The sequence below is a fragment of the Python bivittatus genome, unplaced genomic scaffold (assembly GCF_059951505.1).
Source record: "Python bivittatus isolate LINGU-HERP-01145 unplaced genomic scaffold, Pbiv_v1 ctg000610_np1212, whole genome shotgun sequence".
NCBI lineage: Eukaryota > Metazoa > Chordata > Lepidosauria > Squamata > Pythonidae > Python > Python bivittatus.
In genome coordinates, this window is record NW_028277088.1 from 32,035,686 (window position 1) to 32,107,774 (window position 72,089).

Consider the following 72,089-nt stretch of genomic DNA (forward strand, 5'->3'; position numbering starts at 1 on the left):
AAAGATTTTCCTGCAGTCAAACGTGCCCTATGCATTTAATTTTAGCCACTTGCTTTTTTCATAAATCTGCAGTGCAGAGGCTAAATCACAGAGTTTGTTTTGGTGGTATGGATAAAATCAATAACTTGTATTTTCCAAGACAGAATAAAACTCACCACACAGTAATCTGTACTGTAACTTTATAGTTGACCATCATCCTTTATAGCCAAATGGTAGTTAAATATTCTCACCCTGCATTTATGGCCAGAGATACTTCAGCTTATTCTACATAAAGGTTTTATTTTTCAGAGAATATCTGCTGGCATTTAAAAAACGTAGGCATATAAATACAGCACTTTTGAATTGTTTTTGCATCTTGGTAGAATAGATTTGAGAAGTCCTAGTTGGAAAATCCAGAACCAGAAATGAGGTAAAATACTGGGAATAAGGATGCAAATCATGCTTAAATCTCTGAGTTAAATGCTCAATGTTAACCATTTACTGTCAAAATTGGTTTTAATATTATGTAATTTAGGAACTTGATCCTAATCAGGTTAATTAATTCATTTTTAACCTGAGCAACTATTACTGAATTGCAATAGTTTCAACTGTCTTTTCCAACTCAGTGTTTTGTGTATGTATTTTACATCCCCCAGCTCCCCCCCCCACCGATATATGTGATCTTTACTTCAGTGATCAACATCAACAACTATTACTATTTCCTCTTATTCTCCTTCTTTCATGTAGATGTTGAACTAGTCTCTCTCCAATCTGCCATTTTGTATCACATCCACTGCTGGATTAGTTAGTCCTTTGGTATGATCCAGCAGAGCCAATCTCACAAGCATACAGGTAGTCTTTGTTTAGCCACTACGGTTAGCCGCTGGCAACTTGGTCATTAAGTGAAGCAGTCGCTAAGTGAAATTGTGATTGTGGTCATGACTGTGCTTCAGCTTTCCCTTGCTTTACAGACTTGCAAAGGAAAGAGGTTGTAAAGGATTGGTCGTAAAGTTACTTTTTCATCACCATCGTAACTGCAAATGGTTGCTAAACAAGATAGTCACTAAATGAGGACTATCTGTATTACTTTAGAGGAGCCTTCTCCAGGCTGGTGAATTTCAGATGAGTTGGACCATAACTTCCAAAATTCATGACAACTCATCTGAGAAAGCTGGTTAAGGAATCTGGGGGTCCTTTTGGACTCATGATTCCTGCTCAAGATGGCAATCGCGGCTAGGAGGGCCCTTATACTACTTCATGTTGTAGGCCAGTTGTGCCCATTCCTGGATTGGGAGACTATACTCTCAGTCACTCATGCCCTGGTCATCTCCTGAATGCATTATTGTAATGCACTCTACATGGGGCTGCCCTTGAAGAGCATCCAGAAGCTTCAGCTGGTGCAAAATGCAGCTGTGTGGTAGTTATGTGTGCTTCTAGAATTATACATGTCACACCTCTGCTCTACAAGCTGCCTTGATTGCCAGTTCGCTTCTGGGTCCAATTCAAGGTTCTGGTTATGTCCTCTAAAGCCCTACCTGGCATGGGGCCGGGTTATTTGAGGGGCTGCCTCTCCACAGTTATATCTTCCTGTCCCATCAGGTCCAGCAGGAGGGGCATGTTGTGGATCCCATCAGCCAAGGAGCTTTGTTTGGTGGGACCCAGGAGGAGAGCCTTTTCTGCCATGGCACCCACCCTCTGGAACATCATCCCCTTGAGGTGAAATTGGCCCCAACCCTACTGGCCTTCCAGAAGGCCCTTAAAATTTGCTTCTGCCATCAGCCCTAGGGATCCCATGGAAGCGTGGAGCCTGTTAAATGGTTGCATTATATGTAAGTTTAGAATGTATTCTCCCCTGTCTTTTAGTTATTATAGTTGTTTAAACTGTTTTAACTGTATTTTACTACTTTTGTTTTAATTAAGTTGATTGTTTGGCTTTGTGTTTTTAATGGTATGTGCTCCCCAGAGTCACAAGTGTGAGATGGGTAGCTATATAAATTTAATAAAGAAATTAAATTAATAAAAAAAACTATTGTAGACAATGTGTAAAGGAATTATGCTAGGACTCTGCTTGATTCTTGTGCTTTTCAGAAGCCTAACTCCAACACTGTCTAAAAAGGGGGAAAAAAACCCACTCAAAATACAAATTTGAATAATTTGGCAAGTACATTCAGACTGGAAGAATGAGCTTGAGAAAGCTTCCCCATTCCCCAAAATTTCTTTCAACTCTCACGTCAACTCTCCTTTATGAATAGGAAATTTATGGGATGAAGACCACAGACAGTAAATCACATGAGTGAGGCTCTGAGGAAAAACTGTCATTATAGTCTTGCAAAAGCAGTGTGTGTAAACCTAATTACTTGTGCTGTGCCTTCCATTCATTTACTTCATTAGGTCTACTTCACTGGAAGGTTTTAGATTAGAGTAGGCTAGTTCTGTTATTGTTAATGTATCTCAGTGTAAAGTCTCCAAGAAAGAATAAGCTTCACGTGTATCAGCACTTAGTGCCTGAATTTACATACTGTGCTAAACCATGCTTTGCTTAACCATGATTTGTTGAATGTTCCACAAATGGCTAGGTCCTCATAATATGCTGGGCAATAAGCCATTATAAACTACAATGGCTGGATTCATGCCAAATCCTAAGGTACAAACAACATTATAGCATGGCATGTTATATGAATCCAGGAGTCAGTAACATTGTGCATACTGTATAAATGTCCAGACAGTCTCTGACTTGACTCCTAGATGTGGCTGAGCATCTGCGAATGAAAGTGCCTTTTACAAGCTTTGGCTAGAGAAGTGCCATTTGCATCCTTTCCTGGAGAAACATGGAGCAGTCATGGTAATTTATGCACAATAACCTTGAAACTGGGTTACTGAAGGGATAGGCCACCCTTGAAAGTATTCAGAAATTTCAGCAAACCTATATAATTTTAGTGCCACTTTGATTTCCACTGATTTTGCACTTGATACTGAACTAAATTTAAGCTTTTTTCCCCCTGCAATGCATAAATAGCCAATCTACTTTCATGATACCAAGCAGCTTTTTCTATTAATGTATTTGTTTAAAATAAAAGTTTAGAAACTTGTGCCACCCCTCTGACATCACTTTTTCAGAGGCCGAAAATTAAGTGTGGAATCCATGTCCTTCCAGAACCAACCAGCATTTCTGATTTTGAATATTTTTTCAGCATTAGAATGTAGAATTGCATCAATTCCTTAGGAAACATTATTCCAAGAGGCCACCCACATATTTTCACAGATCATTGACACAGAGTACAACATACAGAACTGCAGCTCTTGGCAACAAATACTGACAATCTTACCAGACAGGATACTTTAAAGGAAGGAGCCAACAGTGAGCCCAACATCTGCCATGTCTAGATAGATTTCTCAGAATCTCTGGATTGGAGCAGCCTAAAAATTTGAGTAAATAAAAACAGGTTTTAAGTGGAAAAAAACACAAATAAAAATAATGGGGGTGGGGCAAATAATATGCAGTGCCTTTGAGACAGATCAGTTCCTACAAAACAGCCCAATAAAATTACATTTCTGTCATACTGGATTAGAAGGTGAACATTTAAATGTTCCTTTTTTACAAATGAAATATTAGGAACATCTCATCCTTAATGGATGAATCCATGTAGCAGCATCAATAAAATGATCAGAAAAAATATTTTATCTGTTTCACACACTCCAGTGACGTACGGTATCTGTCCAGAATTAAAAACTGGAATGACATTGTAATGTAGTGACTAAGCCTTTAAATGTTAGTTTAGTTTTAGATTAATTCAATAAGTTAGTTCAACCATTGTGGATTGGAAATATGGTTTATCATTTAGCTTAATCTATAGCTTATTCAACAGATTGAATAACTAGAATAAGAACTTTTCACCATTGTTTTTATCCTCTCTGTAAAAAACACTTCTTTGATAGATGTTCAATTTAAGGTGTGAACAAGCACACTATTCTTAGTGTGGCCCTTTTCTGAGAACCCATTCAATATCAAGGCAATGCTTTGGGGTCATTTCATAGCTAAATCTGATTGATTACACTGCATTCTGATGTCAATATGAATATTAAGGATAAGGTATAGTCCTTAACTGGCTGCCACCACAGTCTCAGGTACAAAATGAGATACTGTAGTTAAAGGACAACAATTACTATAAAGCTACAGATAAAATGGGTTATGCATACAGGTGAAAATAAATATTGCTGTGTGTATGGAAATATTCTTTCAGAAAATATTGTCACTTGAGAATATTAGGTACAAATCTTATAGCACCACTCAGTATTCAATCTTTTGAAAAGTAAGGAAATAACTTTCTATTTTCAGACATTTACAAAATCTGTCTTGGATTGTCTCCATTTACACTGTGAATGTCAACATTTGCCAAATTTTGAATATTCGCTATAAACATCTCTTTCATTGTGTAGCTAGCAGGTGGCTTGAGTCCATAATTAAAGTGCAACATGTGATAAATTTAGTATGTGCACATCCAGGCTCTCTGTTTAAAGCCCGTATTTGTTTGATTCAGCATAACATGCTTGAATAAAGTAATTCAATTCTTCCTCATTTTTAATGTTATTTGAGCCCTTTAATATAATTTGGTGAGCTATTACAGTTGTTACAGCTGCTAGTTTTGCCCTCAATACTGATTTCACTTGTGACCTCAGTCACAACAAGATTTAAAGTTGAGATGATGTAAGTGAATAAGGTTTATTAGATTTATTCATGGGGCAATTTAAATAAGAATCTGCCTGGCTCAGAATAAGATCCAAATGAAAAATGCATGTGATTTATGGACCTGTCCATTTTAAAGATTTGTATATAGCTTAGGATGATTAAGTAAGAGACAGACCTGATTATATGAAATATGTAATTTTTGTAATGCAATATTGGAAGCAACAGCATAACAATGACTGGTCAAACATTTTTATTACAAGAGCACTGAATAGCTGGAATGCAGAGTCATGTAAGCATTGAGTATGAGAGCCTCTGATCATTTGAATCTCATTTTCTAACAAAGGTAGAGTAACATGCTCAAAAGAGGGGAAAAAACTTCTTCATAACAATGAAACCTGTATTCATTGTGTTTGTCTGCTTGCTCGCTCTCTGAGCCACAATAATTTATTTCTGATGTTTGCTTCATTACAGATATATACATGACAAGTGTTCATTGCAAGGTCATGTGCCCTAGATCAGAATTTCTAAAGTTGATTCAATGAATCTCCCGAAATATTGTGAGAAAGAAACCTAAGAGCCAATCACTGCCGATCTTTACTATTGTTTCCTAAATTGGTTTGTTGATATTTCATTTTTTGAACGTTTAGTATTTTGGGTCTTCTTTTTCAAAAAATCGATCCATTTTATTGTTATCCATCCTGCCTTGGTTTGAAGATTTTGCCATTTGGAGGGAGATTTTTGAAATACAATGTTTTATGCATATGCACACATATGGTATAAGGAGGAGAGAGAAAGAGATGGATGATCATCCACAAGAACCACCAAAATTTTGCAAGCACTCTAAGGCAGGAATCAGGGGTGCCTGCAGAGTACATTAAAAAAAAAGTCAAGATGGCAGCCATGAAAAAATGGACAGAACTTCAATCACACCATTGTGGCAGCCATCTTAATGGCTTTATCACTAAATATTTTGTGATGCCAGCCCTTGTTATTCAGTAAACCATATTAAACAAACTATGATTTAGCATGCTGCTTGAACCTAGCTGCTTTTAGGTTTCCATTAGTACAAAGAGAATAATAATGAATTAATATGCTTATTTTGTAGAAAATTGCAGTTAAACATTACAGTTTTATATATACACATATTTTTTGCTACTTCTGGATGGAAGTACAGTCAAAAATGTCCTAAGCAATGTGAGTAAAAGTGCTTCTACTCTGTTAGTGAAGAGAAATCCTTGCTGCAGCAATTAAGTTTAAAAGCTTTTGACATATAAGTGAAATAAATATACTTCTGATAAAGAAATTCCAAATCAAGGGATCTTACCAGTAACACAATTTGCATAAAACAGAGTTGCTCCAGAAATTTCTAATCTAAATCTCAATCTGATTTGTATAGGGTAATTTTATTTATTTCCTACTAAAGTACATGGATTTTATCAATTATTCCAGTTAAATTGTCCAACAGATTTACTGGCCAGTCATTTCCAAGACAGATTCTTTGATACACTGTTCCAATGTCATCAACTGATTCAGCCTGTTTAGTTTCATATTTCAGTAATCCTGGTATATATTGGAAAGCAAATAAGAAATCTTTTTAAAAAGAGGTTTGTTTTAGTGCATTTTTATGAAAAAGGTCTGAAAATTATCATTGATTTGGGATACCTGCAGTTCTAGGATATGAATTAATGCTATTAATTTTCAATCATGTGATTATTGTTAGTGTATTACTGTCTCATGCTTGTAATGGAAAATTAGTTCACTGCATGGTTTTTAATAGCCCTATCAAATGTGGAGGTCTTCTATCACCTGAAGATAGGATTTATCTTTTAGGAATTATGCACATTTAATTCAATTTTGTTGTGCAATCAGATCCACTGTCAAACAGAGATAAAATGGTTTGACAAATAATTAAACCAGGACATTTAAAAGAGCAAAGCAAGAATATTACAAAGTAAATAATGATACAGTCCAAAGTAAAACCCTGCAAGTCAAATGAGCTTGAAAAACAGCTGATGGCAGGAGAGAAGGACGGGGCGGGGGGGGGAGAAAAAGAAATATCAGTAAGTACTAGAAACATCAAGGACTCAAAGCAAGTAATAATGGCTACATAGAATAACACACCCAAGAAATGTAGACAGATCAAAACTAAATAAAATGAAGAAATGAGTAAAATACACAGTTGTTCAAGTTAAATACACAATGGTTCAAGTTAAATACACAATAGTTCAAGTTAATTACTCAATACTACCTATACAGTATTATACAATAATACTGTTCTGACTTACATACAAATTCGACTTAAGGACAGACTTGGGAACAGAAGTCATTCTTAAACTGGGGACTACCCGTATACATTTACAATCTATATGGCTGACCTAAAAAAGTGAACAACACTATCACACTTCAATTAACATGAAATGTGCTATCAAATCTGGGCTGCAAAAATCCAGAGGACCTCTAGAGGGGAGTAAAGAGATACAGAAAATTCTGCCATTTTATGGTCATCCAGATTTTTGCAGTCCAGATCTAGTAGTCCTTGCTAATTTTTTTTTAAATGAATTTGGAGACCTTCAATTGTTCTAAATTATAGTCTTTGTTATTTTCCCCATTATGCCTCTGAAATGAGATATTCCCCCTGATATGCACGTGGCTTCCATGCTGCTGGCAATCCAGAAAGACTTAAAGAAATGGCCTTTGGGTAGCCCCTGCTGGACTGTGTTTGAGTATGGTTGCTGACTATGCCACTGTTTTTTGTTGATTACTCTTTTATTCTTTTATAGTGGTTGTATTCTGTTTTTATGTTTCTGGTTTTATTGAGCATTGCCCAAAGTTGGCTGGAGTCAGGCGGTGTCTAAATCAAATAAATTAAATTAAATTAGGAAGTTATTTTTTCAATTTTACAGTGGTAAGATCCTTGAAGGTGGTTAGAGAAAGGAAAAGTTCTGCCATGTGAACTTTTTTTTTGAATGGAACCTGAATTTTAAGAGAACATCAACATAATATAAAAGATAAGAAACATTTGTTTGAAAGGTTCTTGGGAAGAACTTCTCTGACCTCTTAAATATATTCGGTGGCATCATGTCATTTTCCTAAATAGTTCTCTTGAAACTATTTTCAATTCCAGTTGGCCTTATAAAGGTATTGCCTCTGTGGATTTCACTATTTTTCTCATTGTCAATACAGCTACTATGGTTTTTTCTGTAACTTGGTGCTCTCCAGAACCTTTGCACTTCAATGCCTAACATCTACAATAAACTACAGATGGTGGGAGTTGTAGTCCGCTCCATGTGGAAGGTACCATGATGAGGAAATTAGTCTGTGTGCATATTTACTTGAAAGCATTAATCACACACAGTAAGTATGCATCTGTCCGCAACCTATCGTAGATGTGATGACTAATTTCAACCAGTAGGGTCTCTCTGTTTCATTCATTCATTCATTCATTCATTCATTCATTCATTCATTCATTCATTCATTCATTCATCACATTTATGTTGAATGTAAGTCATTTAAGTAACTTTGAACCTGACAAAACAATGTTATCCCCAAATGGTAAACACGGTACAAAAGTAATAAATGTTTATGTATTTATTATATCTATATCTGAATTATAAAATGGAATGTGTGTATGTATCTCTCTCAGACCCACTTATATCACTGAACTTTGTAAGGCAGTTTACTAAGACTGAGATGATGGTGATGAATCAACTACAAAGAATCCTAAAAGAAGTGGATTAACTAGATCGCTTTCAGTTAGGAATTGGGCCCAGACATGAGATGAAAACATCATCCATTCCTCTGGTGGATGGGGAAGTGCACTCCTTCCTGTTCCTTACTGGCCTAGAGTCTCCTAACCATGATATCCTTCTGGACCATTTGCAAGGTCTAGGAGTCAGGGGCACTATTTTACAGTAGTTCTGGTCCTACCAGAATGGATGCTTCCAATCAGTAGTCAAGGGGGAAGAGCAAACAAGACCATGACTATACCAATGTGGACTATACCATGTGGCTTGGTCCTCTTCCCTAATATCTATATGAAATACTAGAAGAGCTCATCTGTTGGTTTGGGGTGAGGTATCATCAGTACACCAATGATACTCAATTATACATCAGCACCCTGGGTTGGGCCAGCCCAATGATACTGTGGAAGTCTTCAAGATGCAAGTTCACACTAACTTCTAGTAAGATGAAGAAGCTGATATGAAACTTCAGTCCTAGTGGTTGCTCTAGACGTTGCACTTCCCCCAGTCCATGATTTGAGGGTCCACCTAAACACACAACTCCTGGCAGAAAAGCAGGTAGAGAACATGGCCAGGGCTGGCTTTGCCCAGTTTAAGCTGATGCAGCAGTTACAGCTCCATCAAGAACAGATAGCCCTGGTAATAGTAAATCATGATTATTGTATATACTTGCAGACAAGCTGACAATTTTAGGTGCCAAAATACACCCAAAAATGGAGTTTGGCTTATCCACAGATGGACTAGGAGGCAGGCCTTCTCAGTAGCAGCCCCTGCATCATGAAACACTCTGCCCCTACAGGTACACCTGGCCCCATTCTTGATGTTCCATTACCAGTAAAAACTATTTTATCTTAATGGGTCTTTGACCCTTAGGTATACTGTGGTCAGCCATTTAATGTAATTATATTGTATGATGATTATCTGAGTTTTTAACAGCTTTTATGTTGTGCTGAGTCTCTTAGATTGGGTGGTATATAAATGAAATAGATAACAGATAAATAAAAATAACTAGATCTCTGGTATTTATTTCTAAAATCTATGAAGTTCACACCATTAAGACATAAACATTCATCTCCTTTCTCAGGAGTATACAACCTGATGTCATCCAGATGTCCTGGACTCAGTCCCAGCCAATATGGCAAAGACCATGTGGGAGTTATAATTGAAAACATCTGGAGAGAATTAGATTGCTTGCCCCAACTCTACAAGATATAAACAAACCAACATTTATGTTGCAATCCTTGTCTTTGTTGCATTGCTTAAATTGTATTTTCCTGTCCGGTTCACAAAAACCTTGATAAAGGGGCATACTGTTTGCATACAGTGCTTTATAGACTGAAGCACTCATCCTGGCATATTATTTAACAGAGATGAATCAACCTCTTAAGAGAAAGCATGCCATATCTGGGCTGCAGAAATCTGGAGGACACAGCAAAGAGATACTAAAAACCCGATCTCTTCATTGCCATCCAGTATTTCTATAGGTTTTTGCAGCCCCAATCTGCTAGACCTGCTAGTTATCTAATTTGATCCCAACTCTGATATATTATAATGGAAAAGCCTTACTTGAAGATGTCAGAGAGTAAATTCTGAACTAGTTCCAAACTTTTTCTTTTTCTTTTTTGCATCCCAAATATGGTATGCCAGCTAAAGGGCTTTGAGTAAATCCTGTAAAAAGAGACCAACAAAGATGCAGTTCAGGAGCCCTGAGAATTCTAACAATAAAGAGAACTTTCAGGAGTCAAACCAGATTACATTAAGATGGAATAAGGTCATTAGCTTTTACACAAAACTTGCCATATTATCCACTTTCTGTTTTTCAGAAAACTTGTTCCCTGAGAAGCCTTTCTGTTGAAAAACCATTTTAGCTAGCTAAGATGAATAGACAAACGTTAGTTCAATTATACTGTTTCCTAGAGCATTTACTAATATAAACTACTATTAATATATAAATATACCAATGTGATATTCCTATCCTTCTGTAATATTTAATTATTTTCTTTAAGAAATACAGAATGTTTTAGTGTTTCTCTCCTTTTTGCACAATCATAAATTAGATTAGTTAAGAAATTGCAAACCATGCTAAGTTTTAATATGGTTTGTTTGGCTTTGACATACTGTGTGAACATAGCTAATTATGGCTTGATAAACAAATCATGGTTCAGTGCACTTTGTGAATCCAGAATGAATGTACGCTGCTTCTGTGTTTGTGGAATCTAATTATTATGCTATCCTAAACTCTCTCCTCCCACATATGATGCATATTGTATTTCTCTTTTTCTCTCACATATAGACCATATCCCCAATAATTGCAATAATACAGGGGTGCACTTGGGTAATTTTAGATCCTGAACATAATGATCTGTATAAAGGGTTCCATTGGAAGGGCCATAGATTTATTGTACAGATAATATATATTTAAAATAAAATATGAACATTAGCATCTCTGTCTACATGTCCAGCTGGCTAAAGAGAAAAAAAAAATAACAGAAGAAATTATGTCACTTCTGACCAATTTCACCACACTCCGCTTTCTATTTGCCAAGTTCCACTGAGCCAAAGAATGCCATGATGAGACAGGTCTGCAGTTAAACTGGGAGCTTACTAATAATAGCATTATTATTTTTTTCCCTTATCACCACCTGGTTTGGATTGTCCTTGTGTCTTAAAGTGAAATGGCTTAACAAAAGCCCTTGGCAGCCTCCAGTTAGGAAACAATTACCAGGAATTCAGTAAGCAATCATTTTTTTAAGACTTTTCTCTTCACCTAACCTGCTTTTCCTCTTGCTCAAGACAATATATAAAGCAACAGGTGAAATGTCTGCCATTATGGTTCCTTAATTATGTAAAAAAAAAAAAAAGCTTCATTAAATTAACTTGCACAGCCGACAATTTTCCCATAGTCTGCTGATTCATAATGTGGTTTGCTTCATTTTGATTTACCATATTGTGTGAACTCAGCCACTGTGGTTTGTGAATCATTATGTATAACTAATCTGCTTCATACATGTGTTATACTGTAATCATGGTTTGCTGAATAAACCAAGATTGCTCATCCAATTTGCTAACTCACCAAAATGATTTACAAATCACTATGATTTAGTTCATATAAGCTAAGATAAAGCTAAAAAAAAATCTTACAATTTAGTGAAATATATGAATCTATAGTCATTCTTGTGCAAAATCATGATTAAACGAACAGTGGCTTCATGCAATATGTGAACTCAGTCATGAAATTTCACTATCTAATAGTAAGCTTTTCTGTCAGTAGCAGTGAGCCCCAAGATGGTTATTTTTTTAATACTAATTTTATTAAGCATTAGTTATACAGATAAAAAATAATACAAACTACAAAAAATAAAGGAATAGAAAGAAAAGATAGTGCAGAAAAAAAGAAAAATAGAAAAAAAAATAGAAAAGAAGGAAAAAATAAGAATATAGCAAAGAAAAAGAAAATAAATACATTAAGAAATAACTTCCCCCTTCTTCACAACAAGTATAGACAATGTTAACAACTTATCACCTTCTCTTAAAATACAACAAACTATCTCTTCATCCCATATCCTATCTATAAACAAATCCTTAAAACCTTGTCATTCAGTCCTGGTCTGCAAAAGTCCATTAAGGGTTATCAGAAATAATGACATCTATTTTAAGCTTGATCAGATAAACTAACCTTATATTTCTTCCCTTTACTTTTAACAATCTTGATCTTTAACCCCTTCAAATAATGTCCTAGATTTCTTTTCCTTTTTTCTTTGCCCCTTCTCACCAAGTTTTTTCAAAAGTTTAACAGATCTTTGTAAATCCTGTATAGGAAAATTATCCAAGTCACTCTTCTGGTTTGTTATTTGTATGTCCCTTTTAATTATTAAGACATCAGCCGGTTTCATTTGTATATCCAGTATATTGTATTTTTCCAGATCATTCTTGTAGCCTGTCATTTTTAAATCAACATTCAAATCTATTTCATTTATGTCCAGTAGAACTTGTTCCTCTTCCATAACATCATTTACACACAATCTAACTATGATGGCAGACATTCTTAAAAATAACTTCTGAGTCCATTGTTCACAAATATCCTTCAGTACATGCAATATTAAAGTATTTTGCTCCATTCTGTGTTAGTAAGTCAAATTTAAGTGATCTTCTCCTTTAATTGTAAACTTTAATTCCTTTTGGCTCCCTCTAGTGTCCAACCTTCAAAGTCCCATCCTATCATTTTTTTTCTTTTTTTTTGGAATTCAAAAGAACAGCCATTTCCCATGGGAAGGATTCTTATATATATATTTTTAGATTTTTTAAAATCCAGCCTTTATTATTTTTATAAATAAGTCAAGGTGGCAAACATACTTAAATACTCCTTCCTCCTATTTTCCCCACAACAACCCTGTGAGGTAAGTTGGGCTGAGAGAAAGCGACTAGCCTAAAATTTCAAAATCTTATTCCAAATCCAACTGGACCCTTAGTCCATTTATAACTTTCCAAGAACAACACTCTGATCACCCTTTTGCCATTATTCTCCCAAAAAAGAATTTTTCTAAGTCCTTAGATTCATACAGTACTTAAAACTTCTTTCATTAAAAATTGAAGGAAACTCACCCAGTGAATGCCATAAAACTTGCCATTCTGAAGGTTCTTAATATTTGAAAAGCAGTAAAAAAATAAATAAATCCAAAAGTGACTAAGAAATGAGGCTCGGCTGAACTTTATGTCCATATTGGCTACATTATGACTGTGGACTTAGTTGGAATCCCTCAACTCCTAGCTGCCTGGCTCACCAGCCGATCGCAAAAACCTCGGTTCCTGCAGTCTACTCTCACGATCTCTCCTTTCCCTGTAGAGATTTTGCCAGCCATGATCCCCCCTCTGGCCACCAATCTCCACCATAATGCTGTCCCTGCTCCATCAGGGACATCTAGCTTGCCATGTCCTCACTGAAAGTCCCAGTCCCAATATGGTTATTAACGAAACTGTTTAGTATAAGATGCTGTTATTACCCTCTTCCTGACCTATTGATGGAAAGGTATGGACTATGCTCAAGGCAGAGACACTAGAAAATTCTTAGAGCTAGCAATTTCTTGAATGTGGCTACCAAATGAATACCATATGACCTCTTACTGATCTAAAGATTTTACAGAAAACACATGTAAATAAATTGCATTGCATTACAGGCCAGCTTAGAATTAATCTTATTTGTTGCCTACCAAAATCAGAATAGGTTATTAAATGTTTGATTACAGAAGATTTCAGGCAAACGCTACTGTTGCCTATGCAATATTTATTTTGGGACAAATTGAAGTGGGAAGTCAAGTGAAGCTCTAAGTATAGGACCCAGAACAGGTTTTGACAGTATTATATCTCTGTAAGTATCCACTTGTTACACTAAACTGAGTATTTAATTAACTTAAGTAAAACACCTCTTCACCACAAATCATTTTATGCCAATATATGCCTTTGGTGCACTCTCTGTCATGGTGGTCTGTCTCTGGCAAAACATCTTGCTAGCTTGCCTATCTGCCAATCTTTTGCTTGCTGACATTAAACATACATGTCTTCACCAATTCCTTCTACCCAAATTCAAAAGTTTTACTCCCTTTGTTTATAGTTGGGAGCCTCAACATAGTACTTAGGAACACTTCCCTTAGAACCACCAGACTTCCTGCCCTACCTAATATTTTAAATGTTTCCTTTTTTTTTTTTTTACTAAATCTAACTGGAATGCCCCTAAATAGTGCCAGTCTTCTGCACCATCTCTGCATTTAAGAGTGCTACTGAGTCCTACAAGAGCCCCACAGGTAGGCTCAGAAATTAGCAGGGATGGGTATTTGCACCCCAATGATTTGTTTAAGATGAGATGATCTGCTATTCAATTCAGAACAATTACTTTTAATTAAATGCTACACCAGCATTTTGTCTCTTCCGATATCCTCCACTAGTTTCTCATCCTTGCCTTCCAAACCATCCATAGATGTCTTCTATCCTTCTGTTCCCATATTGTAATGCATAGAATCAAAAAGCTGGGAGGGGGCATTTAGGCCACGTCCAACTCCCTGGTTCTCTGTAGGCAATCCATTTTTCTCTGCTGTCCCACCTGTTTAGAATTGTCTCCACCAGTATGAAGCAATCATAATTTCTACAAATCCCTCTTCTGAAATAATCATTCTTGGAAGGGTTTTAACATTATTGTGCAACTACAATTTCATATTAGAACTAGGGCCAAATAGTTATTATTGAGGTAACTACATAGTCCCCCTCCATCTACCTCTCCTTCTATATCCCCAATCCTGGTCCTCTCCTGTTTCCTGCTGTCAATTTTTAGACTGTAAGCCATTTGCATTAGGAGCCTGTGAAAACTGCTCTTTGTAAAGTTTTATCTCCATAGTTGATCTTTTTTTTCTGCAGAATACTTGTATATGATACTAATTACCTGCCCTTTGGAACATCCTTCCCCCAGAAGTGAGATTGGCCCCCTGCCTTTTAGACTTCAGAAAAAAACTGAAGACCTGGTTTTGTCATTATGCATGGGGTGGGAAAGGGAACAGTCAGTTTTGGGGATGGCTGGTTCCCTAGTCTTACCTTTGACCAATATTATCTGGTCACAGGCTGAAATAATACCACCATCACTTGGATTTTATTATATTTAATAATTGTATTTATGTTTTTATTGGTTTTAAACTGTTTGGTTGTGAACCGCCCAGAGCCCCTCCTTGTGGGGGAGTTGGGCAGTGATATAAATTTGATTTATAAATAAATAAATAAATAAATAAAATAATTATCGAGAGAGAAAACAGCATTACAATTCAGACTTTCCAGATTCTCCCAATGTTTCCTAATCTGGCACATATCCACAGATTTCCTTCTCCCTCATAGTACCAAGGTGAACATGTACTCAGAGCAATGACAGTAGCCATCACATATTGGTGCAAACATTGTTTCAGTTGCCTTTTACTGGATCAAAATATTACAAGATGCATAATGCTGAGGCTACAGCTTGGCTTCACCTAAATGTTGGCGTTCTGTAACAGAGGTGTGTATCTATGTTCTGCCTGGCAACCTCACTTCTGCAGCGTGTGTGTATGTGTGTCTGGGTGGGTGGGTGCCAGCGCGCACCCGCGTGGTTGGACACTGTCGTCGTTATGATATCACTGGACTGGGTGGGCCTGAAATGTTTAGACCTTTCCTCCATTTGGGTTTTAAGGAGTCTTTTCAGTGGGAAGGGCACCTATTTTGGCCTTCATCTCCCTACTAAGATCTGAAAAAGGCTCCGGGGGCTGCAAGTGCGGTGCTGGCGAGCGCAGGAATAGCCCAGCCCTGTTCTAGAGATGGGAGATCCTTTGAGTTGGTGGGAATTGTGGCGTTCTGAACCAAGGAACTCCAACACACGTCTGAAGGGGAACGGCTTGGCAAAGCTGATGAGTCTTTCCGGTTACCTCTACTCCCCCATCGTCTGCTGCCTCTCCCCTTGACTCCTCTTTACACGGGTTCCGGTCTCCGACCTTCATTCTCTAGCTTCCCCTTCCCGCCTAATTCTAATGGTGAAAGAATCCAGGTTGAGGATGGCCATGGCGGAGCCGCGGCGAAGAACTAGTTGGGAACTCCCGCCTCCCGGCCGCTCCTCCGCCCCACGAAAGACTGGCGCGGCGGCCACGGGTGTTTGCACAGAAGCAGAGGCAGCCAAGGAACAGCAGAAAAGAAAGACGCGGCGGCGGCGGCGGCAGACGGGCGGGTGGGCGAGCCGCGACTCGCTTTCTCCTTCGGCAGCGTCCGGACGCACGCCCCGCTCCCGTCCCAAAGCGGGTGCGGGAAAGCGGGATGAAAACGTCGAGGGGGGACCGGAGCCGCAGGTCAGAGGAATACTGGCGGCAAGCCAACCTCCTGCTCAGCCTCGCCCTCGTGGGATTCCGGGGCAAGTTTCTTTCGCGGCTGCCGCTGCTCTCTCCCAAGGAGGACTCGAAGGTGCTGGAGCGACTCCTGCGGCTCCGCGAGGCGCGAGCGCTGGGGACGCCAAGCTTTCCCGCCTCGCGAGTGGCTGCCTGGCTTGCGCAGGAGGAGGACGAGGCACTGGCGCCCCCCGCCTCAGGCGCGGCCGACAGCGGGAGCAGGTGCCGTCGGGAGGCACGCGAGCCCCTCTTGGACGCCCAGAGGCAAAGCAGGCGGCCGCGGCCACCCCAAGAGACCCTGGAAGCGGGAGACGCCTCGCCCGACCCTGGGGAGAAAAAGCGAGGCCTCGGTCCGGAGGTAAGTCCGGGCGAATGAGCGCTTCTAACCAATCCTCCGCGCTCGCTTGAGTGGAGAGAAGTTGGAGAAACTTGGGGAGCGGAACGGAGGCATTAAAGCTGGAAATGTGCGTAATCAGATAGCTTCTGGATTACGCGGTTTTAGTAAGCCCCCTCTTTTTAAATGAAGACAATAATCATATTTTCACATGATCGAAACGGAATAAAAACCAGACCTGTTACGCAGGTCATAGTGAAGGTTTCCTGCTCCTCTTGGTCAAGATGGCCCTAGACTTTTACCCCGAATCCAACTCTCAGAGCATCCTGAAGACCAGCAAGCTAGAAGGTTGCCCATTCTCTCTCAGTCATATTCTGGTTTGGAGAAATTCTCTCTCTGTTTTCCAAGAAGCATTTTTCTGCCAGGAGTCCCAATTGGAGGATTATTTAGAAATTTGGACTGCAAATACTTGCATGGTTACTTTCCCATTTGTTTTCTATTGTTAAGAAAACTGAATTCGGTGGGAATAATTTGAGTGTAGAACAGGGTAAGTAGATAGATAGTATATGATTACGCAAGATGGGTGCTTTTCCTTTCTTTTTTCTTCTTTTTCCACATGGAGTAAAAAAAAAAAAGTTCAAACTGGCAGCCACATGACTAAGTGGGCAGTGATTTCCAGTGTTTGGAGATAGAAAGACCAGGGTCAGATACAAACAATCCAGGTTGAGGATTGTTATTTATATATTAATTTTATGAAACGCTGGCCTGCTCTTTGGACTGATACTTGAACATCCATTAAGTGAGATTGTGTCTTGCTCAGGGTTTTTCAGTGGGAAAAAAAGACATACACAAAACAAGAAAATGAGTGGAAGGAAGAGCAGAAATCCGTTCAGGGGCACCCAAAGAGAGAAGTAGGGAGTTGTCAGCAAACATTTAGCTATCCCTTGGGGCCAGGCTGAAGTCCCCTTGCTTAGGTTGGATGCAGTTCATCCTGCAGGTCGTATTTCTTGAAGCGATGCCATAGAGTAGCTAGAAAAGGCCTCCAGACCTACTTTGTCAGGCTGGATCTATATTAACTGGAGAGGAGCTAGAGTAATAATTCAGTAGCTTCTTATAGTCTGGAACAAAAGATGGTGTAGGGAATTTGTGGTATAGGACAGGGTTCCTCAACCTTGGCAACTTTAAGACGGGCGGACTTCAACTTGCATAATTCCCCAGCCAGCAAGGCTGGCTGGGGAATTCTGGGAGTTGAAGTCCACCCGTCTTAAAGTTGCCAAGGTTGAGGAACCCTGGGTATAGGAATTCCCGGGTAGCCCACTGTAGTATGCTGTACTTAAGAAGTGTGGGAGGCAGTTGTACGTGTTCTTCTTAGTCCAGCCTTCCCCAACCTCCAGATTTGTTGCAGTACAATTCTTGTTATCTCCAGGCAACTTGACAATGACAAGGATCCTGTTGATTATGAGATTTGAAAACCCAGTCTGTCCTGAAGGCTCCAAGATGAAGAAAGCTACCCTACTCCTTTATTTGTTAAGGCTAGTCTGCTCATGTTCAGAAGCTGTTCTTCCTTCGTTGCTATGTATTTGGGCTGTATTCAGGGTTAGGCCTTGAAGAAACTCTTTAATTTAGAATGTGCTTATGATAAAGTAGTGTTTGTGATGTGGCAATTCCCCAACTTCTCATTACTTGCTTGAAATATATCAGAGTGGTGCTAAAATGGTTGGTGTGGCTTTGATTGTTACACTGAACTGTCCGTGGGCTGAAACCTGTTGCAAAAGAGGAGAGGAGTTTATAGTTCTATGAAATAGTTCTACCTTTTATGGACTGACTCTTTTCTTCCTTTTCTTCCTTTTCCCTGTATTCCTTTTGTTTTAGAGAAAATGTGGATCTAAATGTACCTGTCTTACAATCAAATCCTGTATGAGTTTGCAGGAACAAATTCTACCACATTTAAGAGATTTATTTCTAATGAAAAGATACCTTACAGAATAAATAATAATGAAATACATGTTTGGAAATGAGAGAGACTGATATTTACAAATCAGAGATACCTTCTGATGTAGAATAAGGATTACCCTCTAAATTGGGGCAGGTTTTGCTGTTTTATACTTTAAATCAGTAGATGCCAGAACAGCACACATTCTTTGGAAAGATGGATTGCCTTTTCAGGTTAGTGGCACATTCTTGCACATTCTTCCTTTTCCAAGAGAACAAGTAAGATGGGAAACAGTCTTTTTTTGCTGTTCCATCTGATTTTTTTTCCAGAAGAAAATGATCCCCTTGTCCTTGTTATTTTGAAATTGTATTTATCTGTGGTCAATGACCAGTAAAGTAGCTACAACAATAAAAGCAGGCTCAAATACAATGAGCAGTAAAATCTCTATATTGACCTGCCAGTTAAAATTTACAAATGTAAGCAGTAAACAAAAGAGAAGAAAACAAAATAGATAAAATAAAAATAAAATGAAGACAAAGGAATGTGACATCTTTCCAAGATTAGGACACCTTAAGCCTTCTTACAGCAATAGGTGTTGATAAGAACTTGGCGCCTCTGTTCATAATAGCATGGTTCTGGTCTGAGAGTAGGAAATAAACCTCACTGAAAACTTGATCTCTACTTGAAGCTGGTACTGGTATACCATAGCGTAAGTTCTCATGGAAGGGGCAGTGCATTAAGGTTTGAGGTTCATTCTGACCACAGAGACAATTTCTCTTGTTAAATTGGATTTTATGAAACCTACCATTCAAGACTGCTGCAAGTAGAACATTAAAGTGGGCAAAAAAAAAAAAAAGGCTCTACAATTTGCTGAGACTGAACAGGTAGTTTGCAGGTCTGAAAGGTTTCCAGGAAGAAACCCACTCTTGTAGATTGTCTATAGCACTCAAGTCTGTCTGACATGCAATATTGAAGATTCTTTAGTGAATCTCAGCTTTGGCTTCCTCTAGACTTGGGGTAGGAAAGAGTGGATAGAAAAGCTGCAATGACACAGGTCAGCTGCGATTTTTACTTTCCATCTTGATGCGAATTTATCAAGAAGAGTTAGTGGGGCCAGTGGGCCATTAGAAAATAACAGAGCCAGTAAACACAAACTCTGGCCACTGTAATTTTCATTATTACTTGGTTCTTCAAACATCAGTATAAGTTAATATTCTCAATTCTTTTTTTATACTGCTGTAATTTAAACTCAGGGAACAGCTTGCTGATATAATGTATTTGGTTTGGGCTTTTATATAATCTTTTGATTAAAGAATGCAGAATGTTTGGAGATCAGGACTACTGTATATTTAAATGAAGCTGCAAGACAGTCATATCAGGTTTGCGTGTTAACCCTAATCCTACAAAGAATTTAGTAGATTTTTATTATATTAAAATGTAACAAATATGAATCTGTCCTGCACAAAGAGGCACTTTTTAGTTGACTGAGATTTCCAAAAGTCATGTTTACCATATCCAGGCTTTGAGTTTAGTAGATTCAAAGTAAAGGTATTTTCAGCATAATTTCAGCAATCCAGTGGTGCCAAAACTGCTGTTTTTATATCTATGTGTTGGTACCTGTTGTAACACTTTTTATACTTAAATGTATAGTAATGCCAATTCTGTACAAAACATTTGAACATTTTACATGAGATTTAAATTTTTATTATTTTCTTTCTGTTGAGTTGCCCTGCAAACCTAAAACCACTTTCACCAATAATGTAGATTTGATTTATCATTTATGTTCTGTTCTGAATTTATACCGAATCTATACCTTAAGCATAGCTATTGGAATTCTTACCCAGAAAACATCCCTGCAGAAGGACCACTAAAATATATTGCTTTGACATTATACTGTCCCATCCCATTTAATTAATCATCTTCTTGACACACATTCTGCTTGATTATAATCTTTAAAGGACATCCAGTTTCTAAGCTTTTCTAATACTGTATTCTGTATGAACTTTCCAAGAAATACACACAGATATCTTTGCAAAATAGATTTCCAGATATAAATAAGATTTTGATCCCAATATGAATTGTATACTGTTTCTGGTTTTACCTGCTGTAATGGCATTTTGAACAAGTATTTACTTGGCTCTGTTACCAGATCTGATGCTTCTATAGTAAGTTGTATAACAAGTTTCTCCACCTTAAATCTAGAACAATCTTTCAAGTGGTGCAAGAGATGAGTAATTTTTCAGTCTAATTAATACCAAGTTTTCATGAGAACGTGAAGTGCTGAAAAAGATATATAGCAGAAGATCCACTATGCTTATTTGAGAAGATACATAGCTTCTAGCATTCTCTGTTCTGTCATATAGGTTCTTATCAAACACCATAAATAAAAGCAATTTAATTACAGTTGCTGATTAGTTAATTTTAAATATTCCTGCCCTTCCCCTTTCAACTCCAAGTTTTTATTATGGCTAAACATATAATAAAAAAACCCAAGCATACATTAATAAAAATACACAAAATAGGCCATAGAAAATCCCAACAATATAAAGAATAAAACTCAGTTTTGTCTCTCCTGCAAAAGGGGGCCAGATTTTGTTGCATGGCACCTCATTTGAGAGATTAAGTGAAAGTGTCCATATGAAGTGCATTCCATGATTAGGGGTTGCAGCTAAGCTAACTCTGTTACATATCCCTAGTAGGCATGGCACAGGCAAATTGGAGCCTCTATGTACCTAGAAGAAAGCTTTCTCTTATTGTAGCCCAACTGATGATTCTTTAGGGCTTTAAAAGTCCACACTAGCTGTAGTAATTGGAACACAGCTAGGGTATCACACCCTGGATACCTATTATAGGAGGAGAGCCATATTAGTCTATTGAATCACTATAGACAAGGAGGCCATTCCAGCATCTTCTTAAGGAATGTTGGGATCATGCCTTTCCTTAACAATTTTTTGAATTAGGGAGTCAACAATTCTAATTAGCATAAAGAGCATGAGGCAAATGTTGAGTTCTGGTCCAGAGGTGTGAAAATCTCTCTGGCATCTATGCACACATTTCTGGAAAAATTAGTGTGAGAGTTTTGTATCATTTAAATGCAGTCTTTTGCTTCACTTCTGAATCCTTGACTTAAGTGGCTATTGATATATTATGAATTCAGACAGTCTTTTGTAAAGAAAATATTTAAAGATATCCCTACTGCTCTTTCTCCTACAATCACACTTTGAGGGCCTGGCACTACAAAGGGATTCCTAAAGAGCAGTGAAATGCAATTTCACCCATTATTTTCCACAATATAGTCTTGTGAATTGGATCTTTCATATTAAATATAAAGATGAATATTACTTTTGCATTAGAGCATATTCAATAGAAAAGTGAGTTAAGGGTTTTTTTTATTCAGATTATTCATCATAAAGTGAAATGTCTGTTTGAGATGTATGGCTCATGTACAAAGAACTTCACTAAATAAAGCATGTCTTTTTTAATTTTCTGATCAAAACATTGGGGGGATGCGCAGTAGAACTGATGAACTATTACTAAAATAGACCACACACATAATACTTTTAATGTTCAAGTATTAGTGATCATCAGATTTCTAGTACTCAAAATATTATCTTTAATAATTTTGTTTTCTTCCATTTATAGATTGTAGACTTAAAAGGAAGGCAGGAATATTTGGAATACTGCTATTTATTACCAAGGGGAAATGAGCACTCAGAATCTCAAGAAGAAGAAGGACAAAGAGAGTGTGATAAGAGTGAACAAGTTGATTGGAAAGAGAGGGAGAATCCCACATCTATCTCTTTGGTGAGTGTCAGGAACAAACCTATTCTTCCTCCTTGGCAGTCCACCATAGCAAATATTACTGCATTGACATTCGCTAATCTCCAGCATGCTGTTGGGAGAGGGAGAATATAATGGAAAAGGGAAGGTAGAAAAGTGCTAATCTCCAAATTGTGCTCTCCATTCTTGCAGTCCTTCGGAAACCTTCTGGTCTTCCCCAGATCTCGCGAACTTAAAGAATTTGAAAACGTAATGCATTCCCAATTGTATCTATTTGTCTGAATCACATTTATACTAACTAATCAGTTTTTTCTCTCTTCAGAACTTCTGAATGTTTAACTAGTTGACTTGAAAACTTAAAAATATTTTCTCTTGATTTTTTTTTTTAATCGGGTTGAGATACAGGTAGTGCTTGCCTAATGACCATTCGTTTAGCGACCATTCAAAATTACCAAGATGCTGGAAAAATGCACTTACGACCAATGCCCAAAGTTACGGCTGTTGCAGTTCCCCTGTGGTCATGTGATCAAAATTTGGGCACTTGGCAGTCTACCTGCACTTATGACCGCAGGGGTGCTGCAACTCCCCCCACCCACCTATCTCTCCCCCAGTCTGTACCCTTTTGGCTACCTTGCACAGCGGCACTCGGCAGCAGCACTGGGGCTGGGGCTGAAGTGGTCCGGGGCCTTCAGCAGTGACAGCCAGCTGCCACTGCTGCCACCACCATCCCAGGCCTCTACTTCAGCCCCAACATTGCCGCTGCCACTGAGAATGCCACCTCAAGCCCCACACTGCAGCCAGCCACCCCAGCACCATTGTGCAAATCCCCAGTTGCCCCTGCCACCCTCCCTCCACAGGCTCTGCTGCACCTAGCTATCTTCACCATTTTCTTCCTGCTGCTGATGAGGCACGCCTGGCCTGGCCCTACTGTATGCAACGCAGCTGCCAGGCCTTCTTCCTAAGGCCACTAATGCCGTTCTTCAAGCCGCTCACGCCATTCCTTCTCCAAATCACATGCCTGTTCTCATGAGACCAAGGGAAGAACAGGTTTCTGAAGGATTGTGAGAATGGGGCACACGATTTGGTGAATGAGGTCTTCTGAAGCACCATGAGTATGGAGCTCCTGCCATTCTCCAAACCGCGTGCCTATTCTCACAAGGCCTGAGGAAGACCAGAAGGTTTCCAAAGGATCGCAAGAATGGACCACACAATTTGGAGAAGGAATGGGGCGTGCGGCTTGGAGAACAGCATGAGTGGCCTCCAGAAGAAGGCCTGGTGTGGCCAGAAACTGCCTTGCATTCAGTAGGGTCAGGCCAGGTGCACCTCACCGGCAGCAGGAGGAAAACAGGGGCAACTGGGGCTTTGCGCAATGGTGCTGGGGTGGCTTGCTGCAGCGTGGGGCTTGAGGTGGCATTTTTTGGTGGCAGTAGTGGCAGCTAGCTGAGACTGCTGAAGGCCCCGGGCCTCTACTTCAGCCCCAGCACTGCTGCTGAGTGCCACTGTGCAAGGCGGCCAAAAGGGCAGAGATGGGAGAGAGATGGGGGGAGTTGCAGCACCCCTGCAGTCGTAAGTGCTGCTGGGCTGGGCTGGGGTGACTGGGGCTTCCTGGGGTGGCTATGGCTTTGCACTGAACTGCAGCAGCCCAACTTGTGCATGGCATGTACCAGGCCTCCCAGGGCCTCCCCCCCCATTGCACCCCTGGGCTCCTTACCTGGGACTCCCTCCACTTAATGACCCCCAATTCTTAGTTAACAATGGTAACCAGGAGTGCCGGGATTGTGGTCACTAAGTGATGCAGTCACATGATGATCTGCTTAATGATTGCATCATCTAGCGATGGAAATTCTGATCCCAATTGTGATCGTTAAGCAAGGACTACATGTAGTTATAAATTGATTTAAAAAGGCAAGCACATTTTTCTCTATCCTTTACTTGCTTTAGGAACACATTCTGCTCTTCCTGAAAGCCAAGTGATCTGTGTATTTAATAATCTACAGCCAGTTTATCCAGTGGCTCTGAATAGGTTAATATATTTGTGTAATAGCTAACAGCTGTGATAGTATTATATTTTCTGCATGGCTTGTGTAAATTTCTTCCATAAGCCTAAATGCAAAACAGTACTGTAGTAGGCTGCTGAGTATATGGATGCTCATCAAAAGTGGTGGGGAAATTCAGATGATCAGAGCTGCTTACTAAAAATGCTTATCATGTAGCACTTTTAAATATGAGGGAATGAGTGCGATTGTGACCAAATCTTTAAGCCCTGATGTGTGGAAAGGCGGTGGGAGACCTTAATGGCTTGAATTTAAGACAGCCCATTTATGTATCACCCTATATATTTTTTTCATTGGCTCCTGTGCCATAGCTTCTTTGAATTTGATCTGAGTGTATAGGCTATCTTGTAATTTCATCATAATGTAATACCAGCAATAGTTGATAATGAGATTAGTAGATTCATTTATATACAGCCCTTTAAGGTAATTGTCCTTAAGGTAATCCATAACAGAATAAAACAAAAATAAGAACAGTATAAGGTCAGGATAACAGGTAATGCAAAAATAATAAAAGCAATAAAAACATTATCAACCATTATGTGACATGCTCATTCCTAGTGAAATTAAGAGCAGGATTGCACATATTAAAGTAATAGTTTGCTTAATCATTTTCATTAAATAAACCACAATTGTCAGGGTTCATTTAATATTCCAATAAACCCATATTTACAAGCCACAGCAGCTAGGCTTTTACTTCATGCTAAGCCAAAAATTAGAAACCTATGGCTTCGTGCAGTGTGTGAACGAGGTTTAAGTATGTTTCTTTGCTATTATCATTTCAGTTATAAGTAGCCCCTTATTCTTTGGAGATGTACCAATTTTGGACTGTATTTGGTGTTTGTTTTGCAGAATCACAGAAGTACTATTGATTCTTCTTTCTCCTTGGAAGGTTACTTTCCACAGTTAACATCCCTCTCTGAAATTGCCTTGGAAGTAAGTTTGAGAATTGGGACCTAATTTTATGAACTGTCTCAAACACATAGACAATTCTGTAACCCATTTAAAAGAATATATAAGCTAGCTGAAAGCAGCCTGTTTTCTAATTCTTTTCAAAAACTCTACAATTCACCTATTTTAAAAAGTTTGACTTACACAACTAAAATAACCTTCCAAAAACATTGTATCTTTAACCAAGACAACTTTGAGCTGTAGCCATAGCAGCTTCTGTTTAGAGTACATGCTAAGGCAGTGATCTGTTTGTTGTGTTTTACTATGGTATAGAGTGTGCATTAAATATGAACAAATTAAATATAACTCTGAGGTTGTTTGGAGCATTCAGCACCTTGAATAGTACAGCTTCCTCAACCAGTCTATGCTGACTAGGGATTATGAGAGATGAAGCCCAACAAATCAGGAAGATTACGATATTGGGGAAGGCTGGACAGAATATGTAGAATTGTGTTTTCAACTTTGAATGCCATAATTAAATGAAATTAGACTCAGGCATTATCTCACATGTCCAAGTCATCACTATAACTAGCATGAGTTGTGCATGGAAGATTATCCACTATCAGAGCTGGATTCATACATTGTGGTAATAATATGCTGTTTTTGGATTAGCATGTTGCCTGAACTCAGCCATTGTGGCTTATTCAACAGACTATAGAAAAAAGGAACAATAGTTTTGTGTAGTATGGTAACCCAGCCCTAGAGTCACGTGTCTGGCAATTCTTGGTGTACTAAGTTAAACTATTTTGTCATCTATGTTTAGCTGCTCCTCAGTTAGGTCAGGAGTAGAATTTCATATTAAAATAGCTGCCACTATTATCAGTATATCCTATTCATATGGGATACCACTCTAAAGGCAGAACATAAGGTTCACATAGTTTGTGTCCATCTCCCATATATGGTGATTTTTATTTATTTAATAAGATTTATATGGCCATCTAATTGACTTGTGAGTTTGGGAGGCTAATATTCAATAACAACCATTAAAAAACAACTTGAAAGCAAAACCCAAATAAACAGCCACTATGCTAAACAGGCGTACCCATTTCCTAGACCCAAAGCTCAGTGAACAGTCTGCTCTTTAATGCTCTATAAAAGGCCAGTTAAGGTTGGGGCCATCTGAATTAAGGGGGCAGTTCGTTCCATAGGGCAGATGCTTTAACAGAAAAGGCACACCTCCTGGGTCTGATTAGAAGACATTGCTTGATGGAGGGGATCTGGAGCACGCCCATCCCCTGAAATAAGCAGACATAATTGGAGACAGGCAATCCCACAAATGCCACAATCCTGCTTGATGAGGGGGTTTCATAGGTGAAAACTAGCACTCTGAATTGCACCTGGAAGTCCATTGGTTAACCCACATATTTGCCAATGTTTTTACCAGAGGATAGAAGGTGCAGTGGTGCATATTGTTTAAACCCTTTTAAGTCAAATGTTATTGCAGTCTACTTTTTTACTTCATTCTAATCAAAGATTTTTTGAATTATAAATCAGTCTTCATTAATTTATAAAAGCCAGAGCTGAAAAGTTGTCTATGCTGAATACTGGCCTTAATGCAGTCCCTAATATTGACCAATTTCAGCATGACAAGTATAGGGCAGACATCTGAGTTTGTCATCAAGATGACAGCAGAAAAAAATGCTGTTAAGATACGTTGAATTGTACAAAACAATATTTTAAGATATTGTTTTGTACAGTTTTTTGTGATTTTGACTGCTGGTACTGCATTCGTTATTTGAAGTTGTGTAGCAAAGACGGGATGAGACACTTTGGGGAGCCTTCTGGAAATAACTATAGCTGGATCTTCTAAAAGAACACCTTTGAGATTCTGCATTTAGCCTGGTAGTATGTTCAAATGAGTTGCAGGATTTACCTTTAACACACACAGAAACTTTTTTTTTTGCTTTGCACCCTTTCAGGAACATGTGAGCAACAGTGGAGGTGTGAATTTGACAAACTTTCAGAACCCTATAGATTTGGCCCAAGCGATTAACCACGATGTGAGCCTTCATGATGCCACAGTGATGGGATCAGACCACCCTAATGTAACAAATGCAGAGAGGAAGAATTTGGAGAGACTGGAGATTTTGCCTGACTTAAACACATTTCCAACTAATGGGACCAACATGTTGGAGTTATTTGCATATGATAATTGCTGCAGAAACCTTACAAATCAAGATTTTTTTTTCAGCCTGAATGAAAGTGGATTTGAAGAAATAAATTTCACATCATTAACCATGGAAGAAAATTTTGACTCTGCAGAAACTTGTGTTTTTGAAGAACAAGATTCAGATTCTGGACCTTCTTTAAATCTAAACTATAGTAATTCATCCTTTGTTTTTACCTATAACAAGGATGCCAAATTTGGTGCCTCTGATAACTCAGGAGTTACAGGAGATAATTGCCTAGAACATAGCAAATACTGCCATACAGAATATCAAAGCAGTTATGACTATGGCACAGAATCACTAGTAGGTGTATTCCATGATCACACATACAATCAGAATACGCAACAGTTGACATTGTCAGTGTCACAGGATTATTTCAGATGGCCAGAAGAATCCAAAAGAACTGAAATTGAAAGAGATACAAATCTAGATGATGAATACCGGGCAAAAGCTCTGAGAATTCCATTCTCTGTTAATGATATAGTGACTTTACCTGTAGATTCTTTTAATAGCATGTTGTCAAACTACTACCTAACAGATAATCAATTGTCACTCATTCGTGACATAAGACGGAGAGGAAAAAATAAAGTTGCTGCGCAAAACTGCCGCAAACGCAAACTAGATGCAATTATGAACCTGAAGGATGAAGTGTGTCATCTTCAAATGCAGATGGAAAGGCTTAAGAAACAGAAGGCGCGATACAAAAGGTCAATTAGCAATATAAAACAAAAACTAAATGATCTTTGCTGGTACTTTTTCAGTAAATTGAGAGATGACCAAGGAACAACAGTTAATCCAAGCCAATATGTCCTTCAATGTTGTGGAGATGGTACTATATTCATTTTACCTGAAAAAGAAGTCAATCTGGAGCCCAAACACTGAAACAACTAAAATGACAAACATTTTAGATTATTTTATTAAGGGAAAGGGTTTTTAAGGACTGCATTTGCAGGCACGCCAGAAGAAATGTGAACTGCGCTCCTTGGCTACCTTGTACACCATTTCAAAGAATTCCAACCCAAGCAACTTTAAAGTGGACTAAACTTCATTTTACATTTGTTATGCATAATTTATTCAGCTTAAGCATGGGTGCATATGCTAAACTACTAGACCACAGAAAATCCTGTCAGTTGCAATTTCAGTAAAGTTAGGTGAGTTTTGAAAGTAGCACAGCAGAAACATCATTGCTTCTGAAGTACATTGGAGTAGGCAGTGATTCATATAGTCATGTTCCTAAGTGATCCATGCAGTGCCACTTCACTTGCCATTGGTGGATGGGGCTGAAATAAGTGGCTAGGTCCCCATTCTTTCTGACATTTGCTTTATTTTCCCCCTCCCCTTAAAGAGTTACCAGCAAATATCCCTTTTGCCAGAGATGCATATTTAAGCTTGCAAATGGATTTTGAAATTGAGGGTACCCATTTCCATTGTACAGTACTCATACATTTTCATCCCATTATTACTTCCACTTAAATAGGTTTTGACAAACTTTTTATAGGGATGTTCATACTTCTACAATGACTCATCCTTTGTACTTCGTAGGAGCCAAAGTAGCTTTCTGCTATCTATTAAAGCAGCCAGCTTGCAGGCTAAAACTTTTCCTCCCATGTTTGGTGTGTGGAGCTCTACTTTTAACCTACAGCTAGTCCTCAGGTTACAAATCATTCAGTGACCAATGTTATGAAGGCATTAAACAAGGGGGATTTACAACTGGTCCTCAAAGTGGTGGCCGTTGCAGCATCTATTTCACAATTACTGTGGTTGCAGTGTTGTACAGTCACGATTGCCATTTGCGACCTTCCCTGCCAGCTTCCCACTAGTCAACGGGGAAGCTGGCAAGTCACAAGTTGCTCCCACCACTTCTTCGCCTGCTGATACTCGGTAGCACTTGCCTGTTTTCACCTCCGGCCTGCTTGCCTGGACCTCTTCCTACATGAGTCACACAAGGCCCTCACTAAACCACCTGCAGAGCCCTCAGATTACAATGGCAACTAGGACTGCTGTTGCTAAGCAAAATGGTCACGTTGCACTTAATGACTGCATCGTGTAGTGATGGAAATTCCAGTCCCAATTGCTGTGGTAACCCAAGGACTAATATTGGATACTGATGAATATTGAAGCAATATTATAATGAAGTGTACACACTACAGATACTGTCTTACTTTCCCAGACTTTGTATATTTAGTAGCATTATATTTTAAATGAAGTTCTTGATGTCAACACAATCCTACCCCAGTTAGTTATCTGAGCACTGACCTACATGCACTGAAATGCAGATTTATATATTGAATAAGCTGCACGACATGGCACAGAACTCCCTTTCGTTTACAGAACTTATTAAAATCAAGCTTTTATACATATTTATACAATAACCACTTATACCAACTTACCGTTGTTACTGTTACTATTGTTTTGGTTCTTACAGTTCCAGTGAGATAGTCCTGTGTAAATATACTTTAAAATGTATTGCCCATTGAACCACTGTTCTTTTAATGGCAACCTTAAATCCCTATTTCATTACTATTAAAAATTAAAATGCATGAGTCTGCAAGGTAATATGCACCTAACATAAAATGTGCTAATTGTATCAAGGTAGTTTCACTACAGTATGTGTCTTCTTTCAAATAAGAAAGCCAAACACTTGGTAAGCTATTGTAGCAGTATACTTGAGTAGCACGTCCCTGTCAAGAACCAATATGCAGTTTTATGTTTAGGTATCCTGCAGGAATAGCTATCAAGTAAGAAAACTTCTGTGGTCAAAACAGATAAATACCAAACAAGTATATACAAAATGGAAATGCGCTTTGTTTCAAGATCAGAAAGAAAGCTCTTACTGAAATGTTTTAAGGTGACTGCATGCTGCAGAAGAGAACTAAAAATGGCTTCAAGATTGTATCTACATAAAACAGTAAGAATTTCAAACATGCCAGTTTTACTCAAGAGCTACAAAGATATGCAGTATTTGGTTTATTTTCTGGGCAAATTCTCCAGGAGGTTAGGAGGCAAATAGGTGTCAGTACAAATCACCAAACCATCCACCTAAGTTTAAGCAATTTTTTTTAGCCCATCTCACAGCAAAAGCCCAAGAAAACCAACTGGTATGTATCTTTGCTGGACTTGTGCACCTGTTTTACAGGTACAAATAAAGATACTTGCTTTTTTCTTTCATTACCATTAAAACAGCAATTTCCCTAAGCTCTATAAACCTACATTTAAACACCTTATGTTAATCCAAAGGAACAAAGGCTAGAATTTACCTCACTGGCATTAATACATGCCAGTGTATTAATGTAATGCATGAATCAGGATACCTACCCCCCTTTCTTTTAACTTAAAATATGCAAAATTTTCTGAGTTCAAACTTCTGTAGGTTCCCTATACTACTGCCTGGCAGTAATTAAGATAGTCATGTAGCAGCAAGCAATTCTCCTGACTTCAAAAGCAACAGAGATTATAATTTGTAATAGTTTTTCAACACTAAACTAAGCATTTAATATGTCACTTTACCTAGGCTATACCGGCTTAACTAGAAAATCTGAAAAAGTTGCATGCAAACAGATTTCCGTCCAAGTTTGTGGGGGGGAGGGATCACTATTTTAAAAAGAACAATTTACACATCTCTACTTTAAAAAAAAAAAAAAGCCCAATGATAACCATGTAAAAACTACATGGCTATAGCATTTCTAATACCTACTTTAGATAAACTTTGCTGTTTGAAAGAGAAAACAATGGCTGGGAAAGATAACTTTTATATAAATCTCTCTCCAGTACAAAACACTGATTTTGCATGCATTCTGTACAATGTACTGAAGATTCCTGGAATATTGCTGTGCTTGGGAAAATATTTACAGTATCTATATAGGAATAACATACAGAGTTCTATACAACTCATTTCTGTATCTACATGAACTGGGCATAGCACTTCAATAAGCTAAATGTCAGTTTTCTCATATTTGGTTTAAGTTTCCCCCCAGTAACTATAGATGTACTTTGATTCTCACTCTATCTTTTCATTGCAGAAATCCTTATCAAACCATATTATCAGCCTTCTACTTTGAACATTAATATATCCATTTCGATGCCCTTCATAAAGTATGCCACAGAGAAATTAGGGTACACGATGGGCATATTCCAGATTACCAACAAAGACCAAGTTAACTATATTCCACCAATTTTTCCTATTGATAAGAATCCATACCCAAAATGTATTGAAGAAATTAGCAGCAATATTAGCTTCTACAACGCTAAGTAAAGACTCTTTATTCTGCTTTAAATGCACTTTAACTTTTGTTCTTGAAGAGATGGGGAACATAACGGAGTATTATGTAAGATAAATATTCCCTTAATAATCATTCCATGCATTTATACCTATGTTGGTAAGCTTTGCAGTTGCTATTGTTTAAAGTTATTCAAACATAAGGGCACATGTATACAAATAAAATCAGCAACCAGTTTGCACAGCTAATTGTCATAACTAGATTCTTGCCTAGTTTATTAACAATTTTCACTGAACCAAGCAATTTTTCAGAATATTGTTGCCTTTCTCTAGGATTATAGGCAATGCTTTTTAGATGTAAGACAGGAGTGGTATCTGCAGTAAGATGCTGAGGGACATATGTTCAACTTTTGTAGAATTATTTCCCCAGCTGATTCTTCATTAATCTACACCTAGGTTATAGTATGTATTTTGGGTTATTTTTCATGTCTTACAGCCATTAATCATTTGCACATTCAAGGACACCAACAAGTATGTAGTGCTGTACAACTCACACTCCATTGAAGAACTGTGTTTTATCATTTGGGATGTGCATAAAGTGTTAAGATGGTATCAGACTAGGAATATTTTTTAAACAAAAGTTTATTATAACACTTATAAAAATCAGTTAATATTCACATTAGTCTTGACTTCCTGTCCAGTCTGAATTCTAGAACAAGTATACCTTTAATTTTATATAGCTTTTAAAATCATTACAATAGGCTGCAACAGAAATCATCATCTATAAAGGTTTTAATAAAATCAGCAAAACCAACTATTTTGTGATGAGACAAGAAATATCTTATTTCTTGAAGTTTCAGTGGTTGAGCACTTCTTCATTAGTTACCTGCAGCCTGGCACCTTCCTGCCAAAGAAAAAGAAAGTATCTGAAGAGGTTTATCACAGATGCCTCTTTGTATCACAGGAAAATTTCAGCAAATGGCTAGAAAACAGATGAGGCAAGGCCAGGCTTTTAGTGTGAAAGTTGTATAAAGCAACATAGAACTTTTAAAGCGTAATATAAAAATGTTTAAAAACTGACAGATTCTGGAATTATAATCTTATTTATATTAAACAGAATATTCCTCTAAGTAAAAAGATTCCATGTCCACCATACTGAAGGTAACTACTGCAAACATTCAATAACAGAATAATTTCACATTAAGTGCACTGTTAGCATATATGCAATAAAACACGTTTGCAACCTAGCTGAATTAGAAAATCACATTCTACTTCAGTTCAATAAATTCATATTGCTACACAGTGCCGACAAGACTAGTGAGGGAAAAAATTCTGTATGTAAAGTTCTGCATAAACTTCACTTTCACACATATGGCCCAAACACAAGTTCTATAATACTATAATAGTTGCATTGAACAATAGATACCCAATTGCCCTATTTTGAAGAGCCACCATTTTAGGCTTTAGGTTTTAGCAAATAAAAATGGGTAAAAACAAGTTATTGTACCATTTAAAAAAGCTGCAACATACCATTTTAACTACCCATAGCAGGGATGGAACCCTTGCAAATCATTAATGGACCCTTGGCTGGTTCATTTGCTCAGCAGGTCTATTGCTTGTCCATGGTGCATAAAGCTAGATTCCAGTAGGGGAAAAGATAGGTTAAGCAGCTGCAGTTAAAAATAAATCAAAACATAATAGCAAAAACAAAACAAAACAAAGGAAAACAACAGAATAAATACCCAAACCCCCAAATCAAAACAGAATTCTTAATTTTCCAATAACAATTGTTAACTTGGTTCATTGCTATGTTAAACTAGATAATATAACCACTATACTGAAACAGTACACTGTCATATAGTATTAGTTTCTTGTTTTTGGAATATTAAAAAAGGAAAAGTAAATAAGATCTTACCTAAAGAAGTTTAACTGAAGCTTAGAACTATTTTGCTCTACACCCTCAGCTCTCGTTGGCATCCTTAAAACTACTGTAGTTAAAGCTTTGCAGAAGTACAGCACAGCTTTTTAAGACTGGCTGAACTTAAGTGCCGTTCTCAAGAGTTCTTTTGCACTAGACCTGTGTCCCTGGAAGAGTACCTCGCTGGGGATATTTCCTTTACTTGCCATTGAAGAAGCAGCATCTAAAAGATCTAAAAAGGTGTTTCTCTTTGCAGAGATATCCCTTAAGTTATCTAGGTATTAATCTGGTAATTTACAGAAAACATTATCTAACCAGCATTTTACATGTACAACAATAACTTTATAGTATTTGTGGGACCTTCTACTACCCACTCCTTGCCTTAATTTACAATATAGTTTAAATAAATCTATAATTACACAACATTTCCTTTAGAATTATTTTATTAAATCATAAATGTACAACAGCTTCTTAACTCTACACACGCACTTAAATTTTTAAAAGGAAAACGTTATGTCTTATTACACCATGATCCTGGCTAATAGCTTTTCAAAACTTTGAGAAATTTTTTTTAAAAAAGGTTTCACATGTCACCTGAAACTTACAAATTTAACATTATCAAAGGAATGCTTCTACACTCTTACAAAGACCACTAAAAAGAAACAACAATTAAAAAGCTAAGAAACTGTCTCAAAGGCATTTTTACAATCCTTCCTCCACAGTAAGGTATGATATTAAATAATCCAATCCATTCACAAAATGGCTCTCTGCATCTGCTCTGGTGTCTTCTGCCATATCACTGCATATTTATGCATGACTGAGATAAGTGTTTCCTTAACAAAGTTATTTCGAAAACCTGAAGCTGTTCTGTTACCTCTGGGCTCATCCTCTCCTATTTATACAGTGAAGCCTGTTTCAACAGAAGTAAAGAGTAAAAAAATAGGTTATGAAGTTGTCCCAATTTTCTTTTTAAAGGAAAGATAATATGACCCTAAAAAGCTTTTACCCCTGCAGCTAAAACTAAGAAAAACTGCAATTTTAGTTTTAAAAGGTACACTCACCCATGAAAAGTTTACAGAAGTTCAATAACGACTCCTCCCTCCATATCCCCCACTTCCTCCACTTCCTCCAGGACCATAGTTTCCTGTGTTAGTAAAAACAGAAAACAAAATTAGTAATTGAGAGCCTTTACCAAAAATGTTTAGTAAATGTTTACCAAACATTTAGTTCTAAGCATTCTCTTACAATTTCAATTGACCAACGAAAACTTCAAAAAGAACTAAGTAAGTGATGGACTGCCCAATTCAAGTTACTTATTTTCTACTAAAGTTGCAGCTTATCATAGGGGTATGAAAATGTATTTTGTTATGGAAATTTTACTAAGTGAGCGAGCTGAGCTACAGAACCAAAATCCAGAATATTTTGGTTGTTCCAGGTTTCAGTTGAAACAAAGTCTAGAAGGATCTTATGGGGCAAGCAGAACAGGTTAGTGCTACCTTACCCCTCTCTTCCTTCCTCCTCTGCATGGCTTGCCTGGTGGGTGATTCACTGATCTTCCCAGCACTTCCCTTTACCTAGATCCCCCTAGCACCCCACAAAACATTTCTACTTCGAACGTGCATATTTCAGTCTGTCCAGACACAGAGCACCAACAACTGGTTCTTCTGTTCACAGAAACTTTTGCACATGCCTGTGAATCACTGTCTTGGGATACAAAATTGCTATAAGTCTTTTCCCATCATCCATCTGACAACCAAAACTAGCTAGAATACCATTACATTGGGAGGGTAAGTTCTCCTATTTAATAGTATTCAAGAAGAAAAGCTGATTTGTAGACAGGTTGAAAACATAAGCCAACTGAACACAAAAGGATATAGACAGAATCTCAAATGAAAGGTGCAATGAGGGGGAAACACATGATGATGATGATGATGATATGCCACCTGACTCCCAGTGATTCTTGGGCAGTTTACAAATTGTTAAAAACATGTAAAAACAAGGAACAATATAAAAATACAAAATCAGCACAAACTGGATGGGAACAAGGAAGAGAAAAAAAGGGGCATTAATTGTTCCACCAAAGGCCTGGGCGAAGAGCTATGTCTTCAGGGTTCTTCAAAGTACCAACAGGGCAGGGGGGCAGTTTGAATCCTGGGAGGAACCTTATTGCAGAGGGCAGGGCACTGCTACCTATTGGCTTATGTTAAGAGGAGAGGGAAGCTTGAAAAAGCAGACCTACCTCACTTGCTCTATTAATATTAGTGAAATTAATAAAGAGGTGGAGAGCAGAAGATACATTTTGTTCAACAAGTTACCTCCACCATATGGTCCTCCCATGTTCCTGCTTCCACCAAAATTTCCACTCTTCATTGGACCATAGTTTGAAGGCTGTTGGTTGTAGTTTCCAAAGTCATTGTAATTTCCACCTCCATAATTGCCTGCAGAAAAAGTATTTTGTTCATTATAACAAGAATTTTACGGTGAATATAGGATGTCTAAACACACATGCAAGCCTGGTTCATAGCAAAAAAGTGAAGATAACTGACAGTGCAAGAAAGCTTTTTTTTTTTTTTGCATTTCTAAATCATCTAGCATCCTCTGCAGTTTTATTTTTCAAGGGATGAGGGAATTGTGTACAGGAGGTTCAAGCGTTACTTTTCCTACAACCTGCGCTGGTTGCTCAGCTGATTATCTTCAGAAAACTGAATTGAGAAGTGTTTTGGTTTTTGGAGAAGTCCAGTAGGACAGAAAGGGAATTGTTAAGGGTTCATCTGGCCCACAGGCTCCCCATCCCTTATCTAAGAGAGAGTATTTTACAATTTAAACATTTTTTACTATACACTCAGTTTATTCTTATCACTCAATTATTACATATGTAGGAAAAATATCATGAATGAAACAAGGAATATAAAATAAATATTATAAAAATAATTAAGGACATTGTTGACTATTAACTGCAGTAATTTTCTGTGAAAAGCTGTACTGAAATATTTTTTTAATTTAGACATGGCCAATGCATGTTTCTTCAACAGTCTAGGAAACTGTTCTCGTTTCAAATATATATTTAAACAATCTAATCATTACCTCCTCCATAGTTGTCATAGCCACCTCCGTAGCCCCCACCCTGGTTGCCATACCCAGGTCCTCCTCCACCATATCCTCCTCTTCCTCCTCCATAACCAGGACTGCCTCCAAAATTGCCACCTGTTATAAAGTGAGACTAAATAAATATCCTTGTAATATAACTGCTTGCATAAAGTGAATTCATCTTAGGGCAGCAATTACATGGCCATAACCTGGGGAATTATTAATATAATTATAATAAAGAGATGCTTGAATTTTTATTGGGAACCATTTTCCAAGTCACATCAAACTATTCTCCTGGAGTATAGCAAAAATGTTGGGCACTTACTCTAATCATATTTTCTGGTTTGGTGTCAGAGGCCTTGGCCACTGATGCAATCCCCACCTGGTACCTAGAAGGTGAGGACAGCATCTAATTCTGTCCAATAGCTGACCTTAAAAATCTGAAATGAAGAATATGACAGCTCTTGGCTATGCTCAGTGTCACCAATTCAAAAAACCAAATGTACTTTAACCTAACATACAGGTAGAATGTAACCCGTAAGAATGCTACCTCTTGAGCCCAGCTATCTTTCTAAGCCACTAAATTAAGGCATATGCTTTCTCTTGTTCTAGAACTCAGAGAATGCAGGACTACCCATAGTTCTAACTGAAAGGCGGGATACAAGGTCTTATGCTGAAATCATGATCCCTTTATGTTTTTTTTCTGGAAGTATGTTTCCCCAGTCTGGTGTCCATGGTAGCCTGATGCCAAATGGAATGTAGTCATCATTTGTGGGCACTGATGGAACACTAAAGCAGGTATTACCCCAGAAGAATCCCAAATTAGGTTTTGCACAGCTCCTTTGTGAACATCTGATCAGAATGTTTAGGAAGACCTCCCAATGGGCCCACTGAACTCAGCAGGTCACATGACCCTTGCAGTGGGTAGTTGGCTATTTCCAAGATGATCATCAGCACTTGAATTTTTTGGCTTCTACCCCAAAAGGACAACATTCAAATCTGTTGCAAAAGTTTAAGAGAATTTATTTCTCTGGCTATAGACATACCCTTTCTGTGGGTGGCAATTTCTCTTCGTACCTGCTCTCAATTACAACCAAACTTAGGACCTCAACCAAGTAACTCCCTGACCAAGAATAGTTTGGCTGCAAGTCTAGCTCTGAACTGGCTATTTATTACCCAATATTTGAGTTTTATTCTCAGCCAAACGTACTTATTTTTATTCTAAAGTATTTTTACATTTATATCCCACTGGTTGGTAAAGGACGTCTCTTGTCTCTCAACACCGCAAATATTGACATCCACACTGTAACTGTCTTTTCTATTATACAGAAAGGATGGAGTTTACTTTTCAGTGTGTGGGTGGCTCTATACCTGGAAGGGAACTTCCATTCCTTGATAATCAAATAGTGAGAAATGGATTCTTGGTTCAGAGGGGGCTTTGAGACCTAGAGTTTACAGTAGTAATAAACTCCCTCCCCCCCCGTTTTCTTCAATTAAGCTGCTGCAAATCAAGAAAGCTAAGGTAAATAGGTTCAGTTTAAGTTCTGTTACTAGTATTAAAGTCTTTAGCTGAATGTGTTCTGGGATGGACATTAGTCCACAAATATTGGCCTACTTTGCACATAGGTTCTTGCTTATTTTTGGAATTCTAAGCCAGACAATACACCACCTTATTTTGTATTGTCTTTCAGAATCATAAATTATATTTACATAGTTCAAGCCAGATTTTTAAAATAATGGTTTGGTGATCATGCCATTGTATCATGATTTGCACAATGGATGATCTGCACTGACTTAAAACCACAAATTACATAATGACTGAGCATTATGCCTTAATCAGTTCTGAAAGTCATTATATTCAATGACAAATATACTTGTACTTTACATTAAATTTGGGGAGGGGCCTTCAAATCAGCCTTGACTTCTTGCAACTGGACCAGTCCATGCAGTTTCTTGGCAATATTTTAAGTCATTTGTAGTTTGGCTTCTTCCTAGTATTGAGAGTGAATGACTGGCCAAAAGCACTCAGCTGACCTTATGTCTAAGTCTGGACTAGGACTCATAGCCTCTTGGTTTCTAGCATGACGCCTCAACCACTACACCAATCAGGCTCTCAATCAGAATTTACATACATCTAAAACTGAGCACAATTTAGAAGAATTGTCAAATTGTATTATACAGTATGTGCATGATCTACAATAGACTTTAGACAAAGAATGGCTAACATTATTCTGAATATTCAACACTTAAATAGAAAAGAACAGACCTAAAACTGGTTAGTAGACCAGCAGGTCCCAATATTTACATTTTAACTATTTTATTTATTTGATTTATAGGCTGTCCAACTCCTAAATGACTCTGCACAATTTACAACTAAAAAACCATCAGTAAAAACACAGCCAACCGGGGGAGCAAAATATCAGACCCAAACCAAAACAGACCAGATCCAAACAAAACAACCTTTAAATAATTAGTACAGTAATGTAGACAATGGTGCTATTTCATTATTAATTTTAAAAACCATTTCAGTATCTCAAAATAAATATATTCAGCAGACTAACCTCCTGGTCCCCCACCATATCCATTGTATCCATCACCAAATCCACGACCACCTCCATAGCCATCTGTTGAAAAAAAACGTTTTTATTAAATTGCCTACATTATGAGTCAAATCTTTATAAAACAATATTCAAAGCCTGCTTAGCTGCCAGGATTTTTTTTACTTTTAGCTGCCATTTTTATGGAGTCCTGGGTCAAAAAAGTGCAATGGAAGCTATTAGGAAGTGTGTTTAATTATTTTATAATACACATGATTTTCTGACTTACCAGATCCACCTCTGAAGTTACTTCCTGGTCCTGGACCAAAGTTTCCACCACCTCCACGTGAGTCTCCAAAGCCAAAATTACCTGAATATATATATATATATATATTAAATTACCTACAAAATTATTTTAAAAAAACAACTAACTTAAGTATAATGCAATTCAAACACACCTCCCCTTCCACTCCTTGAGCTCTGAACTTCTTGCATTTCTTGCCTTGATAAAGCTTTTCTTACTTCTGCATTATGTCCGTTGATTGTGTGGTACTTCTGCACTGTTAAAAAATGAAATTTTACACAAACGATAGAAATTTCAACTTAACTCTACAGAGTAGTTAATAAACTTACTGGCAAAAACAATAATGGATTGTAATAAAGTGTAATTGAACTATAACACTGGTAACAACATAAAATTTGAAGAGGTTTTTGAAATAATTGCATACTAAGGATAAGCAAACCTCTTCATTTGAAGAATGGTGGGTTATACCCGTATCTATTCCATATATCTTAATTTTATAAATATTACTCAGTCCACAAACTTCAATGTGTCTTATTCCCATAAATTTATACAAAATTAAGAGAGGTAACAGGCATTTTTGCTGTAGACATGGAAAATTTGCAGCTATACTCTTAGCATGCAGCCAATGTTTCCTCCTAAGTTTCAGAGCTACACTTATCAATTTGGATTGTTCCAGCAATTATGTGATAATCTTTGCCTGCTACCTCACTATTTTTCCAAGTATATAACCAGAATGCCTGTAGTACACTGATATTGGCCTAAAGCCACAAGCCAACTTTCCTACATTTCTTTTCTGCTCTGAAGCAGGAATAGAACTTTTAAAATCACTGTCTAGCAAAACTTAAATACTTATTGCAGAGAAATAAGCAAGTCTGGCATAGTCCCATCAATTCTCCATATAGTAAAGTATGGCCACTTATGCAAACACCCCTACTCAATGTTGACCAATTCATGTTAAAAAAAACCCCAGCACTTATAATACTATTTATCTGATTGTTAGCTAACTCTGTGAGCAGCAAGATAACTAATTGGTTTACACAGACTAGCTAAAATGTTAGTCTTGACCATAACACAAACACAACTGACTTTAATATTAACAAACAAAATCAGCATCCAGCAATGGTTGCAATATACATTCTAAAACAATTTAACTGCAATCTCAAGGTCTCAATCACATACCTATTTAAAGTATTTCTGGATACTTACACACAATTTTATCCACAGGATCATGGTCATCAAAAGTTACAAATCCAAAGCCTCTCTTTTTGCCAGATTGTCTATCTGTAATTATTTCAATTGTGTCAATTTTTCCATATTCTGAGAAGTAGTCTCTGAGATGATGTTCTTCAGTGTCTTCTTTAATTCCACCAACAAATAATTTTTTTACAGTAACATGAGCTCCAGGCTTCCCAGATTCCTTGAAAAAACAGTGTATTGAAACTTTTTTAAAGCTGGCCATGCTAAGGTAAGGGTGAGCATCCTCTTCCTCCCTGGGAACCGTAGTTAATAGTGTTTTAAATTAAGGGATTCTGATATTTGGGTACTCTTCCTTTGTTTTGGAGGTTTAAGAGGCACGCTTTAGCCCTTATACTGTTATACAAAATGCTGGAAGGGGAGAAATTTAAAACTGACTTATTCCATGGAACTCTGCAAACCAGGTGTTACATGGATAGAAATCCGAAAAACGTTTTGCATGTGTGATAGTTCCAATCTCACAGAAAGTGTTTCAACCTCAAAACAGCCTTATATCAAAATCAGGACACTGACAGCTCCTTTCATGTTTGGAACAACTCACACTCAAAATATTTCTAGTCATGTATTGCCCTTCCCTGCTCTAAAATATCACTAAATTTCTACTTGTTGTAATGAAGGAGGACTTTTGTCACCATTACTGCTTTAAAGCTGGTTATTTTTTTTATTAATTTAAGGAAGCATTACTGTATCCTATGGTTTCCTTAATTTTCATTTTCTTGCCTATTGGATGTGATGATGTGCAGCTCACTGACCATAAACTGCAATATCTACACTCTTTTACTGTTGAGGTGAAATCTAACAACATTTGAAGGGCTTAAGATGCTGCCCCCCCAATTTTATTATAAATGTTTAATAAAGCACTACCTTTATTAAAAGGTATACAGTAGAAAAGTGGAGTATTTTCTAACATTGCCTCACATCTCAAAACTCACCTCTCTGGCTACAGCTCTTTTCGGTTCAACTACTCTTCCATCAATTGAATGAGGCCTGGCAGCCATTGCTGCATCAACTTCAGCCATAGATGAAAATGTTACAAAACCAAATCCTCGTGAGCGTTTGCTTGCAGGATCCCTCATTACCTGCAAGATGAAGAATTTAAAACACTGACCTTACTAACCTATTATTGCCAGTTATTTCTAACATTTATACTCACTGTTTAACACTGATGAAACTTCCACAATTTTTAAAAATGAAAACATAAGAGAAAATTATTCACCTTCAGTAAGACTGGATTCTTTTTGAAATAATAGTACTTTAATTGAAAAATTCATAATGTATACTTTCTATTAATATCTACATGTTCTTATTTACTGGTTGCTTGAAATATGTATTTTGTGTACATTTGAAAATCAGTATTAGTCTATACGCTTCAAATTATAGTCTAAATAAAGCTATTTAACAAGTGATATTAAAAACTGGCACAGAAAAAGTCTAGAAGTAACTAAATAAAAAAGTTATCTTATAGGGGCCAAAGCATCAGGCAGATACATTGACATATAACAGTAAATTGGCTCGCTGTGATTGAGCCTACATGAATGTTGGACTTAATAAGCACAGTTCTTAATTCAACTGCATTTTTCTGGATCAAAATGTCATACAGCAATACTCTGAAAAACAGAAATGTTGGGGTTGGTAAGGAAGCATTTATGCATTTCGTTAGGCCTGAATTTCTGTATTCTCTCGTAGCCTTGACATACCTAAAAATTTTACATTTCAAGAACTTAATACTTCTTTATTCTAAATTAAACTCCAGCATCCCAATATTATTTGGACCAACTAGTCACATTTCTTCAGAATTCTGGAACTAATTCTGTGACATATTACGTAGCATTGTATGTGGTCTATCATCAGCATATAATCCCAAAATATTATCACTTGTTTGTTACTGGTTTAGTCTAATGTGGAAAGCTGCCAATAAAGAAATCAGTTTGTAAACCACTATATGGGGTCACAAATAACACTAAAATAAAAACCAAAAAATATTTTGGTTTAGTACCTTCCCATTTTCAAATCTTGGAGATGTACACAAATTGTTCCACAAACCACAGGAACACTGGACTACCTAAATCAAGTATTTAACAAAATCAAGTATTAACTGCACGCAAACAAAACTTACCACACAATCTGTTAATTTTCCCCATTGCTCATAGTAGTTTCTCAAACTTTCTTCTGTTGTTTCAAAACTTAGGCCACCAATGAATAGTTTGCGGAACTGCTCCTTTTCCCTCTGATTCAAAGAAAACAACAACAGAGCAGTCTTACACCCTTTCACAATATTGGATTTTTAAAAATCTTAAGCAATATAATTAGAATATAGGATATTCTATGTCTTGGGTGTTTGGTAAAGGTAATAAACTGAAATCGTAATCTAAACTGCAAAATAGATGGAATCGATCTGTTTTGTTTGGCAATGTATACAATTCACAATCTCTTGCCATCAAAGTTCAAAATGTTTAGAGGCTACATTGTTGCCTATCCTTGGCCAGAAAATAATACAAAAAGCTAGCATTTTATACAATGTGAAATTACTGTAATACCGTCATAAAATTATAAGCATCTTGAGATACCTATATCTATTTCAACCATGCTACAGGTATTTATCTTTCAGCAATTTTGACTTTTATCAAATTGTTTTGTTTAGTGATCTATATTATTCTCCTAGTCAATTTTGGCAAATAAATAGTATTCCTCAAGCAGTAGGTGATCATGTTAATGCTCTATAACAGAACTTTGCTGAAGCTACCTAAGGTAGAAAGATAGAACTGACTGTATTAATCTAGGAGCTAAAATATATGATACCTATATTTTATGAAAAATGGTACAGGGAAATAAATTTCAAACACTTTCAACTCCTACAGGTTTGTATTTTTAGTATTAATATTGGTTTTCCTGTGCACTGTATTAAACATACAACATATTTTTAATGGAAAAATTAATAGCCAGGAAGAACTGAAAAAGCAATTTTTCTAATACAGAACTAAAAGAGGTAATTTCCACAATAAAATAACTGACATCGCTCAATAAGAATAAAAAGACCAATTGAATAATATACTGAAAGATTCCATTATAGTTAATCTACAAGGATCACCTTCCTAAAACATGTAATTTGAAAAGGTCACTTTGCCCTTTGTTTAAATTGTAATTTTATTTATTCACTAAAAGCTCAGCCTCTAAAGGTTAGGTGGAGAAAGGTTGGTGAATTCTAAAACATTAATGTGATGGATATTTAAATAGGAATACTTGTAAGTAAGCCCTTCTAACTAACCAAAGGGACTTTTAAAATAAACTGTAGCCAACAGTTAAGACAATAATGATGAGCCTTTTGGGCTTGGCATGCCAAAAATTCAGAAAATGCCTAACGACTCTGCTGGTGTGTCACCCCCCCAACAAAAGAGAAACAATTCTTTACATATTCATTTATTTTAAAAAAATATATAGTCCAATCATGTGTGGTGCTATGTATTATATAAAGAAATGTCAAATAATTACAAAAACGAAATACGAGTAAAACAAACTGAGTTTCTTTGGTAACTCAAACAGGGAGAATTGTTGTCAGGTGTTGAACACTGGCACGTCACCCAAAACGTTGTGGCATGTCACCTTTGACACGCATGTCATAGGTTCACTATCACTGAGTTAAGAAAAAAGAAGCTCCTGAGACTTATTAAGTTTGGAACATTAACATTACACATTCAAAGCGAAAAATTTAAATGGCATTATCATCTAAAGCATCTGTTTAGATATATAACCACAAGCTTGAGGGAAAGGAAACCAGTTAGTCCTCCACTTGAGAATAAAGTTAAATTATTCTAAGTAATCAATTCGAAGAAGATACTATAATATTTGTTTTAAAACAAATGTTCCATGCAGTCCTACTTCTGAGCCATGTTGTTTTTGCAAAATCTGTCACTGGACCTAACAGAACAGGGATTTAAAGGAACTTAGTGGTCTGTTGTAGAAAGCTATCCATCATTTTCTAATCGAACAGGAGGTCATACTAGATACGCTTTTGAATAGGGATTTTGCTCTGTAACATGTCTTTAATTTTACAAAAGTCTTTACTTTTGGATATCATCACCATTTAAACGAATTTAGCATACAGTATGCTGTTCTTACATCAGGAGTTTGGTAGCAACGTTTCTAACAATTCTTTTAAAAAGCAAGTCAAGGAAGCTTATGCTTTTAATAAATGTTAGTTGAAAAGGTGCTACCAGAATTCTGAATTATTTTAATCATCATAGACTAACACAACTCTCCCACATAACGTTCTTCCACCAGTTATCTTTAGTTACTCGATTTGTAACTCCACTGTGAAAATCTGATTTTTCTAAAAAGAAAATGGCTATAGCCTCATGCCAAAGCTTCCTCATATCAAATATAACTGATTTGCAAACCTAATTCCCCACTATCTGATCCATAAAAAATAACTACACCGGATAGGTTTGCATAACTGGCTAGGCTGAAATATGGCCTAGATTAATATGCAACACACTGTATAAACACAGGAATTAAAATCTATGATAGTTTCAAGAATTTATGTCACAAAGACCCAAAGCTCAAGTTTGCAGGGATCGATTTGTCCTACTATGTACACCAGCAAGATTGTAATTCTGAAGCGAGAAGAAACAATTTGAAAAAGCTCGTTTAATCCAGTTCACCTCTGAAGCAGCTAACATTTTTCAGACACCGGCCGATTCTCCGCCTCCCAACCGAAGATGGCTCCGCCATGTGACGGCTCCAAAAACCCGAGCTCCTCAGTGGACTATAACAGAAAATGGCGCCGACGAACACCGAGGGAGGGAGGAGACTCGTTCCCAGAAGGCCAAAAGCATATTCCCTTCTGCGCACGCGTGCTCCCCTCCCTTCGTAGTACTATGTTAATTACATAAAAAAGTATCAAAGTTGCGCATTCGCCTTAGTCGTGTTCATTTATGACTTCGAAGTCCGTTTTCCTCCCTTCATCGCCGGTAAATCGAAAGGTTACTGACCTCCATCTCTCTACCGGACTTAATGACACGAATTCGCCACAACTGTCTCCTCCCCTTTTTCCAACGGCCGTCGGCCTTTCCAGAACCTTCCTCTCCATTAACGTCTTCCGTGTAAAACACCAAGTCCCGCCAACTGCGCCACCAAGTGTTCCAACGAACAAATTCTGCGTCATCTCTAGATCCTACGCTAATGGCGTATTGTGCCGCATTTAGTACCCTAACAGGCACGAGCACGCCACCCCAAACAGCCGTTTCCGCAACAACCCTACGTACTTTTATTTCCAGATACAAGCTACACGTTTCGCGTAACGCGGTTCGAGAATATGACTCCATCATATCAGTAATGGCGGCCTTAACTCTTGCGTATTTAAATATTCAGAGCCCTCTCCTCCAGTATTAGGGTTATAAGCAGCAGGTGAAACATTGTCGTGTATAGAAACTTGAATGAATACTGATTATATAATTATTCGTCATACTGGTATTTTTGGAAGTAATACTTTAATTAAGCCGAGATAAATTACTTCAGTATATTATGCGTGTATATTGATAAATATACAACAAAATAGGTGTACCATAATACGGTTATCCAAACTGCAGTAAAAAAAAGCGCATCGTCATCAAGAGTTTTTTCGACAGTCTCCGGATGTAACCGGCTGTTTTCGGACACGGCCGGAACATCACCGAAAAGCAATCGTCCATCATTGGGACCCTTTCGATAATTTCCGGAAAACCCGAAAGTAACAAAAGCCCATTGCCAGCTTTTTCCGGAAATTGCCGAAGAAGCATGGTGAACAATAATCGCGCCAAAATGGGAGGAATAATCAAGACTCCATTCCTCTCTATAACCTACCCTTCCTACTTGCTGGATCGACGATGGAAAAGGGTATAAAAGGATTGTTCCTTTTCAGTTTTTTGGCACCTAAAGATAGTAGGAAAAAACCCGCCTTTGCATTGTTTGTAATTTTCGTATTTTGCATTTATAGTATCTGTTGGCCAATTAAGCGCCTGAGGGAAACATTAAGCGAACGCGCAACAGGCCGCCATTAATCGCCTCATGGCTTTGCCTGCCTCGCTCCATCCGATCTTCCTCGCCGCTTTTAAAAGCGTTGGAAATTGAATTCAGCCCTCCCCCCTCCCGTCGCCCGCCATTTTCTCTTCCTCCTGGCTTCGGAAAACTTGCCCGCCCACCGCCCGCGAAAGAACCCGGTAAGGACACAATGGATGTTTGGAGAAAAAAAAAAAAAGTCGGCCATTACTAAGCCACGCCGTCCGTTACCTCACTCACCCAATCGCTCTCCCGGTCTCCGCGAGGCATTTCGGCCGACAAGAAATAAAAGGAAAGAAAGGAATAAGCGAATGGGTTTTTTCCCCGGACGATGCAGCTGCTGAAGCGACGCCCCTGGCTCGCCTCTGTCCGGCGGTCCCCTCGGTCGGGCGCGGCGCAGGCAACGGCGGCGGCAAGAGAAGTGCGCGGAGCGACCAACGACTGTGCGGGCGGCGCAGTGAAGGGCGGGAACGAAAGAGGGCGGTGTTTGCTGCGCGCAGCTGCGCTGGCTGAGCCTGGCCCGGCCCGGCCCCCTCCCGCCCTCCGACCAGGCTGCCGCAGCAGAAGCAGGAGCAGCGGCGGCGGCAGCGCCGGGCGGGTCTGCCTCTGCCTTGCGCTGCCCCCTCCCTCCGTCCCTTTCCCCGCCCCCTCAGATGTCGTTGCTGCTTCAGAGCGCGCCGGGAGCCAGGAGACTACAGGGGAGCGGAGCCGTTGGGCACCATTGAAGTCCGTATCTTTCTCTCGTTCTCTCCTTTTCCCTCTCTCGCTCCTTCAGCTTTTTCTTAATTCGGTGATAAATAGTAGCGTAGGAGAGAACTGGTGGGGAACCTCTGTGTTTGTGTGTGTGTGTCCCATGCTGAGCTTATATTTTATGTAACTCCTGAGAAATGCTCAGGCGTGGCCTCGTTTTGCTCTCCTCCATTTTCCCCCTCGCGGCTCCCTCTCCCTGGCGGATTGACAAGCTTGAAAAGAGGCCGCGGGGTTTCCCAGAGCGGCCTTTTGACTTCTCGGCGGGCCTGCCCCCGCTCGGGTCTTTCATACTGGTGGGACGGAGCAGTAACGATCGGTCGAGCCCCGAGATTGGCAACCCGCGTATTTTTACCGCTGAAGTGCAAACACCTCTGAACCCAATGAGGCATCATCCTAGTGACCGCAGACCTGTTCTCTCCCCCGTCCCCTGCGTGTCAGCAATAAGCAGAGGAAGAGCAGGCCCAGGCCGCGGGCAAAGCAGGAGCTGGAGGCGTGGACTTAATTTTTAAAAAGGACTAACCGCTGAGGCTTTAGTATTTCGATTGGGTGCTGTTGTGCTTGCAGACGTGGGGCAACACTTGGGGTGTCTTCCGGGGCTCGTCGAAGTGGGGTAATGGCAGGGAGTCGTCCTGAACGGCCGAAGTGATTTGGCGTTTTCTGTCTCTCCTGATCCAACATTCTGCGCTCTTGCTTATGGGATTCTCATCCGGGATCACTTCCTTCCCACCCGCCCGCGTACCTCGTGCTTAAGGCGCACTTTAGTCTTACGTTTTTTACGACAGGCCTTTGTTAATCTTGCGTCCATTTATTCTAAATGGAAGCATGGTGCACAATTGCAGTGACCTAAAAACGGCTGTGAAAGAGCATCTCTGAGATGTCAGGCTTTGGGATCTTGATTTTTCTTTCCGTTGCTGAGTCTCATGGCCGATGTTCTTTGTAGATTTGCAAAGGAGTCCTTCCGAATTTTAAATTGTAGAGAGGGTCGAGGAAGACTTGCACAGACAAGCTGCAGACGTTCATTACTTATAAATCAAGTTAAAGTTACATTATGATTACCATATTTATGATGCATAGTAGTGTCCGTAGCTTATGCAACTGTAATTCTGAAATCCTTTTGAATGGTTACTTCTGATACGTACATTGAAGTAAATTCAGTGTTATATAATATTGCATCTTACTCTTGCAAATATATTTTATTATAGCATGTTGTCTTAAGGTTTTGAAAATAAGGTTTTCCTATAAACTTCTGTTGAGTGTTAGATTAGAATGTATGATATAGATGATGGTGAGAAGCCAAGGTATGTCTTATCAAACTCCAAATAATGCCTAGCATGATGGAGATAGAACTTCAGCCTTTGTTAATGGTATATATGTGTGTGTGTGTGTGTTTGTGTAATCTCCTGGATAGAAAAAGGACCATATTTGTATTGAGGTGCCTTCCTTTATATAATGCAACATTCCTTTTGTCATGCATTTTTCTAGTAAAAGCTCAGCAAGTCTTCAATAAAAATGGCCACCAATAAATCTACATTGGTAAGTTCATGACCATCTAAAATATGTAAGGATTTTACCAGCATATTTCTTCAGATTTATTGTTGGCATCTCTATGCAAAAAGATACATCCACATTTCTCCTCCCCAGCATTATTTTATTAAAATACCCAACCTGAAAATAAGGCATCTCGAAAATATGCATACTCTGGCTCCATCAAACTTGCTATGTTATGCAGTCAGTTCACCTCTGCATGGGAAAGGGAATAATCCAAGTTGGGGGGGGGGAATAGCCTTCCCAATAATATGACTATATACTTAATTTGTTTCTCTTATATTGAAAGGCAACAATTGTGTAAATCTTAGGTAAAGTCTCCTTCAACTCAAGTTCTACTGGTGACTTAGTGGAATGCCCATGCAGTTTTCTTGGCAACAGAAGAGAAGTGGTTTGCCCCTGCGGCCTTCCTGGATGTTTTTTGACTTCCCAGTCTAGCCTACAACCTGGGAAGTTTCCCATCTAAGTATTAATAAGGCCTGACTCTGCTTAGTTTCTGAGCCCAGACAAGGTCAGCCAGGTTGCCACTTGCTGAGGTGTGTAAATCATTACATAGACTATAAATCTAGAAGAACAGATACAAAACTGACACAAGTTAATGTAAAAAAATCTTGGTTTAAAATTTGTGTTTTAGACATTTTTGATGAGATATTGGCAGAGGGGAGGAATTGGGTCCCAACAGTAGCTGGATTTCAAAAATACATTAGCACAGTTCCTGGGACTGCCTATCTCCGTTTTTAGCTCCAGAGTTAGAACTTGGGATGTTCTAGATAATGTATTAGATCAGTGAGCATCACTGATGATGAGAATCAGCGGGCAAGGTCTATTAGCTCAGTCTTAGAATCTACTCCAGTATGAAATTCCTTTGAAGGGCTTTAGTCCCAGGTAAGCATGAATAGGACTGCAGTTGTCTGGGGGGAAATGCCTTATTAAACGCAGTGAAACCTCCTCATGGATTGGATTGTTTTGTTAAAGGTGGGAGGAAGCTTGCACTAAAAGGATAGAACAGGGTCCACCATAGTCATTCCTTATTTAACAAGTCTAGTCAACATTTGAGAACCCATATTAATAGAATAAAGTATATCCTCATTAGTGTTCTTAGTATAATACTGTTATCTGCTTTTAGAGAAAAGCTGCTTCAGATGTAGAAGAAAGGATGAGTTGAACATAGCAGCTTATTTTGTTAAGACACATCCTGCACCTACTTTCTTAGAAAGACATGTGCTTTGGCCAATATTTGGAACAGTTGAACTAGTTCCTGTAAAAATGTTGTTTATAACAGAGAAAAATATTTTGATTCTAGTGCTAGTAGGTATTTTCCACAAAGTCCTGTGACCTGCACCTTGTATTTTTATACATAGCTTAGAAGGTGGTGTGGTTTTATTAGTAATCATGTGTATAAACAAGTATATCAACTGAGTGAAAATATGGAAAGAAAATTGCATTTTTGTATGAAGAATAAAAATGAACAGCTGAGTACATTGTCTTTGTCTAGAAAAGGCAGCACTAATGTTGCATCTAAAACTCTGCCAAGGGTGCAAATATTGTATGTTAGTTTAACATACTGGTTTTACTTGCTAGGTTTGACATGAATATGCAACTTACCATAATTTATAGATAAATATGAATTCTAAAATATGGCTGGAAAATAACTGATTTTGGGGTGAAAATGTAGTTGTATATAGAGGGATGGGGAAAATACAGTAAAATGCCATGTATGTGTCTTTGTATTTTCAACCTTTTGAATTTTTTTGTGCTAAACTCCCAAGATTTTAAGTGGATCATAGAAATGAACTAGTAGTCTGACGTTTAGTGTTTCTCAATTTTAAGACAAGATGTTGCTTATTTAGTGTATATGGTATGTAGATTTTATGTAAATTATAGAGAACAATCACTTTTATGCAGACTGTTAACATACCCAACAATAACATCCCAAAGGGATTTCTGCCATTGGGTGCTATCATTTTTGTGAAAAGAAGATGTCAAGATTTTTGCGAATTTCTGGTTGTCTTTTAATGGTCAGTCAGTTTTTCTGGGTACTCTGAGCCAGTATCAAGCATTACTGGCCCTTTCTTTGTATTTAACCTTTTTACCTCCCCCCAAACTTCTGTGATGCCTAGTACTATAAATATATTTTTGGGATTGCAATCCTGACTGTGCTTAACTGAAAGTAAACTCTGCTAAACAATGTCACTATACCAGTCAGTAGGTATAAAATTGTATTCCATATAGGACAGATAAAAACAACGACCTTTTTTATTATTTACATTTTTTGGAAATACTGATCGCTCATTTATACATATTTTTGCTAGTATTTTGTGAGTGGGGTATTTAGCATTAGCCTTTAATACAGTTGCTCAGAACCCAAAGAAACTATCACACTGCTTTCAACCTGTTTTGATACTCATTTTCAAAAGGTAGCACAGGAACGCTGCTCTAAAGAAAAGGTTATGGCCCTATATTGAGATTCACAAAATTTGAAATTGGGAGATCTTGACATTGTTTCTCTTAATCTGGTTTTCCCACAATTAATATATCTGTGAGGATTAATATGGATTATACTGTCACTGTATCACCTATTTTGAATTACCCTTTATGGAATGCATCCAAAATTGTGTCCGGGCTTTGCATTTGTTTCTAAAAGAACTGCAACACTTCTAACATTACAATAATAAACTGATTTCAAGCCAACGCATAGAGATATTACAGAAAATAACATCTTACTGAATTGTGTTTATTGAAGTTGGAATGCTTTGAGGATGATGTGGATGTAATAACCTGCTATCTGAATAATAATTGGCTGCTAAGAGCTTTTCTATGGAGTTTAATTTAAAGCCATTTTCAGTCTCCTTTTAAATTTCTTGAGTTTAAGTTCGATTGAGAGCCAGTTTGGAGTAGTGGTTAAGGCATCAGGCTAGAAACCAAGAGACCATGAGTTCTAGTCCCACCTAGGCACAAAGCCAGCTGGGTGACTTTGGACCAGTCACTTTCTCTCAGCCCTAGGAAGGAGCAGTGGCAAACCACTTCTGAAAAACTTTGCCAAGAAAACTGCAGGGACTTGTCCAGGCAGTCTTTGAGAATTGGATGCAACTGAACAGATTAAAAAAGCAAGTTCCATTAGTGCTAACATTTCTGATACAAAGGGCATTTGTGTCAGTGAAGAAATTTCAATCAAACTATGTTAAGAACTGCTCTTGCACACACATCTTCTTGTATGTTTAATAAAAGTTGAAATGATGCATATATACAATTAAAAATGTTTGATACATAGCATCTGAAAGCCTCAAAACTGCTTTTAACTGTTGATTGCTATTAACATTGCAACCTATGTTTCCTTATGTATGCAGATAACTCAGGGAGCTTCTCTTCTCTTTAGTACTTACCCACAATTTGTTTGGCTTGCTTTCTATTATGCAAGGTTTTTTTAATGTTAATCCATAAAAAGGAAATGGCTAACAGTAATTCTGAATAAAATATTTAGGACAATGGAATAAAAGAGATAAGAAATGCACAGATCTCAAAAGCTCTTGTTTAAAATAAATCTAGGTCTTATTGAACAGAGTATGACATTTTCTTCTTGGCTGAAATAAAGATTTAGTATTGCTGTTAAGATATATATGTGCAAATGATTTTGTTTTATAGCATAAAATGGGGAAGAAACAGAATGGCAAAGGCAAAAAAGTTGAAGAAGCAGAACCTGAAGAATTTGTTGTGGAAAAAGTCCTGGATCGACGTGTAGTTAATGGCAAGGTGGAGTACTTCTTAAAATGGAAGGGATTTACTGAGTAAGGAACTTCATACAATTTTTTTCTAAAAAGCTTTCAATACCAGTGTTAAATTGAACAATTCCATACAGATATGGTGTGAAAATAATAGATTGCTACAACCAATTTCAGGAAAAGTCAAGTTCATATCCTCTAGAGCTTTTGGATTCACATCCAATATGTATGGAAAATGGGCAGGAATTACACGTTATAGTCCAAAATATCTGGACTGCACTTAGACTAATAAAAAATATTTTCAGTATAAAACTGGCTTCCCTGCTTAACTTTGGTAGGGCTGTGGTAAATGCTTCATTTCTCATTGGATTGTGCTTTAGCTGTATAGGCCATGAACAATCCTTCTGCTGGATGTATGCCATGTATAATGCAATCCTGAACACGTTTGCTAAGCAGTCAGCACCATTTCATTCAATGAATTTATTCCCAAGTATATACAGTTAAAGCGTTAATATTTTTTCCAGGCATATTCTTCAGTTATAGGAAAAAAGTAGACTAATTATTAAGCATTTTAATACTCAAATTACCAATATTGATCCAGATTGATCTGGAAATTAAGAGTGAGTTCATGCTGTCAAAGTATAATGGTTATTTATAGCCCTTAATTTACTCAAATTGCTAGGAGAGTCTTTGAAAATTAACATTAAGAATTGACCATCTTTTTCCTTCTCTGTTGGTGGTAAATGCTTTGTAGGATTGAGTTGCTATATATTATAATATAGCAATTCAGGCAAAAAAAGCAAGTGTTAAATGCTTAAGAATAATAATTCAGTTTTCTACTCACTGATTTTTTAAAATTCTCTCAGCTATTTTGAATGTGCTTCTACAGGCCACATCTCATGTTATATGGCATTGCATAATTCAGTTTGTAGCAGGGTTGAGCAACATTTTGGTAACCAGGAGCCTCAATTTATATTTTTGGATTGAGTTGAAGCCCGTACAATTAAGGCTTTGTTATATATTTTTTTTCCTCGATTTCTAGGTAAAATTCATTATTTTCCACAAGCTATGCTTACTTTAGAGTTATATTACCATGGGGGGAAGGGGGCTCAGAATCTGGAAGACTGCATTTGTCAAGTTTTAGCAATAATAGTTGACTGCAAAATCGATGAGTAAGAACTGCATATGACATTCCATAGTATGGTTGCTACGTATTGACTGAAATAATTACCCAGTATAGTTTTAATTTGGTTTAGCTACTATAGGAACTAGTCTACAAGAAATGGGTTATCAAAAAAATAAACTCTTGACAATTGAGTTGCTCTAAGAATTGAGTAGTTAATCTGAATTTCATGTATAACTATGACTTGTTGATTTCTATTTTTTTTCTTGTTTTTTTATCAACTTTTTTGTAGTGCTGATAATACATGGGAGCCTGAAGAAAATTTGGATTGCCCGGAGCTAATAGAAGCTTTTCTGAATTCTCAGAAAGCTGGTAAAGAAAAAACAGAAGGTACCAAAAGAAAATCCCTTTCAGATAGTGAATCTGAGGACAGCAAATCAAAGAAAAAGAGGGATTCTGTAAGTTAATGAAAACATTAAACATGCATTCATGTCTGAATAGAAAGAAGACAAGGGAGGACCATGTACTCTAGGAACAAGCATCTCTTACCCCCTGGTTAACGGCTCGATTTTCATGGGTCACTCCCAGCACGCATATGGCACAGGCATAATGCACTTCTAATCTACTTCACATTCAGTTTAATCCCCTTTTACATACTCATATGCCAGATCCCTGCATGCTCTCAGTTTCTTCTTCAGCAACTCTGCTTCTGAAGTTACCTTGTTATACTATAATTGAAGGAGGTCACTATCACTCCATTCCTGGGAAATTTCTCGGAAAGGATTTGAAATGAGGACATCTCATTCCTAGGGCGGTGAGGGAAATGGTAATACCGAATTCCTTCACTGAGGGATGAGAATAAGAGAAAGCTGGTCAACAGGATGCCTGAAACTGGGGGCAGGATCTGCAGCAGATTGCAAGTGATTTCTAAGAAATGCATGCGGTCTACAGGCTAGCCCTGATTTACATAGTTCTGAGTGTATTGATAGACCATATGCTGATTTTTTCCAAAATCAGAAGGTAATGGAAGTATTTACAATTCTCTCTAAATATTTACTCCAACAGGTTGATAAACCCAGGGGATTTGCACGTGGTCTTGATCCTGAACGAATAATTGGAGCCACAGATAGCAGTGGGGAACTTATGTTTCTTATGAAATGGTAAGTAGTAGACTGGCAAACTAGTTTATAGTGTGGCTTTAATTAAACTTAATAAAAAATAGTATTTTTTTGTTGCTACAAACAAGTTTAAGTGATATTGTTAGGTTGGTTTTCCTTTTTTAGTGTTAATAAATCATACCATATTATTTAAGAAGTTAAAAACATGTTATAACTTTATTTTATCACATGTAAACTATCTGACTTGTAATATTACTGTACCTGTCCACAGTTATTAAAACTATTTTGCTCTTGTGTAAGGTATAATTTGCCACAAAAGAACTTGAGTATACACAACAGCAACCTAGTTTCTTTCCGGTTATTTTTGGGAGCACATGCCACTGACTTTGTGGTGATTAATTCTCATTAGATCTTTAAAATTGACAGCTGTATTCATAAATCTCCATTTCAGTCCTATTGATTGCAGAATTTACTCAAAATTAGCTACCAGCCATTCTTCTCACACACTAACAAATTTTGAATTATTAGAGTAGGAATTCTTAAAATTTCTTTAATTCTCCTAATAATATAATGAATATGAGAGCTGGGAATGCCATCAAAAAAGATGCTTTGAAATGCATAGAAAAGAAATTTTGTCTTTTTTTTTAGATTGTGCAATTCATGCAACCCGAGAAAAAGACATGGCTGTTTTTAATTATTCGAAAACAGATACTTCATAGAGCTGCTGTGAATTTCAAAGCACCTCTTTTGAAGCATGAATAACCCTTACAGATTCAAATCTGCTTGCCTGAAAAAGAGCCCTAGCATGTTAATGGGTGTTTTGATTGATTGATATGGTCTATCAAATTGGTATCAACTTTTAACCACATAGATAACTTTGGAATAGATGTGCACAGACTTAAGCTGTGTGTAGTAATCTCAAAGACACTAGTAGTCTGGTTTAAAATTAGCACTCCAGAGAAACAAGTAAGGATTTTAACTTCATGGCAGTTCAGCCTTGAATAGAGCAAGTTCAGATTAATCTATCTAAATAAATGAAAAGCTGTTCCAAATTGTATCACTCTGCCTTATGATACCTGGTTCATCTAGAATTTATACATATGCTTAGTTAAAATGAAGTTTTAATAAGACCACCAAAGTTTAGGAATAATAGCAGATTACATATGTCTCATAAATGCTGCTAATGCTCTCAAGGCTAAAGGGGAAGGATTGTAAAGACCGATAGCAGGGCACAAAACAGGGTTTTGTGAGCCATGGGGTGTCTCCAAATGACTTTAGAAATAGTTTTCAATATATTAATTGGACATTCTCTCTTAAAACAGGAAAGACTCAGATGAAGCTGACCTGGTATTAGCCAAAGAAGCTAATGTGAAATGTCCTCAGATTGTAATTGCTTTTTACGAAGAACGATTAACTTGGCATTCTTGCCCAGAGGATGAAGCACAATAATTGTTTGCATTCTCTCCCTCCCCTACCCTTTTTTTTATATATGTATGATTTTGACTTAACAAATGTGGAAAGCTTATAAGTCCTAATGAGATAAGTTTAGTTATTTTTAAGGTAATGTGTTTTGCATAAAGAGGAAAGCAAAAGGTTTGTGCTATCGCTTTGTTTTTTACAGGAAAGCATTTCATACTGCTTCCTGCATATTAAATGAAGTGTTTTATAAAACTTGATAGTTACTAGTGATCCTTAATGGTAATTTGTTCAGTTTCACAAGTGTTTTGTAGCTCTCTATACAACAAATGTGCATGCATCTTTTCTGCCATTTAGTGTGTAAAGCCATTCTTTTTAGTATTTGTGGCAAATTGGTTCTAAGAGGACCAGGTGAAAATTTCATAGTAATTTGAAAGTGCACACTGTATATTACTTACTTTATTGTACATACTGGTGAACAGCTATCAATAAAATAGTTTTATATTCTTGTGCTTTCTTTGCCAAACTGCAGGAAGCTAAGAGGTTTTGAAGGCTATTTTGGTATGGATAACATCCACTAATGGATAGAGGCAGAGGTGGTTTTTTTTCCCCAAATGAACTGCTATAACTAGACAGTTATATGAAACATATAGTTTCTCCCACAGATGTTTGTATGTTGTTTCCCAGAATGAGCAAAATAAGGGGAAAAAATGAACATAAAAAGCTTTTGTGGTATACTGAATTTTTCAGTTTTTAAAAAACTAGTATCCAGGCTTGGTTATCATATTTATAGTCCTCAAAGTATATGGCTGAGCAATCAAATCCTGATTTAATCCCCTTAAACCCTGTATCTGATGCTTCACAAGTTAATAAGTTATTGATGTCTTAGTCCTGGCTTGTTTAGAAACTATTATCCCTAATCCCCGATACGCATTTCACATAAAGTTATTTTAACTGATTGCCTGATAGATTTATGTAGGTAGCAAAATTGAAGAGTGGAACTGCAACTTAGAGGACTCTGTTGGAATATACAGCACATACGTATCATATGGTCAATCGCTAAGTCACAATTTGATCATCCAAATAGGGTTACTGTGTGCATGATTAATTTTTAAACACAAGTGCATGCAAATAACTAGCATTCTTTCATACACACAAGTATTTTTAATGTGCCTGTAAAAAGTATTGAGGCAACTGCCTCTATATTTTTTGCTGTCTGTACTGATTGCACTAGCGATACCTCTTGAAGCTCTTCAGGCAAAAGGCAATATAGTCCACTCTGGAACAGATTTGTCAACAAGTTATCACTCATCTCTGGTATTTTTGGGTCAGTTTATGGATTCATTTGGCTTTGGTTATTTTCAGTTTGGGTGAGCAATAAGGAATCTTGTCATGTATGACTTTATTGTAAGGTTAGCCTGTTTCTATTATAGTTGAGTCAGTGATTCCATGCATATGCTGAGTAAATAAAATGGATTCTTGAAGCTCACCATAATCACTTTCTATAAAAAACATCAACTTCTCTCATTAAATTGTAATAATTCCTCTCATTTCTGAGAATTGCTGTAAGGATAAGTATGGCACCACTCTGAAAGAATTAGAGTTCTAAACATAAAGTGAGTTTACTGCCTTTCAATAAACCTATTTCCTGATACTTGTTGAGGTTCCCTTCAATTTTTCTGTATTTTGCTGATTTCTTCTATTTTGTTCAGTGTTTGTATTTCACTCTGCTTATGTTTTTCTCAAACTTTTATAAAAATATATATTTTTATGCAGATGAGCCTACAGGTAGTTCTTGGATTACGACCACTCGTTCAGCGACTGTTCAAAGTTATGACAATGCTGAACAAGGGAGACTTACGACTGGTCCATGAAGTTGCAGCCGTCGCAGCGTCTCCGCGGTCACGTGATCGCAATCTGGGCACTCAGTGCCTGACTCAAGATTACAACATCACAGCAAGCCACAGTTACATGATCGTGATTTCTGACATTCCCTGCCAGCTTCCCATGAGCAAAGTCACTAGGGAAGCCAGCAGGAACTTGAACGTTGCTTCCGCTCCTGCCACTTTTTTGCCCACCTGCACTCCTTAGCACGTACCCACGCACCTGCCTGTACTCTGTAGCACCTGCCCATGGCACCCCCATCCCCCGCAGCTCTCACTGCAGGCCTGCTTGCCTGGGACTCCCACCTCTTTCTGCTTAATGACCTGCACGGTCCTGGGGTTACAACAACTGGGGCTGCAGGGATTGCCGTTGCTAAGTAATGTAGTCATGTGATGTCACACTTTATGACTGCATCACTTAACAACAGAAGTCCCAATTGCTGTCATAACCTGAGGACTACCTGTATATGGCTACATAGAAATAGACTCTAGTGAGGATAGAGGATTTTAAATCCCCAAAGCACAGGGGATAAAATCTTGTATGTGAGGGCATGATATAATGTAACATCCATATCTCTGGGAGCATAAGAAAAGATAGATACACACACACCATTCTAAAGAGATTCTATATATCCATTCCTGCAACACCATTGAGCAGTAGGGCCTGGATAGCTCCTAAAGCTAATGCACTGTATGTAGAATCACCTAAAATGTAATGGCACATGAGTTCACTTGGTTGGACTACTGTGACACATTGTACATAGGGCTGCCTTTAAAGACCACATGAAAGCTTTAATTAGTCCAGAATACAATGGCCTGATCATTGGGTACACTCTAACATGAGCATATTACAATTGCAACTCAGGCACTCGATTGGCTTTCTATTATCTCCCATATGAAATTCAAAGTACTGGTTTTAACTTTTAATGCCCTACATGGCTTGGTATTGAGGACCATCTCACTCAACTTTGACCAACCTGATAAGCTTCTGGGAAAGAGATTAAAAACAATTATTTAAAAGGGGACTTGAGTTACATGTTACCTTCTACTTTTATTGCCTTTTGATTGGTGGGTTTTTAAATTTTATCTATGCTTCAATTATTGTTACGTAAAATTATTTCTACTGTGGACATTTTATTGAGATTATAGCCCACTGAGAATGTCTCAATTATGATGGGTAAGAAAATTGAATAAATATATAACCAAGAACAGAAAAATAAATCAGTGTTGGATGTTGATTGAATAGAAAAGTGAGTGATCAATATGAAAGAGATACAGGAAATGATTTAATCATGTAGAAAGAATGAATTAGGATCAAATCCCAAACAAATATATGAAAGAAGAGTGAACTGTCATGTAGAAGGGGAAGACCTAGAAAATAGGCTGATGAGATCTTGAAAAAGCAATGAAAAGTGTAAAAGGCAGTATATGAAGCAGTGTATGGATGTGTAAAAGTGAGGATGATTTGCAAGTATAGCAAGGTATGGAGAGTGAGTGAATAGTATTAGCATAAACGACAGTATTAATGTGTTTTTCATGCTTTTAGTTTCTTTGCCCTACTACAGGTAGGTCATAATTCATGTGAGTTCAAATAATCTAATATTCTATTTAGTGTGAATTGTAAATTGATACCAGGTTGCATTTAATGTGACCCAAAATTCAGTTAATGTGAGGCTAGTGCATCTGCAGTTGAGGCTAGCACATGCAAAGTTGCAGTTGGGGTTTTAGATCTTTGTGTGTACAAAATGAAGGAAAGGAAGTTTTTGTCAGAGGGAAACAGTACAAGTTTAAAAAAGAAGAGGCTCATTACAGCAAGCATTTGATGTAATTGAACAACACGAATATTGTTATAACACTAAAATAGGACAAGATATTGGAATGCCTGAATCTATAGTAATTTTTTTTGTTTGTATTTTGCTTTCTATAATTACTCTGTGACTGTTAACCATAAATTTAAATTAAAAGTGTATTCTTTTTATTCTTTACTGTAATATTTCATTAATATACATATAAAAATTATGTTTAAAACTTCATTGCCTATTTCTGTCAAGTGGGAACGAATTACCATGTTTTCTATAGAAATCTCACTGAATAGTGTGAATTTGAATATGTCTATTATGTCACCCTCTTCAACATGTTTGTTGACATAGTCAAAAGTATTTGAGGATTAATGAAGTCTCCCATTAGTATGACTGTTTCTTGAAAGATACTTTTTAAATGTTATTTTATATCTGCAAGTCAGCTATAACTTAGGCCTTTCTTTACTGCTGAAGTGGTATCCACCCATTCTTGAGTTGGCAGAAAACTATACTGGCATGAAATTTGCTGTCTCCATTGTCAGTCATCTTACTTCTCTCCAAGTTAATGGGTGACAAAAGATGTTATTTACCCTGAAATTCCTCTTGGACAATGTTGGAATAAGGGGGAGATCACTTACACAGGATGGATAAGGTGGCTTACTGTTTTGCTGTTGGGTTGGGGACAAGATGAAGGCAATAACATGGGGATGTGGCAGAAAAAGGATAATGCCAGGAAATGCCTGTGCTCCAATTAAGTATAAATGCAAATGGGCATTTTTGGGGGCATATGTGTGCAATAGCATGTCCCTAATACTAACTTACTTTGGGGGATTGATGAGACACTCTGCTGGTCTCATCAGCATAAACCGTTTATGATTCCTACTTTACGGGATTCCATACCCTCTTTGCATACAAGGACATCCCAAAATGTCCTTCCCTGCCTTTTCTATCAAACTATATCCAGGGATAATTGTATCATTGGTTATTTCTCTTTCATCAAGTTTTTGTAATGCTTATCTATGTTTTCTTCCACCATCACACACACCAATTCTTCCATTTCAGAGGCATCTGGTATTTGTATATAAGCACTTACAGTCTCGCCCTTGTTTTTTTGTGGCACATGCTTTCAGCCTTGTGACCTTATGGCTTTCTTGAATGACTGTATGCCCTTCCTGGATTTATTCTATGCTCTTCTGAACAATTAAAAAATTACTTGAATTATTTTCCTGAGCCAAGTCCTTGCATCCTGTGAACTTTCCCACTCAATCCATTTTAAAAGTGCTCTGCCAACATTTTAATGGTAAGTACCAGTAGTTGGTCCCCTCCTGGTTCAAGTGCAACCCATCCATTTTGTACAGGGCTGGCTTCTCCAAAAGGTACTCCAATGCCTCACAAAATAAATTCTTCCAACATCATCACTGCAGCCACTGACTGAGAGTACTCAGCTTTTCCTGTCTGATTGGCTTTGTGCATAGAACAAACAGAATATTTAAGAAAGCCATTTTGGATGGTTCCAGATTTCAAAATAAGTTTATGTTAAGCTCAGTTCTATGTACTGCCAAGTGAATTCCCTTGAGATCGATTGTACTCAACTTCAAATAAACGTTTGTATATAATTGCAATGTAAATTCACTTTTCAGGAAGCGCTTAAACTTTTTTAAAACTAAACTTTAATTTGGTTACTAGGTATCACCAATCCAAACAGAATGGGATTGAAAAATGTTGATTTATATGCTTATTTTTGTTGGTTTTTGTTTTAATTACACTTAGTTCACACTGCACTTGCAAGTTTGGGAGCACCCCCCTGCAAAGATACAGGATATGATATAAAGGAGAATGCATGATTTCAAAATCTTATTTATGAGCTATAAATGTTGGTTCAGTAATGTTAATACATTTACTGAAACACAAGATAAGAGAATATGACTAATCTGCTGTTTCTGTGAACAGCATTGATGATTATTCAGTAGATGGCAGTCTTCAATAGTGTTATTAAAAACAATTTTTCCAAGTCAGTATGATTGCAGTTGTTCTGACTCTTCAACATTTATATGTTATATTGGCTGGGTTATATGATATGTTAGATGAATAAGGTTATTGATTCTGTGTATTGTGTGAAGACAGCTAGTATGATTATTTTATGCCTGTTGTGGAAACCCAGGCAATTTAAGTTAATTCAGCAAATCATGAATTATGGTGATCTACAGAACCAACTCACTTGGGATTTCATGATGTTTTCTAATTACTCTGCAGAACTGTTATAAATTTTCTCAAAATGCTGTTGTGGCAATTAATTTTGTTGCTTCAAAAAGTGATTCAATTTATGAAGAATTAAATATTGTTTTTAATCTAATGCTTTAGCGCTGGACCATTGATATGGGGACATCTGAGGATTTCTACCTTGATTTATTTTACACATTTCTATTCTGTCTTTATCAAATGAGTTCAAGGTAGTATAAACTGTTCTCTTGCCCAAGCTCACTTCATTCTTACTGATCCTTACTCTAACCTTAGCTATACGACTGTCATTGTTTTTCCTGCAATAGACTAACATGATTACTCCTCTAGAAAGAGGCATCCAGAACTAAATGCTGAAATACACAGGTTCCTCCAGCCCATCTTTAGTTCACAAACCTCACCCTACCACAGTGTATTTGAATACCTGATTATTATCTCAATTGGTATATGAAAGGTAAGTCTCAAAGTAGGAAAAACATTTCTGTTTTCATGAAGTACCTTATTTCTTCATTCCCTTCTGGCAGAACTGAAGAGCATATGCTTTTATGTCGAATGTCTCAAGTTTAATTATCTCTGGTGAAAAGATCAGGCTGCAAGGGGTAAGTAAAATCTCTGCTGGAAATCCTAGACAGCTGTTGCAGCCCACATATTGAGCGAAATGGATCAGTGGTCTGGATCAGTACAAGTCAGCTTTATATTTGTATACTGCAAAAGACAGGGCTATATGGGCTACTGTCAGGGAGAGATCTTAATATGTTTCAGTGTTTGAAACTATTGCTGTAGATAAAGATTTGATTCCATACGACACACACATACTTTCATTGCTATTTCCTTGAATCATGTGTCTTTTGTTTTTCCTTTCAGAATCTTACAATTAATAAAAAATAAATGTGAAGCTGGCATGATGGAAAATAAAACACCATCTTCCTCCTAGGTATTCTTAAAAAATAAGTGGAATACAATTTAAATGGTGACTGTAGCCCTGTGTGTGTGTGTGTGTGTGTGTGTGTGTGTGTTAAATACAACAAAAGTAAATATTGTTAGAAGTTATTCTTGGGAGTGGTTATGGGTTAAAGAGGGCATGGCAAAGGAAATATGGCAAGGTAGAGATAATTCATAGGAGAGGTTATGGCTTAAAGAGGTAATGGGAATAGTTTCATTAGTTTCCATTCCTAGTAAAATCGTGTTTTGTGACTGGTTGCATCAGCATGGCATCCATTTCGTGAATGTGCTAGTCTCTAACAGACTCCAATTTCAGCTGGGAAACAAGCACAAACTCTGTATTTTAAAAGTACCCATCAGCTTACAAAAGTTATCTAGCTCTGCTTTACTGGGCTATGATCTAAAATACATCTACTATCCCTCATAAAAGGATGTTTCAGTATCCTAACAGAACTTTTAGAATGGAAAATTGAGATATTTTAATATATTTTCATTCCTGTTATTCTATTCTGGCTGGAGTTCTCTCATTCATGTGCAGACTAAAACTGGCTTTGGTCTTTGAGCAAAATTTTGTGTCTGCCTTCACTATGACATCATAGTTATTCTAGACATCAAGGCATATTCCCACAACTTGGTTATCTATTCTTCCATTGAAGGGTCAGACTTATTCTTTCCAGTAACAGCATATAGTATCTTTGCAGCAATTATTATATATAAAACTAATTAAGTATACTTTGAGGGGATATAAGCTTTGGTAAGTTTTGATAAGAATATTGTAGGTTGAAATGGGAATTCACCTTTTAAGATTTGTTTCATTCTAGTATGGATCATTTTCCAGAACTATTGAGCTTCAGGACATTGCCACCAAATATGAAGTAATGATCCAACCTACTCATCATATTTCCAACATTTTTTGAAAATTCATTTTAGCTATCAAAACTGTACCTTAAAAGCAAATCTGGCAGAGATTTCAGCTCAAACTGGAAACCATTCTTAGAATATAATACATAGATTGGTACCACATCTAAAATCTGGGTTTATCTATGCTGTGCTGGCTCATTGCGGTGGGGGAGTATATAGTCCCAGCAGGGTCACTCAAGGTGTGAAGATCATCCCAGCTGCCCACCTAAAGCATGCAGGCACCTATATTGGGCAGAAGCAATAGAAAGATGCTGGAGGTGGAAGATCACTTCAGTGACAATGGCAAAGACATCAATTCGTACTATGTGGGAGAAAGCAATGGTAAACCACTCCTGTATTTTTATAAAGAAAACCACATGGATATAAAACATAAAAAGATTGAAGATATAGTGCTGGATGCTGGGCCTCTCAGGTCAGATGACACTCAACGTACTATTGAGGAAGAGCTGAGGATCTTTCAGGGTACTAACAGTGCTTATAATATGGCTAGATTAAAGCTTTTGGGATATCTAGTTGCTGATGTTGCCATGCAATAAAAGCAATGAAGTTGCAAAGAGATTTACAGTTGACACATGGAACATAAGAAGCTGATTGTGGTGAAAGATGAAATGAAACAGCGATACACTGACATCTTACGCAACAGTGAATTAAGATGGAGGGGGATTGGTCACTTTCAGTCAGAAGTTCACACTGTTTATTACTCAGGATGTGAAAAACAAAGAAGGAATAGTATTGGTTTTAAAGTTAGGAAGGGTATAGTAAGAACAGTATTTGGCTATAATGTAATCAATGACCAAATAATATAAAGTAGACTTTATGGACAACCCTTTAATATGACGATTATCCAACCACTGCTGCAAAATAAGAGGAGGTTGATGAATTTTATGATCAAGTTCAATTTGAAATTGACAGAATGTGCAAACAAGATGTGCTGCTTGTGATTGGAGACTAAAATGCCAAAGTTGGAAATATTAAAGAGGAAAATGTAGCTGGATTGTATAGCCCAGGAAACCAAAATGAAACAAGAATGACTTATCAGATTCTGCCAATCCAGTGATTTCTTCATTAACACTGTCTTCAGACAACCAAAACAATGCCTGTATACATGGATACCACCAGATGGAGTACATAGAAAACATTGTTGCTACATTATTGTTAAAGAGAGCTGGAGGAGCTCAACTATAGCATCAGAGACATGGCCAGGTGCTGTACTGTGGAACAGATCATAAACTCATGTGTAAGTTCCATGTTAAGCTAAAGAAGAAGAAAGCCAGTCAGTTTCCAAGATATGATATTAAGCATATACCCACCATTTTCAACATCACCAATTGCTTTGAAGTCCTGAACCTCACTGTCAGAGAACCAGAAGAACTGTGGAATGAACTTAAAGAAGTTGCTAAGGATGAATGTGAAAAGAGACTACCAAAGATGAAGAAACATAAGAAAGCAAACTGGATGTCAGAACAAACAGTGGAAATTGCCAAAAAGAGAAGCCAAAGCCAAGAAAGAAAAAGAAAAAAAAAATCAGGAAGGAGCTTAACAGTTTCAGAGACCTGTTAGAAGAGACAAGGAAAGTTTTCCAAGTAGTCTTTGAACTCAGGAGCTTCTAACCTCAAATTGGTATGCTAAAGGATGCCAATGGACAGGTAGTAAACAATTCAAAGAAGACCAAACAAAGATGGAAAGAGTTTAGTGATACACTGTACAGTAGAGATGTCAATGTCAAAGATATCTTAAAAGATATCTGCTGCTTACAAGAACCTTTAGAAGATCAAGTTAGATCAGCACTTCGGTCGTTACCAAGTCATACGACTACAGGAACTTTCCCAACATGGAAAAAGAGATGCCAGATGTTTAAGAAAAGGTCGAGCAACACGAGGTATTATTGCTGATGCACACTGGATTGTGATGGGAAAAAAATAATGAAATCAAGCTGCAAACTCTTCTCTTCCTCCCCTCTCTTGCTCTTGCTCCCCAACTCGCATATGTAATTAAAAATAGGACCAGCCCAGGCTGCTGCATGATTCCTTTCCAACTCAGGAACAGTCCTTTTCCTACTGTCTGGAAAGCCCTTTTAATCCCATCACAGCTAAAACAATGGGAAAGCCCTCACCTGTTGGCCTAAAGTCATCTAGGCAGCAGCTTTAATGAGGAAGGTAAAAAACCGCAGGCATTCCATTCTGATCAAGCGCGGCCTCTGGTTATCTCAACATTCCATCCTTGTTAACAATGGAATCCTCAGCCCCTCATGACTTTTATTTTAAAATAGAAAAGTATTTTTTTCCTTTTTCCTTTGTTTAACCCCTATCTTACTTCCGAATAACTTGCTCACAAATCAGATCCCTCAGATTTCCTGCCTCTCAACTCCAAAATGTGTAAGAATCTCTGCCTTTCTATTGTTCAGGGTCCCTCTTTCTTGTAAAGCAGGCAACCAGTGATCATTGAATAAAGAACTGGCAATTTCTCCTTGGTGATGTGCTCCTTACTTCAGCAAATTCCATGACAGGATAATTGAGAAAGCCAAAGAATACCAAAAAGAAGTCAGTATTCATTGATTATAGAAAAGCCTTTGATTGTTTCAAACATATCAGGCTATGGAACATGCTTAGAAAAATGGGAACCTCAGAATATCTCAATGTCTTCATGCAAAACCTATATACAGGTCAGGAAGCTACAGTAGCAGAACATGGTGAAACAGACTAGCTCCAGGTTGGCAAAGGTATGAGACAAGTATGCCTCCCCTTATTTATTCAACCTATACGCTGAATATATTAGATATATTCGTATGTATGTATGTATGTATGTATAAAATATATTCCCTTAATATATATGATATATAATATATACTGTATGAATTGGCAAAAGATGAATGTGGTTTTAAAATTGGAGGAAGAAACATCAGTAACCTGTGCTATGCTGATGACTCTACTGATAACCAAAAATCACTGTGGTCCTTGACTTTTATTAGTAGAGCTTGCAAAGGATCTGCAACCTCTACTAATAAAAGTCAAGGAGCACAGTGACAAATGGGACTAAGATTAAATATTAAGTAGACCAAACTAATAACAACAGGTGCAACAACCAGTTTAAGAATGGGTAATGAAGATATTGAGGTGGCAGATAGCTTCTGTCTTATAGGATCAACCACCAACAGTAAAGAAACAAGAGGTCAAAAAATACACTGCAGCCTAGCATTTGGTAGAGTAGCCATGAAAACCTTGGAAAAGATATTCAGATGCCATGATGTGTCTATAACCCCAAAGATCAGATTAATGCAGGGAATGGTATTCCTGACGACACTTTATGGAAGTGAAAGTTGGACTCTGAAGAAGCCAGTTGGAAAGAGTATTGACACTTTTGAAGTTTGGTGTTGGAGAAAACTCCTGAGAATACCATGAACAGCCAAGAAAACAAACAAATGGATCATCAAACAAATCAACCCAGAGTTCTCACTCGAGGCACAAATGACCAGGCTCAAATTATTACACTTAGGACACATTATATGAAGACCTAGTTATTTGGAGAAGGCTCTAATGCTGGGACAGGTGGAAAGAAAGAGAAGAAGAGGACAACTAGCAGCAAGACACATGGACTCAGTTACAGTGGTGATGGGTACACTATTGGAAAGACCAGGTTAGGGAACAATCATTTTGGAGAAAATCTTATCTATGTGGTTGCTGAGAGCTGACACTGACTTGATGGCACATAATCAATTAATAGCGATTCTTAGTCCTTTAGTCCTTTAATTTGGTGTAATATATACAATATACTTAACTACTTACAACTAATTCGTGCTATATTAGAAAGTTATAATGTCTTTTTGTTGTTCAGTTGTTAAGTCGTGTCCAACTCTTCGTGACCCCATGAACCATATCGCACCAGGCCTTCCTGTCCTTCATTGCCTCCTGGAGTTTTCTCAGTTTCATGTTCATTGCTTCTGTGATGCTATCTAACCATCTCATCCTCTGCCGTCCCCTCCTCCTTTTCCCTTCAATCTTTCCCAGCATCAGGGTCTTTTCCGAAGAGTCCTCTCTTCGCATTAGGTGGCCAAAGTATCTGAGCTTGAGCTTCAATATCAATCCTTCCAATGAGCAGTCAGGGTTGATTTCCTTTAGGATTGACTGGTTTGATCTTCTAGCAATCCAAGGGACTCTTAAGAGTCTTCTCCAGCACCATAATTCAAAGGCATCAATTCCTTGGTGCTCAGCCTTCCTTATGGTCCAGCTCTCACAGCCATACATTGCTACTGGAAAAACCATAGCTTTGATTATGTGGATCTTTGTCGGCAAGGTGATGTCTCTGCTTTTTAATATGCTGTCTAGGTTTGCCATAGCTTTCCTCCCAAGGAGCAAGCATCTTTTAATTTCATGGCTGCAGTCTCTGTCTGCGGTGATCTTGGAGCCCAAATAAATGAAGTCTGTTACTGCTTCCATTTCTACCCCTTCTATTTGCCAGGAATTGATGGGCCCAGATGCCATGATCTTAGTTTTTTTAATGTTGAGTTTCAAGCCAGCTTTTGCACTCTCTTCTTACACCCTCATCAAGAGGCTCTTTAGTTCTTCTTCACTTTCTGCCATTAGGGTGGTATCATCTGCATATCTGAAGTTGTTGATATTTCTCCCTGCAATCTTAATTCTAGCTTGTGATTCTTCCAGCCTGGCATTTCTCATGATGTACTCTGCACATAAGTTAAATAAGCAGGGTGACAGTATATAGCCTTGTCATATTCCTTTCCCTATTTTGAACCAATCGGTTGTTCCATGACCGGTTCTAACTGGTGCTTCTTGGCCTGCATACAGATTTCTCAGGAGACAGGTAAGGTGGTCTGGTACCCCCATCTCTTTAAGAAATTGCCACAGTTTGTTGTGATCCACACAATCAAAGGCTTTTGCATAGTCAATGAAGCAGAAGTAGATATTTTTCTGGAACTCTCTTGGTTTCTCCATGAACCAGTGAATGTTGGCAATTTGATCTCTAGTTCCTCTGCCTCTTCAAAACCCAGCTTGTACATCCAGTGGTTCTCGGTTCACATACTGCTGGAGCCTAGCTTGTAGGATTTTGAGCATAACCTTGCTAGCATGTGAAATGAGCGCAATTGTGTGGTAGTTTGAGCATTCTTTGGCATTGACCTTCTTTGGAATTGGAACGTAAACTGACCTTTTCCAATCCCATGGCCACTGGTGAGTTTTCCAAACTTGCTGGCATGTTGAGTGCAGCACTTTAACAGCATCATCTTTTAGTATTTTAAATAACTCAGCTGGAATACTGTCATCTCCACTAGCTTTGTTGTTAGTAATGTTTCCTAAGGCCCACTTGACTTCGCTCTCTAGGATGTCCAGCTTAAGGTCAGTGACCACACCAGCGTGGACATCAGGGACATTAAGCTCTTTCTTGTATAGTTCTTCTGTGTATTCTTGCCACCTCTTCTTAATCTCTTCTGCTTCTGTTAGGTCCCTGCCTTTTTTGTCCTTTATCATGCCCATCTTTGCAAAAAACGTTCCCTTGATATCTCCAATTTTCTTGAAGAGATCTCTAGGCTTCCCCTTTCTATTCCTCAACTTCTTTGCATTGCCTTCTTATCTCTCCTTGCTATTCTCCGGAAATCTGCTTTCAGTTGTTTATATTTTTCCCTTTTACCCTTGCTTTTCGCATTCCTTCTTTCCACAGCTATTTGTAAAGCCTCATCAGATAGCCATTTTGCTTTCTTGCATTTCTTTTTCTTTGGGATGGTTTTAGTTGCTTCCTCCTGTACAATGTTACGATCCTCCATCCATAGTTCTTCAGGCACTCTGTCTACCAAATCTAATCCCCTAAATCTATTCATTGCCTTTACTGTGTACTCACAAGGAATATGATTTAAATCATACCTGAGTGATCTAGTGGTTTTCCCTATGTTCTTCAATTTAAGGCTAAATTCTCCATCTTTGGCTGCAAAGTACATAATCAATCTTGTTTCAGTATTGACCATCTGGTGATGTCCATGTGTAGAGTCATCTCTTGTGTTGTTGGAAAAGAGTGTTTGCTATGACCAGCTTGTTCTCTTGCCAAAACTCTATTAGCCTTTGCCCTGCTTCATTTTGTACTCCAAGCCCAAACTTGCCTATTATTCTGATTATTTCTTGACTTCCTATTTTAGCATTCCAATCCCCTACGATGAAAAGGACATCTTTTTTATGTGCTAGTTGTAGAAGGTGATGTAAGTCTTCATAGAACTGGTCAACTTCAACTTCTTCGCTGTCAGTGGTTGGGGCATAGACTTGGATTACTGTGATGTTGAATAGTTTGCCTTGGATTCACACTGAGATTATTCTGTCGTTTTTGAGGTTGTACCCCATTACTGCCTTTCCCACTCTCTTATTGACTAAGAGGGGTACTCCATTTCTTCTAAGGGTTTCTTGCCCACAGTAGTAGATATAATGGTCACTTGAATTAAATTCACCCATTCCTGTCCATTTTAATTCAATGATTCCCAAGATGTTGATGTTCAATCTTGTCATCTCATGTTTGACCACATCCAGCTTGCCTTGATTCATAGATCTTATATTCCAGGTTCCTATGCAATATTGTTCTTTACAGCGTCGGACCTTCTTTTCACTTCCAGATACATCCATGACTGAGCGTCCTTTCAGCTTTGGTCCAGTCACTTCACTCTTTCTGGAGCTACTTGGAATTGCCCTCCGCTCTTCCCCAGTAGCATATTGGACACCTTCTGATCTGAGGGGCTCATCTTCCGGCATCATATCTTTTAGCCTTTTGACATTGTCCATGGGGTTTTCTTGGCAAGGATAAAGGAGTGGGTTGCCATTTCCTTCTCCAGTGGACCACATTTTGTCAGAACTCTCTGCCATGATCTGTCTGTCTTGGGTGGCCCTGCACGGTATAGCTCATGGCTTCATTGAGTTACGCAAGCCCCTTCGCCATGACATGGCAGTGATCCATGTAGGGGATGTCTTCTTATAATGTCTATTATATTTTAAGCTTATAAGCTTATAATAAATTAAGCTTCTTATAATGTCTATTATATTTTAAGTCCCTTATTTTTATTCTTTTTTTTAATGTTCTCTTTTGTACTTGCTTATATATTTTCTTTCAAGTGTCCAGTAAAAAATTATCTTGTGTGTTTTTCTCCCAATTCTTATTCAATTTAAATGTTTTGTTCAATAAGAATTTCACAGAAATTCTTGTTTGTGAAATATTTTGCTCTGTAGTTGTTTAGAAGTAGTTAAGGGTTATGAGAAAGTTCTGTCTTTCATTGTACAATCACCTCTCCAGTAGTTAGGATCCTTCCTAGTTTCTAATATTTCCATTAAATCCCATGAAGAAACTTCCCTCTGGGCTTTTTCAAACTGGAAAATGTGCATAATAACACCAGGAGTAGCTTCTATCAGCAAAATAAACCTTGTAATACCAGCAAGAAAAATGTGAAAGAAATGTTTGACAACTTTGTGAATAAGGTAGAAAAACTTTTCTCTTTTGCAAGGAAAAAAAACCTTGAGAAATTACAAGGTGAATTTCAGCACAGCATAATCTCTTACAGGCATGATACATTAGAAGAGGACTTTGGTGGAGGCTAAGTCCTGTCTTGTTCTGAACATCACCCCCCAGGACTCTCTTTCTTGAAAAGGGAAGCAAGAATTTCTCCTTTTCCGCTCAAAGGATTGGAACTGGGGTAAGCTTACAACATTCAGAAATTAGATAAGTGCATTTGTTCCTCTTTTGCTAAGTGTCTTCTACAGTATGTCTTCCCTCAAGGCTATACTTTCATAGTATACCAGTTCTG

General features: G+C 37.7%; 3 protein-coding genes across 10 annotated transcripts; 2 read left to right on the plus strand and 1 right to left on the minus strand.

Moving 5' to 3' along the window:
* Nucleotides 1-16,206: 16,206 nt before the first annotated feature.
* Nucleotides 16,207-29,062, plus strand: NFE2L3 (NFE2 like bZIP transcription factor 3). Its single transcript, XM_088150700.1, has 3 exons — nt 16,207-16,647; nt 22,199-22,360; nt 27,258-29,062. Exons 1-3 carry the CDS (start codon nt 16,222-16,224, stop codon nt 28,386-28,388), a joined length of 1,719 nt encoding a protein of 572 aa, XP_088006826.1. The 5' UTR covers nt 16,207-16,221; the 3' UTR covers nt 28,389-29,062.
* Nucleotides 29,063-32,346: 3,284 nt separating this feature from the next.
* Nucleotides 32,347-47,329, minus strand: HNRNPA2B1 (heterogeneous nuclear ribonucleoprotein A2/B1). 6 transcript variants are annotated; one of them, XM_088150697.1, is made up of 13 exons: nt 45,811-45,833; nt 42,939-43,049; nt 41,755-41,901; nt 40,775-40,985; nt 39,723-39,824; nt 39,554-39,634; nt 39,289-39,351; nt 36,725-36,844; nt 35,956-36,078; nt 34,702-34,784; nt 33,638-34,550; nt 33,253-33,357; nt 32,347-32,626 (listed from the first exon to the last, which is right to left on the minus strand). In XM_088150697.1, exons 1-10 carry the CDS (start codon nt 45,814-45,816, stop codon nt 34,723-34,725), a joined length of 1,026 nt encoding a protein of 341 aa, XP_088006823.1. In that variant the 5' UTR covers nt 45,817-45,833; the 3' UTR covers nt 32,347-32,626; nt 33,253-33,357; nt 33,638-34,550; nt 34,702-34,722. The 6 variants fall into 6 exon arrangements, with proteins under 6 accessions (XP_088006823.1, XP_025023478.1, XP_025023484.1 ...); XM_025167710.2 differs by lacking the exon at nt 45,811-45,833 and adding an exon at nt 47,087-47,329 and having other exon boundaries at nt 33,253-34,550; XM_025167716.2 differs by lacking the exon at nt 45,811-45,833 and adding an exon at nt 47,096-47,328 and having other exon boundaries at nt 33,253-34,550.
* Nucleotides 47,330-47,419: 90 nt separating this feature from the next.
* On the plus strand, nt 47,420-58,015 carry CBX3 (chromobox 3). 3 transcript variants are annotated; one of them, XM_007420811.4, is made up of 6 exons: nt 47,443-47,581; nt 49,088-49,138; nt 52,793-52,935; nt 54,285-54,450; nt 55,058-55,152; nt 56,433-58,015. In XM_007420811.4, the coding sequence occupies exons 2-6, from the start codon at nt 49,115-49,117 to the stop codon at nt 56,557-56,559; spliced, it is 555 nt and encodes a 184-aa protein (XP_007420873.1). In that variant the 5' UTR covers nt 47,443-47,581; nt 49,088-49,114; the 3' UTR covers nt 56,560-58,015. The 3 variants fall into 3 exon arrangements, with proteins under 3 accessions (XP_007420875.1, XP_007420873.1, XP_088006827.1); XM_088150701.1 differs by lacking the exon at nt 47,443-47,581 and adding an exon at nt 47,625-48,215; XM_007420813.4 differs by lacking the exon at nt 49,088-49,138 and having other exon boundaries at nt 47,420-47,581.
* Nucleotides 58,016-72,089: the final 14,074 nt, after the last annotated feature.

Excerpts from the sequence above, each read along its gene's own strand:
- HNRNPA2B1 (XM_025167710.2), bottom strand. The coding sequence starts at position 47,125 with ATGCCTCGCGGAGACCGGGAGAGCGATTGGGTGAGTGAG. Across the intron at positions 40,986-41,754 it reads AAAGAGCTGTAGCCAGAGAG|GAATCTGGGAAGCCTGGAGC; the intron begins GTGAGTTTTGAG and ends TGTTTTTTCAAG. Across the intron at positions 36,079-36,724 it reads CTATGACAACTATGGAGGAG|GCAATTATGGAGGTGGAAAT; the intron begins GTAATGATTAGA and ends CTTTTTCTGCAG.
- CBX3 (XM_007420811.4), top strand. The coding sequence starts at position 49,115 with ATGGCCACCAATAAATCTACATTG. Across the intron at positions 52,936-54,284 it reads AAATGGAAGGGATTTACTGA|TGCTGATAATACATGGGAGC; the intron begins GTAAGGAACTTC and ends ACTTTTTTGTAG. Across the intron at positions 54,451-55,057 it reads CAAAGAAAAAGAGGGATTCT|GTTGATAAACCCAGGGGATT; the intron begins GTAAGTTAATGA and ends TTACTCCAACAG.
- NFE2L3 (XM_088150700.1), top strand. The coding sequence starts at position 16,222 with ATGAAAACGTCGAGGGGGGACCGGAGCCGCAGGTCAGAGGAATACTGG. Across the intron at positions 16,648-22,198 it reads AGCGAGGCCTCGGTCCGGAG|ATTGTAGACTTAAAAGGAAG; the intron begins GTAAGTCCGGGC and ends TTCCATTTATAG. Across the intron at positions 22,361-27,257 it reads ATCCCACATCTATCTCTTTG|GAACATGTGAGCAACAGTGG; the intron begins GTGAGTGTCAGG and ends GCACCCTTTCAG.